Source organism: Olea europaea, chromosome 11 (genome assembly GCF_002742605.1).
Source record: "Olea europaea var. sylvestris chromosome 11, O_europaea_v1, whole genome shotgun sequence".
Classification (NCBI taxonomy): Eukaryota; Viridiplantae; Streptophyta; class Magnoliopsida; order Lamiales; family Oleaceae; genus Olea; species Olea europaea.
In genome coordinates, this window is record NC_036247.1 from 15143024 (window position 1) to 15210587 (window position 67564).

Sequence of the window (67564 nt, forward strand, 5' to 3'; positions counted from 1 at the left end):
TATCAAGGGGTAGTCTTTAGAATGGTTGAAAAATTAGTTCTATTTTTCACAATGGCCTTTATAATAGGAAATACTATTTTATCCTTATCTTTTAATTATTAGGTCTTTCAGGATTATATCTTACAATTCTTCCAATTCTTCCTAATTTCTCTAAATATTCTCTGTATTTTGATAATTTTTCGAAGATTCTAGGTTGATTTTTTTCAGTTATATATCCTAGAACTATTCCTTCTGAAACTTCTTCTTCTATATTTTTATGTTTAGTTATAATATCTTCTACCTTTTTTATTTCTCTGCTCGTCCTTATAGAATCAAGTCTTATATTATGTTTACAATAATAATCTATATCTCGATATATTTTTTCAAGTTTTTCTTTGCCAACAGAAAATATGTCTTCGAATTTTTCAGCTAATTTAAGTAAAAACGAAATATTTTTCTCATCTAAATATAATCTATTATCATCATTAGTAGTGAATGTGGATGCTTGTGAAGTATTCATCAAAATTAACCAAAGCATAAGCATGTAAAAGCGAGTAAATAACTTACAGTAATCGAATAGAAGTAAACATGCTTTCCGTCCAGTATGCTCTTCTAGATGCTTTGCATGTAGTTAATCAATCTTCTAAATTAAGTAAAAGTTTAAAATGTTTTTTGGAATCACTTGGGTCCACAACTGCTTCGGCAAAAAACTTTTCAATTAAGGTTGCATTTCTCACTCTAGAAAACTAGCCGTGTTTCCACAGACGCTATCTCACAATATCCAGAGTATCTGTTTTCATCTCTATTCAGACTCTTTTCAAAATCAAGTCCTTACTTGGAACGAAATTTTAAAAGATAACTCACACACAAGGTGCTACGATTTGTTAGAAAACTGCATTTTTTCCCTAAACCATTCATCAAAGACAGGTATTTTGGCATGGCTAACATCCATTCAAAATCAATGTTTTGAAAATCTTTTAAAATCTTTATCTGTACTGCCGAGGAATCATGAGAAACTTAACGAAATCCTTTTATGAAAGTTTTGTTAAACATAACAAACTTCACTTTAATATTCATAAATTGAAATAGTACATGCTTACAATCTATATTTACATACCTTTGGTACTGACCTTATGAAGTTTTAGAACTCCATAAGCGATTACCTTATTACAAGCTTTGCTATCTTCTGACTATCTAATATTTTCTAAATACAAGTGGTGTATACAAATTACAAAATATTTGAAATGTGTTTCTTCAGAGTGTTTTAGAGATAAGTTATTTCGAAATATCTTCCATTCTCTTCTTGCCCCCTTTTATAGAAGGTTTTGAGAGTCTTATATTGACAGTTGTATCCTCCTTTCTTTTCGTGGGTAGCTCAATAGTCTTATCTTCACCGATTCCTCCGTTATCTTCTTGCTAGGTGGACCTCTCCTTTTGAAATTATTTGCCTTATCTTTAAATTTGTCTTCCACTTTTGACAAATGGTAGGTGAGTGATCACAATTATGGAGACTTTCTTGCATTATTTTCTGTCTTTTAGTAGCCACCGTTTTTCTTTAATAAATCTCTTTATTAAAGTAGTGATAAAGGGTCACTTTTGTCACTGTCACTTTTCCATCTTTGAATCAAAGAATTCTGCAGGAAATTCTTCACTGTTGAGGGATGCTTGGCTCATATCTTCTACTACGCAGTATTTAAAATGGTGGTCACTGTAATTCCAGAGTAGTTTGCATAGTTCTTCCGCCATATCTTCTTATCCATGTACTTGGTTTGAGATAATTGAGGACAATAAATGGTCAAGATAGCATATATCTTCTTCCTTTGTGGTCATCCTTGCATTGGAGTAGATTATATGGTCTTCAGATGGATAAATCCATATTTTTTCTTTCTCAATAATTATCTGGGTTACGTGCCCAAATATTTCTTTGTACCCTTTTGCTCTTCTGTAGGGCATCATATTTATAATATTTTGATATCCATTTTTAACAACCTTTTAATTGGTTGGTAAAAAATGTTGGTTTGTAAGTCCCATTTTGATAACATGGAATGATGGATGCATATATTCAAGAACGGGATCACATTTCATAGTTGTTGAATGGAATCTAATGTATATGTTTGTTGTCTTGACAACTTCAGTATATCTTTTAACAGCCTTCTTGACGTTGGTTGGAAGCTGTGCTATTTCTTTGAAATCTTTGCTGGGATATATACAGAGTATATTTCCTATCTCAAAACAGTTTCGTACCCAGTTGATTGGTGCTCCTGGATAGAAGTTTATCTTATTGTATTTTGAATAGTGGAGAGTCTTCATCCACTTTCCAATCTCCAGATACCAATCTGATAGAACATTAAAAATAACAATAAAGAATATGACTTCTTCATGGTTATCTTTTCTGGAAAATTTTGCTTCATGGCATATTTTGACAATATCTTTTGGGTCTATTTTTTCAATAGAAAGTTTAGATTTAGTTTGGCTCTGTAAAGAGCTACTTTCGCTTTTGATAGTTTAAATATCTTCTTTACCAGTAATAGGTTGAAGTATTCCTTGTGAAGGGGATCTTATTACCTTCTTCTTTTTCCTTTTATCCTCAGGGAGAGCGCTAGTATTTACTGGTCCCTGTGAAGGGATACTTGACTTGGTACAAGTTACTTCTGTCTCAAGGGCTATATTTTTTCCTCAAAAGTTATCTTGGATATTTTGAATTTGTGTTTCCAAATAGGAAACTTTTATCTCAAATATTTGGACTTTCGTCCTTAGTTGTTCTAGCTCCATCACTGCTGAGATAATCAGGAAGAAAGTTAGTTTTACCTTTTATATATTCAATATCAAATTTGAAATATGAAAACCATATTTGTATCCTGATAATATATCTATTGGTAATAGATGAATCAATGTTATTTTTCAAAAAAGCTTTAACTTGAGTATTATCAGTTCTAATCAAGAACTTTTTTGGTAATAAATAATCTTCATATTTTTGAACTCCTCTTTTTACAGCAATGAGTTCTTTTCTGTTCGTCTCACATCTAGTTTCAACTTCTTTGAATGTTCCTGATGGATAACCTGCAAGTATCTCGGGACAAGAACAATTCTTTTCACATTTATATTTTTTATGATTCTTTTTAACCTTTAATACTGCTCCCCAGAAATGATCTGAAGCATCAATTTCAAGAATAAAGAAATCTTCTTCCTGTGGAATTATAAGTTTGGGCAATGCCTTTAATTCTTCTTTTACCTTTTTTATATTTTCACAATCTTGTTTTTCCCAATATCACATTATATTTTTCTTAACTTTGGAAGAAAATAATTTTTTAACTTGGCACAATTTTCAATGAATCCTTCAACATAATTCAATAAACCAAGGAAGTTTTGTAATTGTTTTTTATCTTTGATTTTTTCAGGAAATTCTTGAAATTTTTCTCCAGTGTGAGATTGCAATTGCAATTGCAATTCTCCTTCTTTTATAAATAATCTTAAAAATTCTATTTCTGTTTTAGTTATTTCAGCTTTCTTTTGAGAAAGTGTAATATCATATTTTTTCATAATATAACAAAATTTCTCAAAATGTTCAATAAGTTCATAAATATTATTTGAATGAATAAGTAAATCATCTACATATGCAATACAAAAATGAGTAATTGGTTTAATTACCTTATCTATTCTTCTTTGAAATATCTGTGTTGCATTTTTCAACCCAAATGACATTACATTCCATTCGTATTGTCCTAAAGGATTGAGCGTACTAAATGCAGTTAATGATTTACTTTCTTCTGTAAGCATGATTTGCCAAAAACCTAACTTATAATCAAATTTTGAGAATATCTTTTTATTTTGTACTTGCTTAATAAAGGTGTCCTTATTTGGCAAGTAATATCCATCGAATTTGGTAACTTCATTTAACTTTTTATAATATATCACCATCCTGGCTTTTTCTCTTTTTATCTCGCTATGTTTTTTAATCATAAAGGCTGGGCTGCTATGTGGACTTTTACTAGGCCTAATTAATTTGGCTTCTAACAATTCTTTTATTTGGTCTTTAAATTCCTTTTGGTCATCAACACTATATTTCATGAGTTTGACTCTAACAATAGTGTCTGGATTGGTTAATTCTATTTTTTGTATTTACTTTGTCCGTATTTCATTTTTCTAAGGGATTTTCAGAATATATTTCAGAAATTTCTTTTTTCAATTTTTCTAACCTATTTTCTATTGTTATTTTTAGGACTGTAACTGGTTTAAATTTTTCTGTACTCCAACATCCACCACGCTGGGTTGAGGAACTCTAATGGTTTATGTCTCTATATGCTATTGTAACAGCATTGTTTATCTTTGGTGTAAATATTTTGTGTCCACAGGGTGTTGTGAACATATATTTATCAATATATTGTGTAAATGGTGCATATTTTAATAGAAAATTTTGTCCTAATAAAATATCACATCTAATTGTATTTGACATATATATTGTATCAACGAATACTTCTCTAAAGGAAATTAGAAAAGGTACTTGCGTAGCATATTTGCTGTATACTACCTTATTTCCACCTGTTGTTGTAGCGGTGACTATTTTCTTTGAATTATATTTCCAGTATTCAGATGGTAGTACATTTGGTAAACATAAGTTTATTGTACTTCTTGTATCTAAGTAAGAATGAAATTTAATTCTACAATAACTTTTTATATTGAGTATAATTTCAATATATAAACTCATGAGATTAGTACTAATTACTTTTTCCATTATAACAATGATTTCATATTTTCTTCTACTCTTGATATAATGATTGGATTATCATCAACTGTTATTTTTAAATATCATTGGCATATTTTATAAGGATTATATTTCTCAAGAAAATTCATTCCTAGTAGTATAAGTGAACGTTCAACTCCATATAATTCATCTTTATATAGAATTATTTTTTTAGTATATTCTTTCTGATCCTCTCCCATAAATATAAGAGGGAACTTTACATATTTCCTTATTTCAAGATTATTTTCTAAATAATCCTTGAATATATAGGGTTCTGACATTTCAAATTCTATTAAATGACTAACAAATTTAGCATTTACATGACTTTTAACTGCTCCAGTGTCAATGAGGACAAGAAGATTCTTCTTGTAGCCTTCTTGATTTACATATCTTGTTTTGATATAATATTGTGAACTTGATGGTTCAGCAATACTTAATTTCTTGAGTTTGCTTATCTTAGAGTTTTATCTAGAGGGAAATCTTGCAATAAGATTATCTCCTTCTAGGCTGACACTATTTCTTCTTATCAGTTTTCCTTCAAAATTAATTTCTCTAGCTTGTTTGTGGAAATCAAGCATTATTTGTTCTGGTATAGTGACTTCATGTTCTTGGTATTTCCTAGGACGTATATATTGTGCTAATTCCTCAAAATCTTTATGTATGATAATATTATCAGTTATTTTTCTTAGATTGTTACGATGGCTAGTACTAAAAGTAAAAATTGATTTTATGCTTATACTAATATAGCCTTACTTTTTCGTAACATTTTTAAATTTCCAATTCTATAATATAGATTGAAACTTTGGTCAATATTTTCATCAATTAGCGATATTACATAATTTGGTTTTACTGTAAATATTATCTTTTAATAGACTAAGTTTCCTACAACTGTTCCTAATAGAGCATCTATAGGATCTTGTAAGATTCTGTTGTCCATACAGTATATTTCTATTGGTATGTTCGTACCTTCTCTAAAGAATCCTTTTACCATTATATGGACTCCTTCTATTTCAACACATTTCAATTTGTTTCTTATGTTTTTTGAAATTTTGGATAACTTTTGTTTTACCCATTTTTTTGTAATTATAGGAATTCTTGCTTTTCTTATAATATCTTCTATATTGATAGACATTTCTTTATAATTCATACTTACAATTGTTTTATTTACTCTTGATAGTATTCCTAAAAATCATTGTTGGAATACATCTTTTTCTTGTAGGTCTAATATTTTTTTTGGTTATTCCTTTGTATTTTTTAATATCAAAGGTAATTTCTTGATTTATACCTTCTATCGAGTTTTCAACTTTTTCAGTTGTTTCTACTTCTATTTCTAAATCTACTTGTTGTATCTCTTGATTCATGTATATTATCTTCTCATAATCTTCCTCTGATGAGGATGTATCTAATTCATAATGCTACTACATTCACTACTTAAATCATCAAAGTATTCAATTGGTTCTATTTCACTATCTTCTTGGAATCTTTTATAAATTCTGAGAGTTTTTATATTCTGTCCATCTTTCTTTTTAGGATATTGTGAGGCAATATGTCATTCTTCATTACAGATGAAATATCTATATTTTTTAATATTTCTTGATTTGGATTTTTTATTTCAATTTCTTTTCTTAAATTTTTTGTAGTTTTTGAATTTTCTTTTATATTTCTTATATAGTTTATATTTTTTCTTATGGTATCCAAATTGTTCAATTTGACCTATATTTTTGTAACAATACAAATAATTCTTTCTTATTTTATATGTTTTTTTACTCTCAAGAGCTTCTCTGTATCACATGTCTATCATTCTTTTTGTAAATTCAATCCTACTTCCAAAACTATCTATTTTTACTCTTTCCTCTTCTCCTAAAGGTAGTAATTTCTCATATTCTTTTAATAACTTAGTTCCACATGGGAATGGAAATTTTGTAAAATAAAACCTTAACATAAGTTTATTTTCTTGATAATCTCTTTGGTTTAATATATAGTATAATTCTTTAAATTTACATGTATATCTTTCTAATTCACACATATCACATATTCTTAAATTTTCCATTGCTATCATTCCTTCATTATATTCATCTTTTTTTCTTTTTTCTTCATTAGAAGCATATCTATCTCCCAAAAATTCTGTTCTTAAGACTTTTTCAAATCTTTTTAATATTTCTTGTATATTTTGATTATTTAAACTGTTCCTATTATCTAATACTTCAGTTCTACATTCTCCATACTTTATTCTTCCTTTAATAGTTTCTGGTAACTTTCTCCATCATTCAGAAACAATTCCTTTGAATGTATGTTCTATAAATTCAAAAGTTGTACGTCTCCCATTTATTAAATTGTATCGCTAAGTCTGTACTTTTCATCCATATTTCAATAGCTTTATTTTTATCTACATATTCTAGATCTAACCATATTCTCGTTGTGTGGATTGGTTCATTGTAAGATTTCATTGGATTTGTTTCTTTTATGGACTGTTTTTTTATATTTCCAGTGTATCTCTTTTGTGTTTTCCTATATTGATACCGTCCTTAAGAGGTATTGTAGTATAATAAGGATAATCGTATTCTTCATCACTACTGAATTCTATTTTTATATTTCGACTTGTTGATGGATTAGTATTCATCTTTGTATTTTTCATTTTTTTCAGTTAATTCTTCTAACTGTTTTTTATATTCATCATATTCTTCACCAGTAGATTCTAAAATTTTTTGTTCTAATTCTTCTACATCTGTAATCATATATTGATTTCTTCATATTTTTTCTCTTTATTATTTTCTTTTTGTTTTATCCTAAAATCTCGAGGTGGATTAATTATAATTCTATCTTTTCTTTTAAGGTTTTTATCTAAAAGAGCATTTCCTACTTGTAGATTATGTTTTAAATTTTATAATATTTTATATATATTCTCAAAACTTTCATTTGTGGTGTTTTTAGGTAAGTAGGGATAACTTGGTTTTTTATGTTTTTCAACTTTTTTCAAAAATTCTTCAATTATATTTTCTTCATCTATTATGTTCATCATAATTTTAGGTTCGTAACATGACTCTGATACCATTTCTTTGGAGCGTGCAGTGGAGGCGTTAAAATTTTGAATCCAATTAAATTTTTCATAAGTATTTATAATATCACAATAGAATTATAAAATTCACTACCTTTTGTTAAAACCTTTTCTTTAATAATTATATTTAATTTGTTAATTCTTCTTTCTAGTTTAAGAATTTGTTTATATATATTATTTTCTATTTTAATTGCTCTATTATCTATATAAACATTTTTATATTTTAATTTTGGATCTAAATATTCTGTAAATAAATTTTTTAGATCTTCTTTTAAATAATTTAATTCATTATCTGTTGCATTTCTTAGATCAATAAAATTTTATATAATTTTTGGGTTTAAATTTATTAAAGATTTATGATCTATATTTCTTTGGGGACTTAATCGAAGATTTTTATATATTGTAATGACTTTGATTACAAATTCTTTATGAAGGGTATTTTTGAAAAAATTATTGTTCAAATGTTATTCTTCAAATGATTATATTTTTTTGGTGTAATATCACAATTTGCTATTCTATTTAGACTGTTAGCACGTATTTCCTCGATTATCAAAGAAAATAAAAAATCAACTCACAGATCATTAACTTTCTTTGATTTTAATTTTCTGATTAGACGGAGACCTCCATTGATTCCTTTAATGGCGTCGTTTATAGCTTCGCGTCAAGTATCCAGTGGATCCAGGACAACGTCGTTTCTGGCGGAGTCACTGCGCTCTACTGCAGCAAGCTTCAGACGGTATTCATCGTCGTTCAGGGAGGAAAGGGACACTTTTGGTCCAATTCACGTTCCCTCCGACAAGTCTTTACTCTCTCTTTCTCTCTGTACTTTTTATAATCACTTATTTTCAGCTATAGCTTTCTTCTCGTTTTCGGTTCTTTGAATTTTACTTTTTTGCAAATTTTGGGAATATAGGTTAGTTTATTACGAACTTTAGCTGAATAACTTATAATCAGATTCCTAATATGCTGTGTAATGGATAATAATTGAACAAAAAGTGCTACATATGAACCAATAGGTAAAAGAGCACGAGGGTCGATGACAATCCACTGAACACGGTATATATATATATATATATTCTTTGTATGTGAGCGTGTGGAACATTGCAATTTAACGTTTTCAAGGAGTATTTCTAACTGTCTATCTGATTAGTATTGTTGTGCTATTTTCACAGTATTAATTATTCGAAATAAGCCCAGTCTCAACATATCAAATATATTATTTTTCTGATACTATTCTTAAAGGTTTCTGCTTATGAATATGACCTTTTGTTGTAATTGGGAACCTTCAGATTTTGGGGTGCTCAAACTCAAAGGTCCTTGCAGAACTTTGATATTGGAGGCGAGCGAGAAAGAATGCCCGAACCAATTATACGTGCATTTGGGATTCTTAAAAGGTGCGCTGCGAAGGTAGACTATTATTAATTAACTCAGTTTTTGGCAACAACGTAGACTGGACCAACATTCTCTTCATTTTGTTTTATATTCTTTGTCTGGTGTATCTATCCCATCTGCCATACTCATATTATTGCTTTCTGCTATCCGATCCACATCCCTAATGCAATGCATGTAGTAGTACACAGAACAAAGAGAAAAGGAAAAAAATTTAGGTTTTATATGAGATGGTTTCTTCCACCAGCGCAACCTTCTGTCAGGAATAAGTGTCATACTGTCCTTTAATTATTTCTCGACAAATTTCTGTTCTGCACACTTTGCACAATACAAGAGTCATATTTCTTTGATTTAATGGCCATCTTGTGGCAATTGTCATACTTTGCAGGTGAACATGGAATACAGCCTCAATCCATCCATAGGAAAAGCAATTATGCAAGCTGCCCAAGAAGTTGCTGAGGGAAAACTAAACGATCATTTCTGCTGGTGGTCTGGCAAACTGGAACTCAAAGTAACATGAATGCTAATGAGGTATTCACAAGTTCATGAAGTTTCTAGTCAATAAAGTTTATTTCTTTTTATATGTTTGCAATTGCACCCTGTTTCAGTTGCTTGGAATTAATAATACAGTTCTTTGTTGTGTGTCTTTTACTTAGTTTGCAATGCAATCTGCATTTTGTGACTTTTGGCATGTTGTCTTGCTAATTGAGGGAAAATGTGTACTTAAAAAACAAAAATTGTGGTTTCTGGTATATCTATACACTACACCAGGTCAAGTTTCTTTCTTGGTAACATTACGTTTTTGTTTAAGATAGAGGGAAGAATGACGAACTTGGTTCCGATAGATTGGAGAAAGGAGGTGGGGACTCAATCTTAAGACCTCTGACTGTCGAAACCAACCACTGGTGGTTTTCTGGATATCTTTTCATGTCCATGACAATTGTTTCTACTTTCTCATCCCTTTATTTGCAACCATGTAGGATCAACTGTTCAATGTCTCGTTTCATAAGCACTGTGGATTGGTTTTGCTTTTCTCCCTCAGTTTATCATATCTCCTTTTTATAAGCGTCCTTGGACAAATTATAGCTGGTATCTCTTTTCAATTAATGATCATTTACCAATTTTTCTCTGTTAGATATAATGTTGTGCGCACTTCATCTTTCAGGTTATTGCAGATAGGGCGGCTGAAATTCTGGGTCACAAGCCTGGTGAAAAGTTTGTGCATCCGAATGACCACGTGAACAGATCACAATCTTCTAATGATACATTCCCCGCTGTAAGCTTCTTGCCGGATACCATTGTCAAGTTCCAGCAAATGACCATTTGACCTGATTTCAAGCTTTTTATTTAAATCATTTCTAGTTATTGATTTTCCCCTGTTCCTGTGTATAGGTAATGCATATTGCAGCCGCCATAGAAATAAATTCAAGATTAGTGCCAAAATTAAAACAGTTACATACCACCCTACACTTGAGTAAGCTGTTTATCATCTTTATTTCTCTACGTGATAATTAATGTGTCTGCTTCTTATATTCTCTTCCCTTCTTTACTGCAAGCCTCTTTAAGTTATCAGGCAATTTATGCATCATTGCACAATGTTTTGGGCTGTGGTATAGCTTTGACTTTCCTCTTATTAGGTTCTATTTCTTTACCATTTTCTTAGCTGGTTTATTATGATTGTTCTCTGGTTTCTGATGTGATGTTAAAAAATTTCATTGGATTAGTTAATAGAGTTACATTTCTTATGAAAAAAATTACCAGGACCTTAAACCAACCCAACCCCCATTAAAACAAGGCAGTGAAGTAGTTGAACTAAACTCAAAAATATTTGTATTTCTAAACTTGTCACAGATTCATCTGCCATATTTTATGCCTTGAAATTACTTCCAATTTTTGAAATGGTGTTGATCTTCTAGTAAGGGAAAAATTTGACTGATAACTTCGATTTGGCTATAAAAACATAATGAACAGAGAATTGAACTTAGTTGTGAAAAGCTATCTTAAAGGTGCAAGGCGTTGCAAGACACCAGAATCGCAACACAAGAATCGAGCATCTGTGGCACTTGCTGGTATTAAGTGAGGCACTATTGGATTCTTATCTTAGTTCATAAAAGCTCGCTTTCAATATTATAATTTCATTCCGTTTTCAGAGCTATATGAGGAATCCTAATTCGATGATCAGGCTTATGAATTAGCATTTATGGTTTTCTTACCTGCGTTTTGAAAGGGAAAGGTTCAAAGTTCAAACTATTGGTTGAAATTGCATCTGATTATATACCATATAGGGAGTAGGCAACGACATAGTAGTAAAATGATGTCTTTATTATTAAAGCAATGACAAGTACTAAGTTATTTAGGTTCTGATGATATGCTTTTCTGTTGTCATCCGCTACATTTTTGGTTGTGCCTGATGTAGGACGCTTTCTTATGTGCTGTCATTAATCATCATAGTAATACTTCTGTTATTCTTTTGTTCCTTGCATAGATATGCAATAATAATAATGTTTGCTTTGGGATTATACTCCTTTAGCTTTCAGCGGGTCATGTAAATCATGTTTTTACAACGAAATGTCTTTATTGTCGGATTTTGTCTTGACATACTTGCATACTTTTCTCATCATTTGACACTTTTATAATAGTTTGCTATGTTAGTCTTGAACTCAAAGACATAGTTAAAATTGGTCGTACGCACACACAAGATGCAACACCTTTGACACTTGGACAAGAATTCAGTGGATATACCACCCAAGTAAGCTCTTTAGCCAATACCTTTGAAAGATTGATCGTTCTCGCTTGATGGAGTTGTTTTTGTTGAATTGTAAAGGTTGCTTAATAATTTTTGTCCTATAAATATATAAAGATATTCGTTATGATTGCAGGTAAAGTACAGAATTGATCGGGTCTTGTGCACCCTTCCACGTACGTATCAGGTTCACTCCTTACCTTTGTATCCTCCTACCTTTCTTTCTTTTCGTATCTCCCTGCAGTGCTAAGAGTTTGGAGATAATTCTGCAGCTTGCGCAGGGGGGCACTGCTGTAGGGACTGGATTGAACACAAAGAAAGGGTAAGGAATACAGTAGTTTGTTTATGCTTGTTCCATGTTTGACACGTATATTTGCATTGTTTGCTAGAGGAAGAAGTAAAGGTTCTGAAAATAAAAAATTGCCTTCGACACATCCTAAGTTAATGTTAATATGATTAATTATTATAACTAAATTTATTTATATGTAATACATTAGTTTTAAAGTATAATTTATTTATTTATTGAAGTTAATAGTTCGTTCTTTTATTTGAGCAGTAATGTAAAAGTTCATTTCAAAAGAAGTAAAAGTTTATGCATAAAAGTGAAAATGGTGACTAATCCCAAAATATTTATTTATAAGTAAATGGTAAGTTCTAAATCAAATAACTATTTTAATCAATAAAAGTTAAAAATAAATAAGTTACTTATTTTGATAGAAACATGAGAGTTATTTTACATTTCTGCTTAAAATTAAGAAAAAAGTAAGTTAATTAAATATATCATTAGGGAACAATTAAATTTACTTATGAGTAAATAAGTAAATTTTAAAATAAACTAGTTAATCAAGTACAAAAAAAATAAACAAGCTACCTTGACAAGAGGGTAATTTCTCAAAAGTAGTAGAAAAGTAAGTAATTCAAACGTAAAAGACTTCACCCTTTTAAGCTTACAAGAAAAATAGTGCTAAATTCTTACATAATATCATTTGTGCAGTTTTCTAATATCGGCTCTATACATCCCATGGGTTAAGCTAGAACAGCAATGCTTATACATCCCACAGACTATTTTTAGCTTTTCAAAACTCCACTTACTGATTCACCAACTGTTCTTAGATTTTAAATCACACCTAGAGTTGGCCCTTTTTTTGAACCTCATTTCTTAAAACTCATTTTTAATCATATATTTTATAGGATTCACAACTTTTATCAAATTTTCAATTACATATTTCATCCACCAAAATCTACAATATTTGATTTTAATTCAAACCAACTCGAGGCTTAACTTCTGTAGTCATGATCCTGTTTCAATTAGGAACAATCTCTAGGAAGGTAACAACCGTACTACCTAAGTTTTATGCATAACTGTCAAACTTAGTCCATCCAATTATATCGACAATACACGTACAATCGGGATTAACGGATTAAACACCAGCCAAAATCTACTGAACTTCTTGCTTTCAAACCCTAAACCAATAGTTACACAGCGCAACATTTCCCTCTAGTCTTGTCAACATTTCTTGCATAGATTGTCTAGAGCCGAATATCAATTGCAACAACGAAATTTAAGTTCAACAACTTCCAAGTGAAATCTATTTTTAAAGTCCCATTACGAAAGATGCAAGTCCCAAAAGATGCTGTCTAACTCGTAGAAATTTGGCTCTCAAATCAGAATAGATCTCCAGCAGGACCAAGATCAATCATACAATAGAAAAATAATCCATTTTCAGAAGATACCTGAGTAAAAGACAAGCTTTATCTAAAGAAGCAAATGCCAACAGGGAAATTTAGAGAGACGATAACTCAAATCAAAATATGACAAACTAGAATGACGTATTTCAATACTCCTTTCGTCTAGATATAGATAACATAGTTTTATATGAAGATAACAACAAAAAAGGGGGAAAACAAAGTGCCATACTAACAAAAACAGTGCCATGACATAAAGCCACCAATCCTTAAAAGTTGCCATGATAAATATTTCACTTCTTAGCTTTCTTACTTCCCCTGCATTGAACATTTAAGAAGGTCAGAGCACAGTTGCAACTTGAAGAAGGGATTGCAGGATATTCAGAAATCGCTTACTGTGCTGGCTGGGTTGCAGGGGCTGCTGCAGCTCAAGGTGGTGGCCCCTGAAATAGAAACAGCAGAAGGAATTTGACCAATTAACACAAGATTGAAGCTCAAATACAATGACAAATTTCAGTGTCTTATTTAAAAATGGTTCTTTATAATCCCCGAGGGTGTTAAAAACATATCCCAAGGTAAAGGAGAATGTGCACAATTGGTTAATGTCACATAAAAACATATTAAGTTCTTCTCCAAACCTAGAGGAGACAAAGCCTTTGACATGCATGCACACACATATGTATGCTAAATAATTGCACAGGCAATTCATAGTCCTTATTTTTGTTTGAGTTCAAAGAAACTGCTGCAGGACAAGCCAAAAAATATCAAAGTTAGAGCTCGAAGGGAAAACATAATCACCTGGGCAAAACGTTCCTCTCTCCTTGCTATCTTCCTCTCCCTACTAGCCTTGTTCTTCGCTCTCTTAGCCTCAAACTGATCAGACAAGGTCTTCTCTCTGGCCTTCTCAGCCTTAGACTTGTGGATGCTCTCCATCAAAACACGTTTGTTCTTGAAAACATTTCCCTTCACCTTCATGTACATGTCATGATACATGTGTTTGTCAATTTTCTTCGACTCCCGGTACTTACGCAACAAGCGCCTGAGGACTCTCATTCTTCGCATCCAAAGCACTTTGGTGGGTAATCTGGCCTCTCTAGTACCCTTACGTTTACCTGCAATTATTTGGAAGCATATTCAAAATTGGGCTTGTATTCTTCCCTTCCCAACAAATAGCTTAACTAAACTGAGGAGGACAGTGCATGAAAGCACATTATCTTAACAATAAACAATATTATAATTTCACAGTAGCAGTAGAAATTTTCAATCTTGGTTACCAATGCTGCATTTGGGTGCAATCTGCAGACAATGTTAATTTGGGGAAATGTATAACATAAAAATCGTGACTCTGGCCTAATTTTTCAATAAAATAAGATAAAGTTGTTTATTTAATTTCATGGATAAATAAAAGGACTGCCATAAGATCCATGTATTGCTTATAACTAAATTTAATTTCTCAAACTAACAGTAGTTTGTTCTTGATCAAAGTCTAACAACTGCAATTCTAAAAACCAAAATCCAGAATTTACAAAATTCTCACAATCAGAAAACAGTACCATATCCGGAATGACGTCCCTTTCTCTTGGCCTCCTTCATTCTCCGAGCACGGGATCGTGAGTGAATCTTGGTTGGCTTCCTGATGATGAAACCATCCTTGACCAATTTCCTGATGTTTTGTCCTGCATTTCAGGTGTTGAAAATCTTTAATACCACCATTATCAGCACTCGCAACACTAGATGATGCTTACTAAATGGTGCCAAGAAAAAGAGCTGCTGATTTCAATAGTTCAGAAAAAAGTATATCAATTTAGAAACAGTGCATAATACAAATCAATAAATGGTACACCAAGCAAACTCTAGTAACTTATTCAAAATTTTCTTGACATCATTTAATTACTACAACACAGTATCGCAGTAGAGGGGTCAACACTTCACTTTCAGATATTTTTACTAATTCTGTAACACATCTCATCCTCTGAGTAACTACAAACACAATTTGCTAAATTTTCTATTCAATGGTTGAAGGTTCAGAATATAAGGCAAACAATTTAACAAGACTGATTAATTTGTCATAAGAATTTTGACGAGACTTTTTATGTAACTAAAATTTTCAAAAATAATACATAACTCTGTGTAAAAAATTGAATAGAAATCATGTTTAATAATAAAATTAACGTCAAGATTTATTTTATAAAAGAAGAAATAATCGAAAACTGAAAAATCAATCACTACAGCACGATTATTAAGAAGTTGTTAAACGAATCAAATCGGATCGGATCTTCAAAAAATGAATCCAAAAAAGTCCTTATAATAAACATAAACGTACGTAAATCTGTTTATGTATTTGTGATTGAGGGAGGAGGTGAAAGCGTACTGGAATTAGCCTTGTAGAGTTCATTGACTTCATTAGGGTCGAGCCAGACCTTTCTTTTGCCGCACTTGAGGACGCTGGCGGCAAGCCGCTTCTGTAGCTTCAGCGACACCATTTTCTCCCGCTCTCTCCCTCTCTCTCTCTGGGTATTTTCGCAGCTGTGCGAATGGAAGGAAGAGTGCAGTGCTGTGGCGCTAACCTTTTATATGTCACACGATTTGTTCTAGGGTTTGTGATCCCATTTTTTCTGTTTTCTATTTGGGCTACTTTCTGTTGTATGGGGGCTTTGGTTTTTTTATGGGCCGGATCCGGAAACTGACGTATTTAAAGCACTGGATCATCTGAATACTAGTACAACCCATAATTATCAAACTCGACCCAGTCGTAGCACTGGCTCACTGGGCCACTACTTCGACTAACAGACCAATTTTTTCTTAAAATGTGTTTGATTGCAGGCATGAAATTTATATAAAAAGAAAATAAATTTTGGGCAATTAAATTGCCTACAAGTTATTTGCTTGAAAATTGTCGATTAAATGTGTTTGACTGATTTAATTTTCTAACTAAAAAATCCTATACTTGCCCAATTTTATTGGTAGGTAGATGAAAGAGAAAGATGGATAATTACTTGAAAAATAAAAACTTAAGGTCCATTTGATTGTAAAGATGGAATTGAATTGGGTGGAAAACGAATTGAATTACCTAGAATTGTTTTCTTAGGAATTGTAAATTATTGTGTTTGATTGGTATAATTTTTCACGTGGAAAATGTTGAAATAAAAGTATTTTTTGATATTCGTTTGATTTTATTTTACATGAATATTATTAATTAAAATGATAGAATTTACTGGTATTGAGGATGACATTGGTTTTCATCGCCAAAAAGCAAAAAAAAAAAAAAAATAATAATAATAATAAATAAATAATTCAAGAAAATCATTTATTTTTTAGTGTTCGTTTGACTTTGTTTTACATGAAAATTATCAATGAAAGAGAAATCATTTTTTACAATAATTCTTAGAATTTGTTTCTGTTGCCTAAAAAAATGAAAAAAAAATCGCTACAGTAGCCGGGATGGTGAGAATTGGAATTCCACCAAATCAAGGAATATCACAACTTCCAATAAAAGCTAGAAACCAATTCCATGGAAAATCTTGTGAATCAAACACTACATTTTGGATTTTCCACCCATTTCTATGGAATTGGGTGAATCAGACACTACCTTACTTCTCTAAAAAAATATTTTCCTTATTTTCAAGGAAAATATGATTATGTGACCAAAAATAAGAAAATGTTTTTCATGAAAAAAATATCAATTAAACAGTTAAAAATAGAAATTTGGATAAAAAATGATCTTTCATGGAAAATATTAGCAATCAAACGCACTAATGATTCAACCATTATAGGTTTGTGAGCCACTTCATCCTGTAGCATTGTGTTTACAGTAGTAATTCATTTTGATTTCACTTTATTCAATTATGCTTTTAACGTCAAATTGGTTTATGAAGTCAAGTAGTGGTAAAGGTAATATTATTCCAAACGCTTTTTAAAATGAAGAAGAAATTGATCGTGCATCTCTTGCATAAAATGATTTCAACTTTTATGAACTTCAAATAGTTCAAATTGAACAAAGACTTCATAAGCGAACTATTCCAAAGTTGGATAAGAGTTCCATCTATGAGATAGGAAAATTTGAGTTACATCAAAATTATGTCATTAAAACTCTTGAGCAAACTTGAGCTATCAAGAATTAAAATGTTCATATAAATATATTTTCTAAAGATACTATTCAATCTCATAGGAAGAAGTTCAAGTATTTGGTGTGGGATTAATTCAAATTGTTTCGACTTGGTTTAAACATTCCTATTCTCTTTATTGGAAAGAAATATTTTTATCTAAACTTTCTAAACTCTTTGCGGAGTGGGTTAGAAACGCTATCAAAAGAGACAGTGATAATACTATTCCTTATCATTATCTTGCTTATGGAGAACTAAACATTTTTTTTCAATCAAGATGGATTAGCTCTTAGTAATGATCTCTAACTTAAAGTCAAATTAAAATCAGAATGTCATAACGAACTAGGTTTGAGAAAATTGTTCCATCTTGAAAATTGAAAAGGAAAATTTTTCCTTCTCATATGAAGAGAAGATATTTCCCAAAAGAAAGAAATTTTAAAAATGTAATCCAAAAAAAAAAAAATTGTAAAAAGAGATTTTCAAAAACTTCCGATGTTACTTGTCGAAAATACAAACGAACAAAACATTATTCTAATAAATATCCTATGAAAGGAAAAAAATAATAATCTTCAATTTGATAGAGATATTAAGGTTGAATTTTCCAATCTCGTCAATTCTAGTTCAGAAGATGAATATGAGAATCTGACCATAGAATTGAACAAGTTTATCAACATCAAAAAGATTTTGTTATTGAGATTAGCTCAAATTCATCCTCTTCTTCAAGCTATTGTAAAGGAATTTTTGGATGTAAAACCATAAATGTCCTTACCAAAGAAGAAGAACTTATTCAAGAAATAATTGAGAAAATTGAAAATTTTCAACTCGAGAGATAGTTTACTTCTCTTTTGCCATCGAATTCCCTAGTTGAACCATTTAATATGCAAAGCATAATGAATTGGTTTAAAATTGAATCTTCAAAGTCATTTATTTTTTATTTAAAATCACAAATCAATGAGATGAAACATCAAATTTCAATCCTTGAACGTCAAATAAAAGAAGCACGAATTAAAGTCATACAACTTAAAACAAAATATTTAGAATGTAAATATATTCACAAATTTCCTTCATCTTCTTGAGAAGATGCTGAAATTTCTCAGGCTTATAATTCAAATTCTCAATACGAAGAAGAAAATATTAATATTATTAACCAAATTCAATTTCAAAAATGGTACTACAATATGACCATTGCGGTTAATAAAGAATTCAAATACACCTCCAAAGTCTTTATTGATTCAGGAGCCGATCAAAATTGTGTCTGGGAATGATTAATACCTGCAAAATATTTTGAAAAAAATTACTGAATGTCTTTACAGTGCCAGTAACAAAAAAACTTAATATTCAACATAAACTTTCAAAAGCTCATGTCTATAATTAAAATATTTGTTTCAAAAATATATTTTATCTTGTAAAAGATTTAGACCAAGAAGTAATTTTTGGAACTCCTTTTATTGTTCAAAGTTATCCCTTTCAAACAGATTCAAAAGGACTTACTACAAATATTTTTTGTCAATAAATATTTTTTAAATTTACAAATCTTCCATCTTATAAAGATGTTAATTTTTTAAAAGAAACGTCAATCTAAAAAAATATCAATAACATTAATTTGAAGAAGAATCATATTCCATTTCTCAAAGAAGAAATTAAATTTCAAAGAATTGAAGGACAATTACAAAAATCTTTAATAAAAGAAAAAATTCCAAAATTACTGAATGAAATTGACAGTGAAATATGTTCTACTATTCCCAACACCTTTTGGAATAAGAAGAAACATATTATCTCTCTTCCCTACAAATTTAGTTTTCATGAATCACCTACAAATCTTGCCCTATTCAAATGAACGAAGAGTTACTCGATCATTTTGTCAAAGAAATCAAAGATTTACCTGATAAAGGTCTTATTCGACCAAGTAAATCACCACTGATTTGCTTTGTATTCTATGCCAATAATTCTATTGAAATTGAACGATGTGTTCCGCGACTCTTTTTCAATTATAAACCACTCAATAAAGCTCTTCAAAATTCAATGGATAAGATATCCATTATCTAAAAAAAAATATCTTTTGAATGGATTATTTATCTTCTCAAATTTTGATATGAAGCCAGGATTTTGCCTTCAATGTTCTCATTTGTTAACATGAATGAAATATTATGCCATTTGGTCTTTAAAATGTTCCTTTAGAATTTAAAAATAAATAAATAAAGGATGATATTTTCAACTCTTTTAAAAAATTTATAATTTTATACATTGATGATGTTCTTATATATTCAGAAATTATAGAACATCATTTCAAACATTTAAATACTTTCATTTATATAGTCAAGAAAAATAGATTAGCAATTTCTGCTAAGAAAGTTATTCTTTGTCAAATACGCATTAGGTTTCTATGATATAACATTCATTTAGGAGCCATTACTCCAATTTCACAAACAAATTTCCCGATGAAATCTTAAGCAAATCAAGTTTGCAACGATTTTAAGTTGTGTCAAAAGAGAGAGATAATATTTGTTGGCTTTTGATCAAGTTATATTAAGGTTATTATTTTTTTTACTGGGTTGAATGTGAGTTAACTGTTGCAGATATTTTATTATTTAAATGGTTTTTCGAAAAATGTATAGAGAATAAGTTTTTAGCGAACGTTTTTTCCTAAATTATCGTGGATGATTTGTTTTTGTTTTTTTTATGTTGTGGATCGTCTCTTGGTGAGAAGATAGTCTTTAAAACTTTTAATTTTTATCACAATTAAATTGATGTATGTAATATAAGGCTACATATATTTATCTATATAATATCAATACTCTTCGAATGAGTTTAAACATTTTGAAATATAAAGTTACATTATAATTTTTAAACACCATCACTATATTGGAATTTCAATGTTCCTTCACAATAACGCGACACTAAACGTCAAGATGGATTTCTCCGAAGATTTTAGCCGTTATAAAAGGGCTTCTTTTACTACCTGATCATGCTCAGTATGCCTTTTTTGGCAAATATATATATATATATATATATATGGAGACAATTTATTAATTAGTATAGGATTTTTAGGAAGATGTTCAAATAACTCCCAGACAAAATATAAAATCTATATAGATAAAGTAGTAAATTTAATGAGTAGTAAAGGAATTAATATGGTCAAACCAAAAGAATACTCATCAGAACAATTAGCAGGATTAGAATGGGACATGGATAAATTCTTAGAAAATCAAGAAATAATTATAGCACCACAGGAAGCATTAACTTATAAAGATATTCATGGAAGAACTAGCTTAAGATTTTTAGACTATAATCAAGTACAAAGACAAAATGACTTTGAAGAAGAAACCAATCCTGATGAAGAACAAAATGAATCATTTCAAAATCAAGTTCATCTAGAATTAATAGATGAAGAACATGATAGAATAATCTATCCAAAAGAATTAGGAATGAATTTAGATAATAAAGAATTATTAGAATTAGAAGACCAAATGTATCTTAATAAAATAATTACAGAATCTTGAAAATTTTTAATGCAATCTAAAACTTCTATCCAAGAATGAAAAATTCCTGATGTTTTTCCTTTAATAACAGCATAAAATTTAAACCTCTGCTTGTTCTGACTAAAATGTTCTGATAATGCATTTATGCATGCAAGAAAATATTTTTGGTCTTTTGGATTCTTATTAGAAGAAATCCATAAATTGTCTAAAATACATTTCTCTTCTCTTGATAAAGAGATATGTGGTAAAATTTTAAAAGAAATATTACTATTAGGAAATACTATAAGTTCTTGGTTTCCAAACCTTATCCTGTCTTGTAACATTGGTCTGTTCTGATTAAATGGAGTCTGAGGTAAGTAACATTTGTTTGTTATATATATATATATATATATATATATATTTTTTTTTTTTAACTCTCCAATGATAAGTTCTCTTAATAAGCCCTCGTTTGTTTCCTATTTTTTCTTCATTAAAATGAAAAATATGACTGTTTTCCTTCACATCAAGCCACCAAATTTGAATTTATATCTCTTGTGTGGATCTATAACGGCTATATTTTTCATTCTCATTTTTACATTAATGTGTACCAAACGAGCTCTATATAACTTTATACATGAACCATAACTTTGAAGCAGCAGTACCAACTAAATTATAATTAGCTTTTGGAAAAAATGTATTTTATAATAGTGATTTTTTGAAAAATGTGTAGTTTAAAAAAGGAAAAAAATTGAATTTGCGTATACTATTATTTTATTAAAGAATGTATGGCTTAAAAATAGAGAAAAAATGCATTTTGAAATTGATGAAGAATAGGGACTTAGTATGAATTAAAGTGAAAATTATAGCCGTCCCCAATTTTTAAGTTCCTAATTCAAAGTTAGGATTAAATTTTTTTTGTTCAAAAATCATATGATAATACTTATTTAAATATTAATAATAAATAAGAAAAATAAGAAAAATCCACAACCCCTACCCACTAAAACCCTCACTCCCACCCAATTCCAACCCAAAAATCTCCTCTCTTTCTTTCCCTCTCTTCCCTTTCTCCATCCTCTCTCAGGCGAAAGCACCACGCATATCGAACTGGGACTGTCGTTCACTCGTCTCTCTGCCTAAAAAACTCACCGTCGAATCCTAAAAGCCTCGCCATTTACTTCTTCTTGGAGTTGTGTTCACAAAGGGCAGTATATTGGTATGCAACACCGCAATTGTGGTTTGGTGGATTTGTGGAAGTCTGGTGGTTGGTCTGCTGTGGATTTGTGGATGTTGTGGTGGCGACAATTTGGAGATTTTTTTAGTAGGGGTGATGGTTGTGATATGGTGGAAATGAAGATAGAGGAGATGTTAGTTGTGATTTTGGTTACAGATAATAGTAGTGGTGGTGGCGACCGTGATGGTTATGGTGAGATGGTGGTGGCGATAGTCGTGGTTGTGAATTGGTGATGGTGGTGGTCGTAGCAGTGACTAATTATTTTGGATCTAATTTTTTGGTTGTTTCGAGAGGGGGTTGTGTTTTTGGCTACGACGGTGAGGTGGTGATGATGTTGGTGAGGCTCATGAGTTGGTGATTATGTTGCTCATGGGTGAGCGGGTGATGGTGTTTGTGATCAATTATTGGTTTATTGCAACTAATAATTTGGTTAATTTGTGACCATTAAATAATATATAACTTAAAAAATGTGATAATGACTCACAATTGATTAAGTAGTGACCAAAAAATAATTCATGACCTATTAATTTGATATATTTGTGATCATAAAATAAATTATGACTTATAAAATTTATGATTTGTAACTAATACTAGTCTATTGCACGGGCGGGATTCTGTTGAATGTTATATTAGCGTTTTTAATGTTGAAAATTGTTTAGTTTTCAATATTGATATCAGTTTACTGTTTAAAGAAAAAGTGAATTCATTAGTTAAAAACATAATTATTGGATGTAAGCTATGATATTAATTTTGAAATGGATTGATTTAACATAGTAATATTTCACTATATTTGCAATGGAAAGGAGAAAAAGGAAAGTAAGATGCGTACAACAAACTTTATATTTCAAGAGTAGTAATTTATTGCTATTCGGTGGAATCTGAAGTCTTGTACATAGACAAAGATATAGACAAATCATGTTACTTTTTTCAGATATACAAAATAGAACATTGATTAATGTCTACTGTCACAAAATAGTCGCAAAAGTATCATACATGTTATTCATTTATGTTTTTCTTTTGAGGTGATCCCAATAATTCGATCATCTATTTTGGAGCCTGTGTGAGCCCTTTTTTTGGGTTTTGACTTTGCTTCAATAGGTACATCTGAGGGTTGGAAGAGAGGCATTTTTGCATGCGGTGGATTGATTTATTCAATAGCGATGGAAATGTCATCGGGTCGTCCGGACATCTTGTTCTTGCCTTTTACGTCTTTGTTGTTGGAAATTTTTTCCATTTCAATTTGCTTGTTTGCATTTTCTGTAACAATTGAGGAATCAACTTGATTTACCGTGGAGGAGTTGAACACAAATATGATTTCAAAGCGGTACTCAGGTGGGTCGTGGAGCTTTTTCGTTGCCTTGAGGTAAAAGAGTAGCTCTGTATCACTTTCCAATTTGACAACGTCATTGAGTTCTTTAATGCCTTCCTGTGGTCGACGAAATATATTTCAATAGAGTGACATGTTTGTTGTTAAGAAAGAAAGTATTTTCGAATGATGTTGAATATGATGTTGTACCTTCTGAAGATGGTTCATTAAGTCATTGGCGCTACTTTCCAGTAACACTTCTGTTGCATCTCCTATGATGGTAGCATCTAACGAACCGAATTTGTCTTCAAGTAGTACAAAAGCATTTACCCTAAAGAATGCATTTTTTTTAGCCATGTATTATGTACTTTGTTCCTGAAGTAATAATTAGTAAATTTTTGAACTTATATTTAATAGAAGAAATTACCTTGGGATAGCTTTTGAGTGTTCGTACTTGCAGAATCGACATTTATGAATTTCTCCAAAGTTCGCGTTGGAAGTTTTCTTGTAGTTGTTACAAGACATGTACCAAAATTTTTGGTCTTTTGAAGCTATTTTTTAGCATGCATTCACCCAGTAGAATTTTTTCTGTTAAAGGAGATGTCTCATTTAATTAGATAAAAGGATACGATTGAGAAATGTTACTATAATATTTATTGTGAAATTAAAGATAATGTGTTTCTATTAATTATATTCAGTTTATATTAGAAGTACCGTTAGATACACCCTAATAAATCCTCAATCGGTGTAAATTCATTATCAGTAGGAGGAGAAAGTTAGGGTGGACTGACAGCAATAAAAGGTTTATTTTCCATCAGTTTGTCAAGCGCTTCCTTGTTAGCTTCCACCCTACAAGAACTAACGATATATTTAGTTATAAAATAGAACATTTGTTTTTTTATATTAAAGGTACGTAAATAAGCAATATGTATATTAGGTATGTTGTATTACCATTCTTTGTACTCCGCGACAGCATGTAGTTGGACATTAATGAAAAAACTGCTATTTACTTTGTTCGAAAGTGTGATGCCTGTACAAAAGAAATTAAAAATATCTTACGTGAAAAAATAATAATATTATAGATGGAACCGTATTTGTAAGAGAAATTTATCGTTGAACGAATAAACTTTGAGATTTGTAGCCCATATCATGAGTCTATTTGGAAGATGTTCAATTATCAAAGTGCATTCTCTTTCGACAAAGGTATCCCATAATGTTAGTATAACAGTTTTGAATTCTTTATCTATTAAGACTACATCTTGTAGATAAGTTTCTGTACCAAAGTTAGTTTGAATAAGACGTTTCTGTCGAATACCTATAGCGACACCCATCACGCCTACAAGGTTACGTAAATTGTTTTATATGTTATTTTGCATACAATAACTTTGAACGTAAAAATTAATTATGAAATATTTTATATGTCATTTTGCTTGCAATAAATTTGTACGTAAAAAATAGTTTATGAAATGTTATATGAAATAATTTTTTTAAATGTAATGCGGTAGAAATCTTACTTATGTCTGTATTTGTTCCATATGCCTCTCTAGTTGATCAAACGCAGTAAGTTGAAATTTTGAGAACATGAGATTCAAATTGTCTTCATTTAATTCTTCAACATTTGTTCTTCCTGTTATATTTCACATCTTTTGTCAAGGAGAACTCCGAAATTCACTTTTGAAATCTTTAACTGTTGTATTTGACACAATGTATGTTTTTCCAAGTTCGAATTGATCGTTTAATGCAGTGATATCGGCATCATACATTGTTGCTGTGATTTTGTTTCCCCGTTCAAAAAGAAAAAGAAAAAGATGAGAACATTTAGAAAGTATATAGGTATAATGATTGGTAAAAATTTATTGAAACGATAGTTATATTTGTACATCTAAATCTATGAGAGTAAGATTTTGATTCCGAGTAGTCTTTGGGGATTGTTTTCCTACGACGATCACTTTTGCTGACCAATTGGTTTCTGAAGCTGAAATTTGTGGAATGAATTTATGGGTGCAGCCATTTTGTTATAGCAATTGTTGATATGTAGGAAGAAGAAGAAGAAGAAGACGGTATGAGTAGAAGTTAGAATTTCTTAGAGTATGGAAGCTCTAAATGTTAACGATAATTTTTGTATTTTTGCAGTCGTAGATTTGAAATTGAAGTTTGTGTTACCCTATTTATAAAAAATAAATTGAGACATAGTGATTTAATAAATATTTTAATGTTGGGTATACGATGTTGGAAGGACGTTGTTAAAGTATTTATGTGTTCATGTGTCAGTTGTAAAAAATGAAGCATAGATGAGATAAATAAACTAAAAAAAGGAAAGACTGAATATGAAATTTTTTTTTATGGTTAAAACAAATAAAATAATTTACATTGTAAAATCTCATCAATAGTCATACCTTATTATCTAAATAGCCATACGTTACTGTATAATCACTGGCATAAGATATGGAGATTACTTTCAAATTTTATTTAGAGTACAAAGATATCGCTGTAATGGAATATAAGATTATTTTATTAGTTTTTATTATTTTATTTTATTAAAATTTGAAAACGTGACAGTTTGGAATAGGCAAACATATGAGGACTACGGCAGACGTTTAATATATAGCATGGAGAAGTGAAGTTGTACTTATAATATAGAAATAATTTTCAATTATTTTAATGAATGAAGATAAGATTTAGTTCAAATAATATCGGAAGAAATATTTACATTTTATATTTATTTGTCGAAAAATACGTAAATGTATAATAAATAGTGGAAAAAGACATTTTTTTTAGAAGACTTTTTACTACCACACATATCATTTATATCTTATCCTTATCCATATCATTTCTTTTATATCACAAAATCTTCATTCTCTACCTAATATCAAAGCCAATCATATTTCAGCAAGCACATCCATAGCAAAAGGTAAGTATTTAGATTTTTATTTTCATATTTATACAAGTGAAATTTTAAAGTTGGGGGGGGGGGGGGGGGGGACCGGGGGGGGGGGGTGTTAAAGGAGGGGCTTTCATTTAAGAGGGTCAGGTGCACGGAGGTCACAACCTCCATGCACGGAGGTTCGAAAGGGGGGAGGTTTTTGAATTTGTATTTTTTCTGCTGTTCATGTATTTTTGAATTTGTATAAATATTATTTCGCTACTTGTTTAGAATTGTTAAATTTGTTTACAAATAGTTTATTTTCAAATTATTTATGCAGATGTCTTTGGAATATATACTGTCTCCAAATCAATGATTTTCTGCTACTATTACTCAATATCAAAGTCGAGAATATCTTAAAGACTTTATAGATTTTATAGATACAAATCAACAATATTCTATAATGTGTAGTAATTTTTATAGATTTTTTTCTGGAATTATTTATAGAGAAGAGGAAGAGCTATTTAGTAGTGGATTAATACATGAATTCGTAATGCGGCTTGTTGACTGTGGTAAAAATAACGAAGTATGGGTAAAATTACATGATCGTATTGCTAGATTTGGTATGCAAGAATTTTGTCTTATCACTGGATTACCTTATCATGAACCGGTTATGGAGATTGATCATAGCAACAATCGTCTTAGAAATCATTATTTCAATGGTAGTCAAAAAATTAGCATGAAAATGCTATTTGAAGTTTTCCATGAATGTGAATACTTAGTAGATAAATTTAAGTTGGGATTAGTTATGTTGGTGGAATGTGTTATAAAATCAGTTGGAAGAATTATTGATTACAAAACTCTTGGTATGGTCGAGCATCTTGATGAATTTCTTGGATATCCTTGGGGTTCAAAAAGATTTTTTATTTTGTTAAATTCACTACAAGAATCACAATTACAAAGAGCGAAAAGAGTGCAACGGAACAAACAAATAGATTGTAAGTATGCATTACGAGGGTATCCACTTGCATTTCAGGTATTTTATTAATATTTTTTTGTTGACTTCATTTATTTGTAAGAGAAAAGTAATTGTAATTTGTAATTGCGATACAGTATTGGATTTATGAGGCATTTCCAGAAATTGGAAAAAAATTTGGATGGCGTCGATACAAAATAGCACAGAGTCCATGAATGTATAAGTGGAGTTCTAATAAACTGCTGACTTAAAAAATGATTAAGCATTTTTTGGCTACTCCAGAGGTACGATTTCTTTTAATGAATATATAACTACATTTGTGTTTAGTTATTTAAAAACAAAATGAAAAAAATATTTTGATAATTTATTAAAATTACAGATTCAGGTTATTTCAACGTTACATCCTACGGAGGAAGAATTAGAGACATTTTGGTATATAAATATTTCATTGCTAGCTGATAATGAACATCGTGTATTAGATGACATCGTCGGTGGAGAATTAGACAATGTGGCACAACAAATCCCAGGTGATACTTTTGAGCAAGAAAGGGACAATATATATGTGCCAAGGACGACCATTCCTAGTACGTCAAGAACTTCACGAGTAGCAGGGCCTAATTTTGGATCTAGCAGTTCTAATTATGTAAACTGAAGACCGGATGATAAAACTACTTGGTGTCCAGAAGCAAGACATCATAAAAGAGGTGTTTGATATATGTGGCAACTTGAGAACAGAAGTTTATGACAATCAAAGACAGTTATTCGAACAGCACCAAAAATGGTAGGAGGATTATATGCATTCCTACATGGATAATTCATTATCAAGTTTTTTTAACACACATTTGGAGAAAGAGGAACAATTATTCCAACAACAACAAAAATGGCAAGAAGACCATTATCAGACCATGCACTCTTATGTAGATACCAGTTTAGATTCCATGCGATATTATGTCGATGAACAAAATAAGAATACGCTGCAGAAATTATCTGAATGAAAATCAGACATGGAAGCCATTATTAGTTGTACGCAAGAAGACATTCCTATCGGTACATGTCCAATTCTCGATGATCGACCGAAGGATGCATCAACGTCTCAACAAGTTGAAAGTTCTGAATCATCACAACGAGAGAAGAAAATTAAGGGAAAACAAATACAATATTTGTCGTCTAGAAGACGTTCTTTGGAAGACTATTCTATACAAAAATACTCGACTCTTAGAAACTGGATAGCGGAGAACGAATCAATGTTAGAAAGATGATTTTTTTATTATTGGTTTAAATACTACAATTTTATTTTGATTTATTCAACTCTAATTTTAATTATGTTATGCAGTGCATATTTGGAAGATGCCATTGGGAACGTCTATGGAAGAGATTGGTTGAAAACTTTATTGGATAAAACAAAAGATATAAATATTGTGGTCAGTACTGCTTATTCATAAAAAATAATTTTATTTCATACTTAACATATTTGATTTTTATCAATATATTCCACCAGGCAATTGAATTGGTGCTGAAGTTGTTGAGACGATTAATTATTAATGGTTGCACCCGTGTGTCTAAAGAATATGAAATCATGGACTTCCAATTTGAAAATGAGTGTGCCAATATGATGATTTGGCAAAGGGATTTTTAGGCGGGAAATAAAGAAGGTAAACCAGATGGAACTCTTCTGAACAAATATGTGAACGACAAAATGTCTGTAGAGAGCCGTCCATGGGTAGAGTGTAAGTACTTATTAATTCCATGTTCATTTCCCGAAAATACTTCGTACCTTTTTTGGTCAATATTCCAAAGTGGAAATTCCAGATATACGATTGCAGCCACAACGAGCATACACCGGATCAAGTAAAGGCACATGCAAACGTGACAGTTAACGTGATTAATTCTTTACTGTTCGACAAAGATTTTGCAGAGAGACGGGATATAAGCAAACATAGAAATAAAGAAATGAAGCTAGAAATTATACCATATCTACCCTGTGCAAACAACGGGTAAGCATCGAAAATAATTCCTGTTTAATATAATAGATATTTATTCGTAAGTACTAATTACAAAAAAAAAAAAAAATTATTACAGGCCGAACTATGGAGTTTTCGTGCTTTAATATATAGAATGCTTTGTTCTAGGATTTTCGATAGAATCGGTTTCACCAGACAGGATGGTTATATATAGACGAAAAATTGCCGTTGATATTTTTAGTAATGAATATTTACTTTATCCACGTCTGTCTTCGTAATTGTAATAGAGTAATTGAATGTCGTCATTTAATCACTGTAAAAAATGTATTTTATTCAAGTGTTATGTAATTTTTTTAGCCACTATTGGATATGTTCAGAATCCCTAACATTCATGTTGAAATTATGAAAGGAAATGAAAATAAACTGTTAAAATTACATAAAAATCAAAATGACATGACACTAAATTATTTTTTGACCTATATGTTGCTTTGAGAATTTTAATTTTTTTTAATCTTAATGAAATAAAGGAAACAAAAATCGGTCTATAGGCTATTTTTGTACATTTTATAAATTAAATTAATCTTATTATTAGTTGTGTTTTTTTAGTTACACGTAACTTTTAATATATTAGATAGAAATAGAGAATTAATTTCTTTGTAAGAAGAGAAATGATTTAAATACATATTTTCTCTACTGCAATAAATGTTTGATAGTTGATAGCTTGAAAAAGTAGAGAAGAAAGATTGTGTGTCAGATTCAAACTAATGGACAAGGAAATGCAAGTCGGAGATGACAGTACACTAAATTCAAAGTGATGGATAGTGGAGATGACAACACACTGAAATGGCGTATGATTAATTGGCTGTTGGCAAGCTCAACTCGAAAACAGTTGAACGTGTACTTTTTCTCCATTTTTCATATTATCAACTTTGAATTAGATTATATAAAATTAGTAATAAGATTTTTGTAAAAAACTTTTTAGGAAAGCGATTCTTTATTTTTAAAATATTAAAACTTTTTTATAACTAAAAAAGTAATTTCGTTTTTCAAACAAGATTATGAAAAACAAAAAATACTAATAACGAAATTAAATTTATTTATAAAACGTAAAAATACTTATAAGTATAAAATTCACATAAAGTTATTTTGAAGAAAAAATGAATTTTTTTTTTGTAAAGGCTATGTACAGGTTAAATATTCGAATGTATTTCATTTATTTAATTAAATATAAATATTTACGTATTCTTCTTTTTTTGAAATCAAAATTTTAAAATAGTATAAATTCTGATAATTGTTTTTAGCTTATACTTGTAAAAAATTACTTATAAGTAAAAAAAATTGAACGTTATATTTCTGAAGTATAAATATTTAAATATATTTTATTTTTTAAATTAAATAGTGATAAGAAAATTACACTATCTCCAATGTAAAGAGTGACTTATAAGAAAGAAATTATTTCAGTTTATTTAAAAGTTAAAAAAAAAAACTTATAATTGTAAAAGATACTTACAGTAAAAAATTGAATATAAATATTTGTAAGTAAATATTCAGATATATTTCATTTTGCAAATAGAATATTTTGAATAAAGTATTAATAACAAAAAAATGAATAAAAAAGAAGATACATCACTTCAATGACTTTAGATAATATAAAAAAAAAATTGAATAAAAAAGAAGAATTAAACACAGAATTTTCACAAATATTTATTTTCATATGAATTTAGATAGTATAGAATTTGTTGTTTGTTTTCAACATACTTTGCACAAACACAGTTTCGTATACAAAATAAAATTCAGGTAATTTTTTTTATTTACACTTTGTGTCTTTTGAAATTAATATATTCTTTTTTCAGGTAATTTTTTCTTTTCTATTCTCTCTCTCTTCCAGCCTTCACGTCCACTCATTAAATTAAAAAAATGGTGCTTTGACTTTTATACCCTTTTCATTTGATTTAAATGCAATCCACGTGTTTATTTAACAGAAGGAACAAATGAAATGAATAGAAAGGACCAACTTCGCAAAAAAAGGTTGAAAGAGGGTTGTAAATGCTAAATTTAAAACGATAGGGACGATTTCACAATGAATGCAAACGATATGAATGTTTTGTGCCAATTACCCTAAATTTTCGCTATTTAATTTTATCTCTAGACTTCTTTCAGTATGAATATTGAAATATATATTGTTATTGAAACTATATTTTAATAAACAGATTAATATATCTAGAGTTTCAAAAATAATTTGGAAGTAAATAAAGTAAAAACGAAAATGTATAATCGTAAAAAGAACTTATATTATGTAAAAAAAGAAAAAATCTCAATAAATTTTTTTTTCTTGTATTTTTTTTAAAGAACGAGAATAGTTATTTTCAATAATATAATTCATCTACTTTTGTAACTCGTGAACCTGTTTTAATAAGAATTTATCTATTTTTAGTACTTCTTGTCAAATCGACCCTCTTTATTGACCAAGATCGCCCCATCTTTGTTTGATTTCTGAACATATATTTTGGCATTATAACACGTTTTCGTGAAATTCAATGAGATCTACAGCCTTTGAGTCATGTAATTCAGACATTGTTGCCGTGTCAGTGGAGGGTGTAGTCATTAATGCAGCATAGAATTATGATCTTACCCCCTTCTTTGTCCCATGTAGTAAAAAAATAAGAGATTTCTTTGTTCTCGGCCAAAAGTTGGCTTTGAAAAAGGGAAATGGACCCCCACGAAAAAAAAGGTTGAATAATGTAAATGTATGTGAAAAATAGTGCACTGGATTATTCTATGTAACAATAAGAGTACATGTATGGCACATGGGATCCGTCCTCTTTTAAAATGTGGCAAATAAATTGTCCTCTTTCAAAATGAGGCAAATAATATTTTCACAGGGGGCTAAATGAATAAGAACGAAAAGTACATTTTTCTAGCCTATATAATTATGTGTTTTCAATATTTACTTACAAGAATTTTTAGCCTTCCAAATTTGCATATCTTACTCCAGAATTGTTTCTGCTTCATTGAAACAGGTCTTTATCTATTTACCCTCTTATATTTTACGTCTTATATTTTAATTCTATAGTTTTAAGTTATAACTTATTCGAACATCGATTGATTTGTACGAAAAAATTTACAGATGCACACAATCTCTTATTCCTTTCATTAAAATGTTATAAAAACTTTTTCAATCATTCATATGAAAAAAATATGCACATATTATCGCTGTAAAAATTGTACTACTGCAGTGCTTCAAAATGGATGTTCCACGTCGTTTTTACATAACTATCAGTAATTCCCTCAATCACGGCATCAATCTGGTTAGTCATACAATATTATTATTTTTTGGATGGAATGAATTTTTCTCATATTTTACTTATAGTTTTCGTCCATATATATTTGTTTATGGATGATTCCTAGAGCGTTTGTGAAAGATTGGAGACATGAATTCGGTGATACAGTACGTGTAATTGAGTACGATGGTATAATTGCGAAAATAAAATTAGAAACAGTTAATGAGAAATTTTATTTAACTAATGGATGCGAGCAATTTTTCGATCATCACAATTTACACGATGGTTATTGCCTAATATTTGAATATACCGAAAATTGGACATTTAACGTGATCATAATGGATGATTCTGAGCTAGAAGTGAAATATGAGTCGGACGTCTCCGAAGAAGGTGAAGAAAGCAACAATTCGAATATGGATAATCCTGTATTCGAAGTAAAGTTAACACCCAGTAAATATGGCCATCGAAAAATTGTAATTTTCCTTTTGAATAAATATTTTCATTCTATAGTTGTACTAAATCTATAATTATGACCTCAAGACTAATAATTCACTCATGGCATTGCAGTATATACCGGGAAGATTTGCCAGCCAACATTTGCCAAAATTCGTGCATAGTGTTAAAATTGACAACTTTTTACACCAAAATTGGGATATGACCACAAATTTAAGGCCAAATGGTGTGGTACGATGTTTCACTATAGGATGGACACATTTTCTCTCCATGAGGGAATTAGAAATGGGTGATACATGCGTATTTGAACTACTGAACAACGAACCTCCGAAATTTTTAGTGTACAAAAAAAATCACAGTTATGGAAGTTTGACAAGACTATGAGATTTTTTCATTTTAACTTGTTTTTCGTTTTGGCTATTTTTGTATGCAATCATAATGTTTTACCACAAATTTTATGTCCATCTAATTTATTACTATCTAATCTTATTGGATTTACTTTATTTTCGTACTTATATATTTTAGTAACATTTAAATAACTTTTAATTTTACAATAATGAAGAGAGTCCTAGTTATATTAATAATTAGGAAACTAATTTAAAAGGTATTAAAATTATAAAGGCTAATTTAAAAGGAATTAAAATAATAAAACACTATAAACCTAGTAAATACGTCCAAAACTATTATGAAATATGGAAAGAAATATTAAAAAAAACTTAATTGAATAAAGGGACAAATGGCAAGGGATCCCAACAAACTGTCAACCAAATAGACTCCTATTCACTTTGGTGAGTGGCCGAAATTTTGGAAAAAATTCTACTCCAGATGCATTGCGATCACATGGTATATGTTAATGCGGTCACATGGTTGTGTGTATTCCTGCCGCTGAGTTCCCTATAACCGTCTGTGCGACTGCATGAGTGGTTATGCGTTGCAGTTGCTTGTATGTAAGTTACAGCCATTCCATTTCTTGTTCAAGCCAAGGTGCTTTACTCTGTTCCATGTTAATCCACATTGTTCCAGCTTGCTATAGCTTCCATTTCCAACTTGGCCGTTAAACTTTCCTAAAGATATTTCATTTAAAGTCGATATAGTAGCCTCAATTAAAAATTAAAGTCCAAGTCGAAATTATCCACAATTTATTTAATTAATAAGTGTAGTCTTAGAAGTTTAATTACAACTACAATTAAGTTTACAACTTTCGTAGCAACTAAAATAAAATTCAAGACTTTATAATAGTTGTAATTAAGTCCAAAACTTTCCTAGTAATTATAATAAAAAATCAATTTTTTTTTTGTAATTATGTCACATTACTTTGAAGGGTTATGACAAGGACCTAAGATATATTGATATATGCTTTAATAATTAGATTATGTCAAGTCGATTATCGATTACCCAATCTAATTTTAGCTTTTTTTTCACTAAAAACAAAAGACTGCACTATCTATGTAAAATCACAGATTAGCCAATAAATTAGGAATATTTTTCCTCTTACCTGTTGTGCATGTATTTTTTCTTCGTCCGAGATTCGATAAATAAATATGGGCACAATGGCATATTGCGCATCTAATTATTCTCAATAAGTTAAGTTTCATTTTCAGTGTGATGACACTTGTGATAGAGGATGAAAACAAACATGTCTCTTTCTTGCAGGGAAAAGATAAATGCCAAAAAAAGAAAGAATCTTACAAAATAATAAATGCCAAATGAAATTAATATTAGTAACTATTTCACCAACCTACTTTATTTCTTCACCTCAAATTCATAACTCATTTTTCATCTACATCTTCAATTCATTCTTCTCAAATCTCAAACTAATTACAGTGTGGAATTAAGCAAAAATTTTAAGGTAAGTTGATTTTTATGAATAATGTTATTTATATGAATAATTGTGGAAGAAAGGTGAAGTTTGTGTCGAAAATGAAGTTGATGGTGTGGGAAGTAAGTGGGGGAGTGCCCGCACGCTGTGGTGTGGGAGTCCCCGCCCGCAATACCGGTGCGGGGACTCCTCGCACGAATCTGTGCGGGGACCCCCACACAGTTGTCGTGCGGGGACTCCCCTCACATGCTCTTTTTTCTTTCTTTTTTTAAAGTTAAATTATAATGTTTTTTTATATAAATTGGAGACAAAATCTTAGAATTAGAAATATATATTAAATCTGATAATTGATATGCATTGACAGTAATTTTTTTCTAGCTTACATGATATATATGATATATACTTATAAGAAATCACCAAGATATGTTGGTATATGTTATGACACTTTTCATTTCTATTTGTGCAGATGTCTCTAGATTATATACTGTCACCAAACCAATGATTTTCTGGTACTATCACTCAATACCCCAATTACCAATATGTAAAAGATTGTATAGCGTTGCTTCAAGCAGATGAACAATCACTTTTAATCTCTAGCGATAGCAATTTTTATGGATTTCTTTATGGATTTATGTATAGAGATGAAGAGCAACAATTCAGCAGTAAATCAATACATGAATTTATAATGAGGTTTGTTGACTGTGGTAAAAAGAATGAGGTGTGGGTGAGGTTGGACGATCATTTTGCTCGTTTTGGCTTGCAAGAATTTTGTCTAATCACAGGATTACCTTGTCATGAACAATCTGTTAATCTTGATCCTAACAATTCTCGACTTAGAGATCAATATTTTGAAGACAAAAAAAGAATTAACATGAGAATGCTTTACGATGCATTCCAATTGTGTGAACATCCAGAGGATAAATCAAAATTGGGATTGGTGATGTTGGTAGAATGTGTTTTGACACCAACGGATAGCTATATTGATTACAAAACTTTAGGCATGGTTGAGTAGCTAAATGATTTTTTGCTGTATCCTTGGGGCCGTAAGGCATACTTTGTTTTGTTGAAGTCGTTACAACAATCACATATTGAAAGAATACAAAGAATACAACAGTCTGGACAAAATGAATGTAAATATATACTACATGGGTATCCCCTTGCCTTTCAGTTAATTTTTTTAATTTATTTACTTTATATTTTTATTTTATACATATTTAGTATTGATTTTGAATTCTCTGTTGTAGTTTGGATATATGAAGCATTTCCTCAAATTGGAGACAAATTTGGATGACGTATGTATAAAACATTACAGGCTCCAAGAATGCATAGATGGAAGCCAAAAAAAATATTGAGTGAGAGAAGAGTAAAGCAATTTTTCACTACACAAGAGGTACGATAAATTTAAATATACATTTGACTATCAATTATCTAATTATTTAATAGTGGGAGAGGAAAGTATTATAATTTTTTATTATATTTGTAGATTGAAGTACTTGCAGTGTTAGCACCCACTGAAAAAGAATTGAAAAAAAAAATTGGTATATGACTTTATCATTACCAACTGATAACCAACATGCTATTTTAGATGGCATCGTTGGTAGAGAATTTGAGAATGCACATCAACAAATTCCAGAACGTATGGACGAGGAACAAACAGGTGTTGCTGGTAGTTTAATAGCGAAGATTTCAATTGGACTTCAAGAGTCTGATTGTTCTTCTTTTGATTTCAACTATGTAAGAAGAGAAGAAATGGAAGAAATGTTCAGTATGTATAGGCAGCATGTAGTGTTAGATATGTCTGGCTTATGTCATAATCTGAAGACAGACATAGTTAATGAATCAAGAATACAGGAATCAGACTCTCTTCAAAACTAGAGACAAATATTTGCACAACATCAGAAATGATACGAAGATGAACACGAGGGTTTGGGCTTCCAATCTAGCATGCATTCCCATCATACTACTCAAGAAACAAAAGAACAAGATGCTCGTTATCAAGCATTTCTTGATCAGCAGAAAAAAATGTTTCAAAAACAACAGAAATGACATGAACAGCAGTATCAAGGAATGCTTCAACAACAACAAAAATGGCATGAAGATCAGTATCTGGGAATGCAGTCTTATATAAACAACAATTTTAATTCCATGCAGTCTTTTATGGACAGCAATTTTGCTTCAATGGCCATGTACATTGACGACAAAAACTAAAATGTGATGAATCGATTAGATGATTTGGAATCAAAACTGGAAGTTATTGCTTGTTCACAACTGCAGGATGTTCCTGGTTCTAGTAGTGGCCAGAAAGCACCATTTCAACAAATTTCATCGGTGGGAACATCCAGAAAAGAAAAGAAAAATAAGAAAATAAAGTATTCAGGTTATCTGTTAGAAAACTATCTTATGGAAATATATACAACAATAAGAGAGTGGGTGGTGCGGAATCCATTTAGGTAAGAAATTTGATTATATTAATTGTATTACATCGATTTAGTATTAATTTAACTTACAATATATACATATAGTGCATACTGGAAGATTGTAGGAACTGACAACTTATATGGAAGAGATATACTAAAAACTATAATGGATGCAACCAAAGATATCCATATTGCGGTTAGTGAAGTTTATAACTCTGGCTTAATTAATTTTATTATGCTTAACATATCTAATTTATTTCTATTAATTGTATTAGCATATAGAAATGGAATTAAAGCTATTGAGAGAGTTGATCAATGAAGGTTGCAGTCTTGTTTCCAAAGAATATGTAATTCTGGACTTCAAATTTGAACATGAATGTGCTGCCCAATTGATGTGGCAACATAATGTAATGGCAGAATGTTTTAGCCATTCTCAAAAGGATTTATTAACTGTGACTTTACAACTATACATGAATGGTGATTTGTCGGTGGGTGGGCGTTCATGGATAGCTTGCAACTATTTATTAATTTCGTGTTCATATGCGGGAAAAAATTGGCATCTCTGTTTTGTTAATTTTCTGGAATGGAAAGTTCAAATATATGATTGTAGTGAGGAGTCTCATACACCAGAAGAAATCAGGGAACAAATAAAGTCATTAGTTGAAATAGTCCAAATTTCATTGAATTTCAGCAATTTTTTTTCTAGGAGACCGGATTTAAGGAAGCATAGAAATAAAATGCTCAATTTGAAAATTATACCTTACATACCTTGCGCAAATAACAGGTATGTATTTAATGCATTTAAATTGAAAACATTTATTCTTTCTCGATTTATGATTTTACCCTTTTACTATTTATTTTGTCTAACAGAAAACAATTATTTCATACAGGGCAAATTCTCCAATATTTTTACTCAAATACATAGAATGTTTTTTTAGACTATCCATTAGAAACAGTTCAAGCAGACAGGATGAGTATATATAGAAGAAAGATTTTAGTAGACATTTGTTATAATCAATATTTTCTACATCTCCGTAGTTCCTGATTAGTTTTTTTTATTGTAAATGTGAAGAATTTGTAATATGTAAACAATTTGAAATTAGCTTAATGTTATTTTTGGTGCAACTACATAAATTCAAAATTTAAAAGTGAAAAATTGTGCGCGAATATTTTAGTTGTTTATTTGTTTTGAATAAAGTAAATGAAAGACAATATTTTAGTTTTTGATTGTAAATGCGAAAAATTTGTAATATATAAATAATTTGAAATTAGCTTAAGGTTATTTTTGGTGTAATACGTAAATTCAAAATTTAAAAGTGAAAAATTGTGCATGGATATTTTAGCTGTTTATTTGATTTGAATAAAGTAAATGAAAGACAAAGAATAAATAAGAATATACTTTAGGATATATACTTCATTAATGTTGACAATTCACTGCAAAAATATTAAATATATATTCTACTGTCCATAATAAATGGATAGCAATAAATGATGTAAGTAGAATATTATACATACATCATTTGTCAACATTATGGTTGCCAAAATAAAGCAAAATAAAGAAAAACAAAGTTGACAAGAACAAGCCATCTATTTTTTCCCAAACAAAAATATTTCAGTCATTCTTCACTTTATCTTTTGCTTTGGAGCAAACGAATTTATGTCAGAAGTAACATTTGAATTTGAAGCATCATTGGAAGATTTGAAAAGGGCTCTCTTTGCTGGAGGCAGCGGATTTTCCTTAGGCGAGTTTGTATAGATGTTTTTCTTAACATTTTCTTGCCTTTTTTTTACTTAGGGTGTTTCTGTCGTCTAAATTTGTTAAATTTGTCACGGAGATGATGTCAAATCTATAATTTGACGAATTAGGCTCAGTTTGGAATGATCTTAAGTAGAATGCTTGTGGCGTATCCTTCATTTTTTGAAGAATAACTTCAAATTTTGTCTATGAATCCTATATGTCAATGATGTATACTCTATTACTATTATGATGTAAAAAGAAAGGAAAAAATATAGTCTATTGAACTGTCGATGAGATAATTAACTGTTGGATAGACATAAAAATTATACATTATTGGTCAGGAATATCATCAGTAATAAATATTTCATAGACGTATTAGAGTCTTATTGTTATGATATTTTTATAAACCATAAATATTGGAGATTCCCTATTTAATAGTTCAAATACACATGTATCGCCAATTTGTAGCTGTTTGTCTGTGAAAAAATCTGTCCAACCTACACTAAGCCGGTGCATTACACCATTTTCTCTTGAATTTGTGGTGATATCTTAGTAGTGAAGTAAAGAGTCGAGGATTTGAAAATTTTGCACATGTCTTGGCAAATGGTGTTTTGCAAACCTTCCTGGTATAGACTGAAAAATACGGATTAATGATTTACTAATATTAAGAATGATGTGGAATAGGTAAATACAAAATGACGTATTAAAAATAACACCTACAATTTCTCGATGGTTGTTATGATCCAGCGTAAGTTTTATTTCAAACGCAGGATTATCCATATTTTGAAATCGTCGTCGTCTACTTCATAATTTGAGTCATATGTAATCTCTGCTCTAGAATGATCAAATATCCTCATATTCAACATTGAATTTTCATTAGATTCAAATACTACAACATAACCATCCTATAAGTTATGATGATCGAAAAATTCTTCCCAACCATTAGCCAGATATATTTCTCCGTCAATTCTTTATAACTGTACTGTGATGATTATACCATCATATGCAGTTAATCGTAGTGTGTTACCTAATTCTGGTTCCCAATAATTAATAAAAGATGTAGGAAGCATCTACAAATACGAAAAAATATATAAGTTGTACATTAATATTAATAAAAGATTTTAAAAAATCTGGAAAAAGAAATTATTATATAACTTACGAAACGAATGTTATGATTTAGTGAAATATTGATGATTTTAGAGAAGCTATTTGGCACATCCATTTTTGTGTCTACTAAATTTAGAAAGAATTACATACATCATATAATTTAAAACACAATTAAATATTGAAAATTAGACATTATATAAAATTAAAAATCTATCTAAAAAGTAAGAAAAAAAGAATAGACAAGACCTGAATTTTTTGAGCAAAGTTGGGCTGGTGTAACTGGCAGATAAAAATATTTAAATTTTTTTGGTAAGAACAAATGGTATGTGAAGGTATTTAAGCTAAAGAAATGTACGTTACTTTTTCCAATGATTTAACGAGAGGTTCACATGTAGAATAGACAAAGTATTCCCACAGTTGTAGAAATAGACATAATATGTGCAGTGGTTTTGGCTTCTTACTGGATTCTCGTGACTCTGCAAGATTTGTAATGTTTTGCAAGATTTTGTGGGAACAAAAAATGAAAGAAAGAAATAATACTTTTTTGTTTCTTATATTAATCTTTGACCAAAACAATATATATTTTATTTAAAATTTCATATAGCTCAAAATATTGTTGATAGTATTAGAGAAAGCAATGTAAATGCGGGTATACCCTTCGTGCAAGTGATGTCGTATCCTGCAGATTTGTGTGGCACCACATGGGAGGGGGACATTCCAATGTGCGGGGTAACCGCACTTTGTGAGGGTGTGCCGGCTACCCCGCACAATTATGTGCTGGTGCATGCAGGGTGGCCCGCACAAATGTGGGGAGTTACCCGCTAAAATTGTGTGCTGGTGCATGCAGGGTGGCCCGCACAAATGTGGGGAGTTACCCGCTAAAATTGTGCGGGGTATTATGTGCATTTTTGTGGGGGCTACACTCGCACAAATTTTGCGGCGATGTGCAATGTAGCCCCGCACATTCTCCGTGTGCAAACAGGAAATAAACATTTTCGCACAGCAAGTCAGCACCAAATTCCTGTGAAAGTTGAAAATGGGAGTTTCTTACATTTTGTCAATACTCGAGTCTGGAAGAAAGAAAAAATCGCTTATAATTCTGCGGGTGCGACACACCACACATTTTCTGCGAGCTCACCCTGCACATTTGTACGTGTGTCCATATATATATATATATATATATATAATTATTTTTATTTCTTTTGTTATTAATGATATAGTTTAATGATAGTTTCATAGTTATACTAATTTTCAATTTTATGATTAGTTTTCATTAAACATTATTGTTTTGCTAGTTGTTTATCAACGTGAATTTCAATTTACCATCTTAAAAAGTTTTAACTTTGACAACTATATATAAGAAATCATGTCACTTACAAAATAAGTTTCTGTAGGTATAGATTACTTGAATGAAAATAAATTTAAATAGAAGAAAAAAATAAATACAAGATTTATCAACAAAGCTTGCAACAATAATTGATGTTATCTAGCACCCATAAAGCAAACAAAACACTCTGATGTATATATCATTTTTAATCTAGACAGTTTAAACACTATATGATTTAAAAGAAGAGAATAGTTGTTGCCAAAAACTTCAAAAATATCTCAATCATCATCCGCTCATTTTTTTTCTTTTAGTGTAGAAGAACTTGTGTTATTTATGTCTCCATCACAAGTTATCTTTAAATCTGAAGACTTGAAAGCTTGGTTTGCCTCGGGTAACCAATTTTTGAAGAGTGTGCTCTACTAATTTTCCTATGCACCAACATTTCCTTGACTTTCTTCACATAAATTTGAATGTCCATATACTGTATAAATTACATTGATTTTGATACTCTGAAAAAAAAATATTTTGAAGTAGAATATCATTTATATTTTGAATAACAACTTCAAAATGCTAATTAGTTAGAATTCTTACAAAAATGATCAACTCCATTCCATTCATCAACTTCTAGAATAATCTAACATCTGCATTGTAGTTGAAAAAAAGCATTTCATTTAGCATAGTCGACAGAGAAATCACAGACAAAGAAAGAAATTTCAATAAATCGAACATATACCTATAAAGAGGTGCAGTTGTATGAATGTATGAACGAAAGAACCTCCTTGTACACAACATTTTTAGTACATGAGTTGTGCGTATAATTTTCATTGGACGGTTTGAGTAGAACTTTAATAGATATGCTTGTTTTTGCTCTTAACAGTGCTACATATAATTGACCATGGCAGAAAACTGGTTCTGATAGGTACAAACCCACGAAATCAAGTGTCTGACCCTATGCTTTATTTATTGTTATTGTAAAGCATGGTCTAATTGAGAATTGAGTCCTTTTAAATGGAATCATAGTTCGATCAATTTTAAGAGGTATGAAAGGAATCCTAGGTAAGAAAACTTGTTTTCCACGATATTCACCAGTTGTGATTTCAGCAAGAATGACATTTCTCTCAAATTTTCGATAAGTAAGGCATGTTCCATTGTATAACTCCTCGGAAGGATTGATATTTCGTAATAACATTAGAGAACAATTCATCTTCAATTTCAACTCATGAGGTGGAATACCATTAGGTGTCAAAGTACTCAAGAAATCTTCCTGTAGGCGTTGTTCTAATTTCTCAATTGCTTCATCAAAACTATAGTACGTGAAACTTTGATCAGGAATTTGTTCAAGCAAAAGTCCACTAATGTAGCCAACACATTCATTTGTAGGCGTAAGAATAACACGATTGACCATCGTATATAAATGATTGCCATATGTGTCTTTATTGGGAAACACACATTGTATCAATTTTTTTAAAGACGTAATTTCATCTTCGAATGGTAGAACTATTCTATTTGGTAGCTTAATACAGTTACAAGTATGTTCTTGTTCCGTTCCACCTCCAATTCGAAGTAAGTATTCACAAAAAATGGGATCGGACTTCACTCTCATATTTTCAACTAGTGCTAAATGTACAAAAGAAGGCTACAAATACGAGTAAATCATGCTCGCCTTTATTATGTCTTCTTTGTTTCCCTTAGGTACAACTGGTAGAATCTGTCTAAAATTTCCTCCTAAAACTATTACTTTGCCACCAAAAGGCAAGTTACAATTAGTGATGTCTCTAAGCATTTTGTTTACAGATTCTACAGCACAACGATTTACCATAGGTGTCCCATCCCAAATTATTAGCCTACACATTTTCAGTAAGGTTCCTAATGCCGATTGCTTGCTAATAGGGCACTTGACTTCACCTACCGTTTCTAGAGGGATTTTAAATTTTAAATGAGCAGTTCGACCTTCAGGCAATAAAGATGCAGCCACTCCGGACGATGCAGTTGCTAAAGTTATGAAATGACGATATCTGACACCAGCCAAGAGTGCTCTATATAAAAAAGTTTTTCCTGTCCCACCCGGACCGTCGATAAAAACAATTTCACTTGATTCATCTTGTACTTTTTTCATAATTGTATTATATGCAAATTGTTGTTCTTTATTTAACGTCGCTGCACAACTAAAGTTTCTTTCAATAGCCAATTTCGTTGTTTCCTCTGTAATCATTCTCATCAATCTTTCATCGTTGTCTATATTTACGTTAAATGACACAATTCCATAATCATTTATATTTTTATCAAGTGATTCTGAAATAGAACTTATATCCTCTAAAGCTCGTACTTCGACAACTTCAGCGGACATATTTTCATTTACATAATCATCTATCATATAAGGCTTAAATTTATCCCACAGTAATTTAGGATTATTTGGATTGCACATTGTAGGAAGCGTAGCAAAAAAGATGTTTTAAAGAATAAGGCATTTCGTAAATAATAGCTTCAGATAAACATTCTTCACAACGAGTATCTCCATTTAATAAACTATGGAGTAGCGCAGCTTCACGAAATGTACCAACATTTACCCTATTGAAAGTCCTTAAATCATCAAACGATGTTGGACCTCTAATATGATTAAGAAGAAGATGAAGAAAATATCGTTCTCCTTTAGATGGATTTATCGAGACAATTCGTCCTACAACAATTTGCTTCTTTCTAGGTGTCCATGTTTTGTTAGATGCATTCCAAATAAAATGCGTTGGAAAATCTCGATACAAAAGCGTTCGAGCAAATTCATTTATTATATTTACTCGAAAAAACTCAGTTAACATAGTTTTTCTCGTATTTTCATTCTCAAAAACAGAAGATAGATTGTCTGTATTTTTGTAAGTTACACATTGATGATCTTCAATATGAAGGTGTAAAGCACAAACAGCTGGATATATTTCTGTTAAATTGAAAGCAAAAAATCCTCCACATAGTTTCAGGTGAAGATATTCATCTAGCAGATTGATGAGTAAAAATTTTATCAATGTCTTTGTCTATGTTATTTTGCCGACCAAAAAATTAATACGATCATGTCCTTTGTATACATATTTGTATAAATATTTAACAGCTTTAATAGAAGAACAAACTTCAACATTGATATAACAGTCGAATTTTGCACTTAAATAAGGATTATATGGCACAACCCATTGATTGTCTAACATTTTACCTTTCACTTTAACATAAATACCATTATTACACCGCCTATACATTCAGTACGAATTATCTCCAAACATAGTACTATTACAATAATCTTTTGGATATTTATTTTTACAACAACTATTTTTCTCCATGCATATGTTTTTAGGATTTAGATTTCCACAAGGACTATGCATATTGTGCTTTACAATAACTGAATGAAGATAATGATGTATATTTTTATCAGGAATTTCACAAGATACTATTTTATCAACTTGTTTAGTGAAAGAAATTTTATGGTCACAGTTAAAAATCAACAACAGAAGTGCATGAGGGAGACCTCTTTTTTGAAATTCAATCACGTATATATGAGCTATAACAGGATCAAAAATATTTCTCTTGTATAAATCATTTTTAAGTTCTTCTAATTTTGCTCTAAGTACACGTACAATAAGATCCGATCGATTTTGAACCTCGTCATTATGTTTTAATTCTTGCTTAATTTCTGGCCTATTTGGATTACATGTTATAGTTATAAATAAATCCGATTTTCCATAACGTTGGACAAGAGTCATAGCATCTAAATACCTCCTTAGCACATCTCTAGGTCCACATGTAAATGATTGTGGTAAAACAAATTTCTTTTCAATTTTGTACCCTCTTGTTTCTCCATTATGTATACTGTCTACGATACCTTAATAAAGTTCAGCACGAATTTGTTTCTGATTACTATGAAAATAATCTAATCTGGATGTCTCTATTTTAACATACATATCCACAACATATTGTTGAAAAAGTCTACCAGAGTGAAGCAACACAGGCTTATCAAAAGGCCTAATTTGTAACTTATATGAATAGTGCTCACGACATGATACCTAAGACCGTCTCTTCTTCGTATCCTTTAGCACTACATAAGCGAGAATAAATAAAATTTTATATTTACTTTCAATATCACATTTGTAGAACTATAATAGACACAAGAAAGTATATAAGCAAACCTGTAGCCTCTTTTTCAATAATTTGAGCCGCAGAATTTATTATATTAGGATTAGCAACATTGTCCACAAACTGTGCAATTTGAGAAGATATTTGTTTGTATCTTGGAATGCCTTCATGCTAACCACATTCACCAAATGGAAAGCGCAAAGGCTATTGTAGAGGATCATAACAACCATAATAATAATGAACCCTATGCAAATTACCAGAATGACCATATATAGTAATATCACGAACGCAAATATTTGCATTTTCATCATCATCAACCCATATAGCAGCTACTTGAGATGCTGAAGGAGTATTAAAGACTCTCTGATCGAGTCCTGGATGACATCTTATTTGAATTTTATGCTCATGCAAATTAGTTATATTGCTTAAAGACCTAAAAAATTTACTATACGAATTTACCTTCAATATTTCGATTAGAAGAAATAAAATAGATTCTATCAGGTATTCTGAAGTTTTCATACGATTTTCTAGTTCATTAGCTTTATCATAAAAATATAACTGCATATAATAAGGCGAATTATTATCCGGCATAAGTTGATTTACATAATGATATACTTGTCCCTGAATTCTAAATGTGTAGATACCTTTGTATGCTTTAAACAGTTCTTTATCATACTTCATATCAAATGAAGTGAACGCAAAGTGGTTATTATATGAACGTGCATATTTTTTAAATTCCATAGATACAGGCTCTTTAGATATAAATAAAGTATACAATTCATCCGGTGAATCGGGTATAAAAAGTTCCACCTTTCCATCAGAACAACAAAAACCTTTAGTCTCTCTATACAATTTGAGTGCACCACAATGCTTACAATAAGCACAAGTTGGCAATACATATGCAGTTGCTGGTACACTTAACAAATTAGAGCTTCCATGTAATTCAGAATAAAAAATATTTACCATTTCTTCATTCGAAGTAGATGCCTCAGAATGTATTATATATTCATGTACATAATCAACTTCAGAAGTATTATTTGTAGATAACATAAGATCATTTATTCTTTTACGAAGATCAATACTTACAGTTTCATTTTGATATCTCCTATCCGCCTGCCTTCGATTTTGTTGTTGCCGAATGAAAGGATTATATGATTAACTTGTGCTTTGGGACAAAGTTTGAAGATCAAAATGACTAGACTCTTCATTCATATATTTTTTGTAAAAATCCATGAAAACAATGAACTGACCTCTGATTTCAATAATAGAAGAAGTTATGAATTTAATTAAAAACCAACCAATAATGATAATATTACATTAAACACAGTATAAAATAAATTGACTGAACTCAGATACATATTAGGAAACATTTCGCAAATCAACAATCATCTTCGGGTATGCACGTAAAAAAAGAACTATAAACTAGACGATAACAATTAAACATTCCTATACAAACTGTTGTAATCTTCATTAAACATAAACAATAACTTAAACTTCTCATGTAGATAACGGTAAAGAAAGAAAGACATAGCCAAGTTGTATACATAGAACAAAAAAAATTATGTTACGTTACTTAAATCTAAAAAAAATAGTAAGAAATAAATACATATGAAAGAAAAAAAGAAAAAAATAAAACCTTCATAGCTATATCCAACAAATAAAGAAAAATTTACTTAGATTTTCATGTATATACAAAAAGAATAATATACCTCACATTACGTAGAAAAATATGAGCGAAGCTAAATTTTCATCTGTAGATAGAATAAAAAAATCATATGTTAAATAAATAAAAAAATAAAAAACACAAACGAAAACTAAAATTTCCAAGTACATACCCAAATACAATTGTTACAAATTCCATGATTTTCTTCTCCAAGATCGATATGACAACTACACAAATTTTTTTCGTACAGAAAGAAAGAAGAATATCGAAAGTTTTAAATATGGAAAGTTCTTTCGTAGACGGAAGCTTGAATTTTTTGGAGACAAATCAATCCAATTTGAAGGGAGGAAAGAGACTGGATAACTTGAGAAAGTGATAGATAGTACATTACTTTATATATTTTTTATATCTTCTTTTGTTTATTATATTAAATGAAAAAAGACAAACCATTTGAACCGAACATTTTAAACCAGTTCAATGTAAAAACGTACGTGACAAAAATATCATTTTGAGTTTTTTTTTAAAATATAATAAATACAAATAATTAAAATTGAAATCATTTTAATCGAACAATTTATAAAAAAAAAAAAGAAAAAATTTATACTCGTAAGTAACTTGGAGTAAATTTTCTACTCGTAAGTAACTATTTACATTTTACAAATATATACTTAAAAATCGAAGTTCATATTTTTCACTTATATATATAATGTTCATTTCAAATTTGTTGAGTATAAATATTTAGATATATTTAGTTTATTAAATTAAATATTAATAAAAATATTACACTATAAGTAAAAAAATCAGCTAAAGTTATTTAAAAGTAATTAAAAAATTGTAATGGTAAATATTATTTTTACGTAAAAAAATATAAACTTTAACATTTGTAAGTAAATATTTAAATATATTTAATTGTTTAAAATTAAATATTAATAAAAGAATTTTCAACAAATAAAAAAAAAAAAACGCTTCAATCCTCTGTGCACGGAGGTTTACTACATATCTACATGTTGCATCTTTTTTTTTTTTTAAACTTATATTTTTGTGTTCATTTTTAGGCTCATTACAGGATATCAAACGAAGTCGAAATATTACATTATTAATATCATATTGAAGCACTCGCGACATAGTATTGCACGTCATTAACTGTGCTTGAAACGGCTAATCGTACCAAATGTTACAGGACGTCAAAATAGACATTTTCAAACTACATTTCAAAATTTTCGATAACAAGTTAACTCTAAAAATTTATCGACCATTATACGATAGTTGAATCAATAAATGTTTCATTCTCTCGAAACTTATTTCGAAAAATATATCATAGACACATCGAATTATGTAAATTAATATCGAAAATAGTTAAACGGATATTAAACGTATGTGTAAAAAAATGCGTATAAATAGTTTTTTCTTCAAAAAATCAATTATTTTATTACTATTTATTATTTTTTCGCAACAATTTTCTCAATACAACATTTTGCTCAAGAAAGATTATGTGGTATGAAGTAATTTTTTTCTCCATACACTAAGTGAATATGTTTTTTTTTTTTTTACATTTTATTTACAATAATTTTGTTTATTAATATAATTTTCAAAATTTAAATATATAAGATATGATTGATAGTTAATAACGCTAAAATTAGGAGAAAGAGTATGGTGTGTCGGATTCAAAGCAACGAAGAAATATTACAGTGGACAATAGCGTGTGACAAAATTCATGCAGTATTTTTGAATAACATTTTTCCTGTTGTCAAACCAGTTAAGTGTGAAAAGGAGTGTGACAAAAATGAACAGTAAATCCTCATTCTCTCTTTTATGGTAGTGTAGAAATAAATTGTGAGCTATGAAATTTTTTATTTGTAACTGATAAATTTTTTATTTCGTGATCGAAAAATAATTTGTGATAAATTAATTTGGTAATTTGTAATTAGATTGTATAGAATTGTGATCTTAATATATGTAATTAATTAAATTATTGAAGTTGTATAAATTATTTTTTAAAAAAATTGTTTACTTTGTCGACTTGGCACATAGGAACTTGGATAATTATATTTGAATTGCGGCAACACATATTGGAAGAGAACATCATCTCCAAATTCTATGAAAATGAAGGCGAAGACAGACTTGGAGCTAAAAGTTGCGAATTACACGCTTTCTTATTCTCGAATTGTCTCTTTGTTTGAACTTTAAGAATCCAAGTTAATGTAGTTTCCACCAATGTGATTATAAGTGTTTTCTCTCAAAGAATTGTCCCCAGTCGAATCCTAAAACTCTTCTATAAGTTGGTGTTGTGTGAGGTGTGAGATCTTGGACCAAAATCTAATTCAACTGCCCTTTCTTGCAATTCTTGTACAAGTCCCCTCCTGCTAATAAAATTATATGTTGTTTTTGTTCGAAGTTCGCTCGAGCAAGTAGAGCAAGCCTTATCTAATGCTTTGGCCTCACTCAAGCTAGGCAATGGCATGTTCGAGCGGTCCTAGACTTATTTTTTCCTGTTTACTTGTACTCTCTTGATCTTCAAAATTCGATTATTCACTTTCAATGTTGTTTCACTTCAAAACATGTATTTTTCTGTTTTTATCATCAACACACTTCATGCTCGGAATTTTGTCCTATGACGACGAAATCTCATTCATTTTTAATTTGAACTAGGATTTTTCTACATTGCCAAATGAATTTTACCAGATGCAATTACATAATCCTAGGTAGAAGGAGATAATTTGATAAAAAAGTTGATTGTATTTTAAAAGTTCAATAAGAAAATGACATGTGATATTATGTTCAGAATTCTGTCAACGATTATATTTGAACTAGGAAGTCGATTGATATTTTTGATGTATCTAGTCCACACGTACGACTTAGATATATTGTACTGCTGCTCCCAGGGCACATCTCCAAGTGGTAAAAGGGGAGGGTGGAGAAATCCAGCTTTGCTTGAAGCTGTCGCGTCAAGGGTTCGAATACTGAAATATGGATTTGACTCTTGGGTAAGTACAGGTGTACAAGCAGCCTTCCACCCTGTACCCTTGGAGGCATAACCTGCGATTTACCTCCCTCACGATACTCCAGGACAGGGGCGGTGGGAAACCCCTAAAGTTGGGGTTCAACCTTTTTCTAGATACATTGTACTGCCTCATACTGCCCAAGTCGTTGTTGCTTAATACCAGCAGCGCCAATTGAATTTGTTATTGCCGTATTGCCGATTTAGAAAAACGTGCATTGGCCTTTTCACCGCCTCTTTCTCCACCTCTGACTGACTTTCATGCCTTTCTAGAAAACGAGTACAAGTTTTCCTTTTCCTTCTTTTTTTTTTCTTTTTTTTTTTTTTAGAAAATGTCAAATTTGGACTAATAAATTACTAATAAAGCGTGATTTGACTTTGAGCCGAAGTAATTTTTCATCCAAAAATAATAATTTTTGACAGTTATTTCACTATTTTAGCCATCATTTTTGATTTCTTCATTTACAGATGGAACTAACTTCTATTTTCTCTCTAGCGATCAAAAAATCAATTCTCATAAGAGTGATTCCATGTGTACAGAACAATAATTGCCAAAAGCTTCACAGTACTCTCACATAGAGGTGAGCCACATGTGAATTTTATTGCAAAAAGTAAACCACCCACACCCACTATTGTGTGTTGTCCGTAGAAATTCTGTAAACAATTTTTCTATACATCTAGACCGGTTCTTTTCATAATCAGTACTGAATATACCCTGGATACATAGAGTCAAAGCCTAGCTCTGGAATAAAAATTTAGCACCTACAGTCGCTTTTTGTTTCGGTAAAAATTAAATTTATTGTAAGTATTAATAAAATATGGAGTTAAAAAATTGTGATCCTACGAAATGGGATTGAAAATGAATTTAAAAAATAATTAAATTTTAAAAAATAGGATCAAGCATGAGCTCGTCATTTGTTACTTCACTTTTTGGCAAACAATTCTTTTAAAATAAAAGAAAAATCATAAGGGAAAAAAATGAAATATACACAACGTTATTGAACTTGTACAAAAACATCTACTATTTTTTTTTTTTTTTTTTTTTACATGGTGTCCGGGCTTGCGTCCGACTAGATCCTTGTCCCTGAACCTCCGGCCCCTCAGCAGCTCAGGGAGGTAAATCGCAGGATGTGCCCTTGTTGGCTCCCAGGTTCCCACAACTCATTTGGACTCCTTCCGCAAAGAGAGCTTTTCTCGCTGGGCGTTTGTTCAACATCTACTATTTATTTATTCCTGAAGATGCTTGCTTTTGGATGGGAAACGTAATTCAATCTATAATAAATTTGGAGTTTCAAAGACAATTGACTACTAATCAACGTCAGTTACACCATAATTTTGAAGAACAGAAGTTGAAAATTATTGCTGAGGTCAGACTCAGATTTGAGAGACGTCATCGAAGTTCATTCTCAGCCACCGCCACGGTCGTCGCCTCATCGGCCACCTTGATTACTGTCTCTTTACCACCATTAATATTTCCAGTCATCGCCTCCAAGCCCGAATTCAACCCGTTCCCGGTTACGGAAACTTCCTTACTCGGATGCTCCACAACAGGGTTAGCCTTCAACATTGAATAAACCCCATTATTATATGGATCCACTCGATTAAAATCACCACTATTCCCATTGTGCAGTTTATCATTATAAGGGTTGGAATTGAATCTGTTGTAATGATAATCGTCGTCCTCGTTGGGGAAATTAACTTTGGCTTTTTTCCCTCTGATTTTACGAGCTTCCTTATCATAGGCCCGAGCTGCGTCTTCAGCTGTATTGAAAGTGCCCAGCCAAACCCGAACGCCTTTTCTCGGGTCACGAATCTCTGCTGCCCATTTGCCCCAGGGTCGCTGCCTTATTCCCCTGTACAAATTCTTCCTCTGCCTTTTTCCCTTGGCGCCTTTCACATCATGCTCACCATCTGTATGTAAAAATTCCTCATGCACACCATCTGTTTGTACCATTCAAATTCAAACCCAAGACAACATATAAAAAACGTACTAAAACTAAAAGGAACGGAGAAAAGCATTGGTTTCAACATCTTACCTTTGTGGGGTTGAGATGTTTTGAAACTGGTAGTGACATTTTGGCCGGAGGAGGAGGAGGAGGAGGAGGAGTCGGGCCAGAAGTCGGTGGAGGTGACACCGCGGTTACCATTGCGCGGAATGATGTAGCCAAGTACTGTACCGCCACACATTCTTGAATTATATGAAAATTCTCTGATTGGTAAACTAGGAATTGAAACGAACAGAGCAACGCAGAAATGAGTGATATAGAAAGATTTTGAAAATGGATTTAGATATTATGGCCTTGGTCCGCGAGGGGATCGCAGTGTGTGTGTGTGTGTATATATATAGGAAATGGGTGACGGGCCAGCGGAGGGTGGGCACGTAGGGCTATTATAATTTCATTTCAAATTGATCTCGTCTTTGATATCAATTGTCATACAGGGACAAAAAACGTGGATCAAACAGTGACTGACTAAGCTTAAAAGGCGCTGATCTTCGTCATGCATGCTCAACTTCTTATGTGTACTTTTTTTTTTTTTTGGGTCAAAATTTTATTTTGCCTTTCATTTTCGCACTAGATCCCCGTAGCAAACCACTCACTTTGTATAAATTTGTCAATGGCAGTCGAACTGCTCGATTGACTCTGCTTGGACCTAGACAGTTTGAACTGTGAGGTCAAAAATAAATTTTTTTTCGAACAACGTATCTGATGCTACCAAAAATCGTACCTGCAGATTTTTCGAGCTTGATGATTTTTATTGAGCACGATCGTAGCCTTCCGATACCTGAAACAAAGGCAACGAGGTATGTTCTCGTCGCCCCTCCGATGCTTAAGTCAGAAAGGGAATTATATGCGTGAAACTATAAACTGGAGAATAATGAAAAACGTACCTGAATAATGGCTCAAGGTTCTGTATTTATGAGTAGGCAACATTCTCCTAGTGGGACTCAACTAGTTGGATATCCTTATCTGTTGGAGTCTTGTACAGTTAAGGAGTTGGTCAAATACTATAATTATATGTGGGATAGAATCCTTGCAGGAGTCAAGTATATGGTTGAGTTAGAGTCCTAATTGCATAGGAATTCTAAAGGGTCAATAATCGTAGGTTGTGAGGGGGAGCATATGCTCGAGGACTGCTTATGCTTGAAGACAAGTATCGCAATATGTAAAGCAGCCAGACAGGGAGTGCTCGAGCATGATAGCCCGAGCACTCCATATGTGGAATTGCAAGTTCAGCTAAAATTGGTCGTCGGGATAATTAGTGATTGGGTTGCAGGGAATGTCAGTATCATTGGCCCCCGTGCACATATGCTCGAAGCTTTCGCTCGAGGATATGATGCAAAGAGGCTCGAGGGCGATTGATGTGTAAAAGAGCTTTTGAAGATGAGTGAGCGTAGCTGATGTGGTGATGACATCAGCCCTAAACGAGTAAGGCGGTGGAAGGGTTGAGCCCTTGGATGGTAGACACGTGGCGTGATCGGACGGTTGTGCCAGCGACTTTTGGGCTCCCACTCAGGTCTCCTATAAATACTCCTTTCACTATTCATTTTTTACTTTTTCACTCTCAGTAAATTTTTCTCGCAATCGTCGGTATCAGGTAAGAGCTCGAGAACTTAAGTTGTTTATTTAGAAAGGTCTTAGGTTGGAATAGGATGTCGAGTAGTGAAGGAGACACATCGTCTTCGGGGTCTAGGTCTACACCCGAGGACTTAGGACAGTCTATAGTGCCGATGGCAGTACCTATTAGTGCTCAGCCTCGAGCTCAGGATAATCCGATGTTACTTAGGTTCTCAGATCAACCCTGTAGGTTTAAGGAACACTTAGCGATATCGACGGTTAGGGAATATGGCTTTATGCCGGGTTGTGATATAAGGCATCTTGAGGATGGGGATAGGATGGCTATAGCTCGGGAAAAAGAGTTCGTGATTTTTAGAGATTCTTTAAAGGGGGTTTAGGTGGCTCGTGCACCCATTCTTTGTCACCCTGTTGACCGAGCATAATATGAGCCCCGGGCAGTTAGTGCCGAACGGGTGGAGGATGTTGACCTATTTTCTTTTGTAGCTTGTAGGTACCTAGGAGTTACCCAATACCTAGACTTATGCAGGATGGGGTTCGACTTGAAACAACTTTCCCAATTCTCGTGTTTTGCCTACCTTTCACCCCGAGGAGGGTTTAGGATCCCGAGGATGCCTAGTTCGTTAAAAGGGTGGAAGGAAAATGGTTTTATGTCGTGACTCAAGATCTCGACCTACCTTTTAGTCCTCAGTGGGTCTTACCAGTTACTGCGAGGTTTTGTGAGGGTTAAGCCTATTTTGAGTCCTTAGAGAGGGATAGGCTGATGTTAGAAAATCTCGAGCCTTTGGTGTACGATATAGATGACATCCTCGATCTCACGAATGTGAAAGGCGTCGAGGGTAGGATATACACTTTCAATGTTTTCGTTATTCTACCTATATTTGTAATGCTCGTGCTCGTGCTAATGTCGGGTGATTTTGCAGAAATGACGTTTGATCCTGCTGCCCTACGTCATGCGGTTAACAAGAAGTCCACGGTCCCCCAGGCTCGGGCTCCCGGCCAGAAGAGGGGACAAAAGAGAGCTCGAGATTTCAGGCTCGAGAAACAGAGGAGTGGCCCCGGCGAAACTTCATAGCCAAGGGGGAAATCCCCGGCCAGGTTGAGCGCCCAACCCCTCAGGGTACACCTCGGAGCGTCCCTCAATCTCGAGGTCCTATCGAAGTGGTTGATCTCGAGGATGGGGCTCTGCCAACATGCTTTGTCCCATTAGAGGACCAAACCCGAGGCCAATTTTTGCCGAGCATTGTTGACCAGTACCGAGGAAGTATTAGCTTTGATGATGGCATGAGGGCCTTCGAGGCCATGACGCTGAAGGTACGTCGATCATGTAATCCAAATTTTCTTTGTTCAGGTATTTTTACATCTTTTTTAATCGAGGCATTATTAAACTTCCGTTCGTCCATTTTTTCCAGATGTTAAGCATTGCTTGAGGTCTATCTTTGAAGGGAAAAGATGAGTCCTCCAAATTGACTGACCTCGAGGACTCCCTAGCGGCTCGTGATAAAAGAATTGCCGACCTTGAGGTCGAGCGCGCTCAGCTGCTGAGGGAGCATGAGCAGATGAATAGCAAGCTCATGAAAGCTCGAGAAGAAGTTGGTTCCATGAAGGATGAGGCCGAGGAGGTGAAGCTGGAGCTTGAAAATATTCATAGGGATTATGAAGGGAGGTTGGTCCAAGCTCGAGTTGACTTAGTCGAGGAGTTCAAGAAGTCTGACATCTTTAATGTGCTCAAAGGCGAATACGCAATGGGCTCATACTTTCATGCCCTGAAAGAGGCTCGAGCATTCATTCGCGCGAAGCTAGATGCAACGCCCGAGGACTTGAAGACTATCCCACGGGTGGCTGAGGACCTCACCCTCTCGGAGTCCGAGGAGAACGTTGATGATGAGGAGGTCGACATCAAGGGTGACGACGTCGAGGAAGATCAACCCTGCCAGAATACCGAGGACTAGACTTCTTGATTATTCATTTTGATCATGACGACACCTGTTTTTGTATTTTGAACAAGTATTTTGCTCGATCTTAGTTAATGTTCTATTTATCGATGTTTTTTCAACGTATGGGGTGTATGGTTGACGACTTGGACATCTTGACGATCAGGACAAATTTAAATAGCTCGAAGTTTAAGATGAGTAATGGATGACTTGACGCTTAAGATGAAATAATAACTTGACGTCTGAATATTAATCTCGACGTTTAAGATGAAACAATAACTTGACGTCTAAATATTAATCTCGACGTCTAAGATGAATTAACAACTCGACGCCTAAGATGAATTAATAACTCGACACCTAAGATGAATTAACAACTCGATGCCTAGATTAATTAAATATTTCGATGCCTAAGATGAGTTAGCAACTCGACGCCTAGATTAATTAAATATCTCGACGCCTAAATGAAGTTTTAGCCTTGACGTACTTATTCACCAACAACAAAGATTTATTTTTGTCATGCTCGACCAATATGACTCTCTCGAGGATTGAGTTTTACGATCATTTTCGAAATTGCGTTTAGCTCGAGCATGTATACAAGTTATCTCAAGGACTTAATTCTGTAAAATCATTTTTTGACATTATACATTGGGCTCGAGCATATTATGCCTGTTTATCCCGAGGACTAAATGACAATGTAATTGTATCGACCTATAGTGTGATTCCCGAGGATAGTAATGACCTTTTTATAAGACTATCACGTCGTTGATCAGGCACTGTGTGCTCGGCAATGTTACTTGTAAGTGTGTTCGTGACTTAGCTTTTTTGATTGCTTGCTTGGGGCAAGGCTCGACTTGCTTGTGTGAGGCAAGGTTTTTTGATTGCTTGCACGGAGCAAGGCTTGAGTTGCTTACGTGGGGCAGGACTTTTTAATTGCTTGCGGGGGACAAGGCTTGAGTGGCGCAAGGCTTTTTAATCGCTTGCGCGGGGCAAGGCTTGAGTTGCTTGCGCTGGGCAAGGCTTTTTGTAGTTAGATCATATTTTGAGGAATAGCTTAATTCTTATTATACTTTAAAAAATGGACTTGGCACGCATGCCTGAGAATTGAAAACGTGAACCTTGACGCGCAGGCCTGACTACTGATAACTGGAAGACCAAGTTACTTGTAATATATATTTAAATTCTTGGCATTCCATGGTCTTGGAAGTGGTCTTCCTGATGTATCCCTTAAATTGTATGCGCCTCCTTGGAGCTGTCATATGACTTCGAATGGCTCTTCCCAAACTGGTCCTAGCTTGCCCGGGGCATGACCTGCTGCTTCGGCCCTTCTTAACACAAGGTCTCCGGATATGAATCTCCGCGTCCTCACTTTTTTATTGAAGTACTTTGCTGTTTTATCTTGGTAGGAGGCCATTCTTAAAGCTGCCTGATCTCGAACTTCTTCCAAGAGGTTGAGGTGTTCAGTGGTGCGCCTTGCATCTTCGGGCTCAAGCCTCCTTTAGCCGGGCAACCTGACTTCAACAGGGATGGTGGTCTTAATACCAAAAGCCAACATGAAGGGGGTTTCCCTTGTAGCAGTTCTATGAGACGTTCTATACGTCTAAAGTATGGAAGGTAACTTGTCAGACCTGGAACCTCTTGCATCCCCGATCCTTGTACGGAGGTCTTGCAATATATTCCAATTGGTCACTTTGGCGAGACCATTACTTTGAGGATGGGAAACCGACGTCAAACGGTGATCAACCCCTAGGTTGGAACAGAAGTTTTTAAATTGTACATTGTCAAACTGCCTGCCATTATCAGTTATGAGAACTTTCGGTATCCCGAACCTGCATATGATGGATCTCCAAATGAAACTTCTTAACTTTGGCTCTGAAATTGTCACTAAAGGCTCGGCCCCACCCACTTAGTGAAATACTCTACAGCCACAGCCCACAGCCACAAACTTCAATTGTCCTCTAGTTATTGGAAAGGGACCAAGGATGTCAATTCCTCACTGCTCAAATGGGGCTATGCAACTAATGCTAGTGAGGTCCTGGGAGGGTGGATGACATTGTCAAATCTTGTCACACTTCTTGACATATTCCCGGGCGTCTTTCTTCATGGTTGGCTAATAATATTCATACCTTATGAGCTTGAAGGCTAATGCCCGAGCTCCTTGATGGTTCTTACATACTCCTTCATGAACTTTTTCTAGGGCCTGGGATGATTCGGAAGGCCTAAGGCATCTGAGGTATGGAAGTGTGAGGCTCCTGCGAAATAAAACTCCTTCAATCATGCAATATCTCGGAGCTTTGGACCGGATGCTTCTCGCTGCTCGAGGATCTTCTGGAAGACTGCCATGTTTTATGAAGTCCACTATTGAATCCATCCACAATGGCTCATTATCAATATCCATGACGCCTATGGTCTGATTGATGTTTGGCTTGGTTACAATTCTAACGTGGACTGTCCTGTCAAGCCCATCTATTCCCATGAACACCAATCTTGACAAGGCATCGGCCTTACAATTCTCAGCCCGAGAAATTTTCACAATTTCACAACTCTTGAACTTTTTTTAGAGATCATGCACTTTCAAGCAGTATAAGCCCATCTTCTCGTCCTTCCTATCGAACGTCCCTTCGATTTGTCCAACCACCAACTGGGAATCACTGTAAATTTTGATATTTTCAAGCTCGAGATTTATGACGAGTTCCATGGCTATGATGATGGCCTCATACTCTGCCTCATTATTGGTCGCCTCAAATTCAAACCTGAGTGCGCACTGAATGTCTATGAGCATGTTCGAGCTTATGATTATGACCCCTGCGCCCGAGCTCGAGGAGTTTGATGCTCCATCTACAAAATTTCCCACACACCTGTGGTCGAGTCTGAGCTACCATCTGGCCTCCAAGGCCTTGGGGCGAGTTCTGCAATGAAGTCAGCTAAGGCCCCAGCTTTAATAGATGGACGGGGCTTGAACTCTATGTCAAAAATTCTCCGGGTTCAATTGCCCACCTCAGTAATCTTCCTGAGATGTCTGGTTTTTGAAGAATATGTTTTAGAGGCTGATTGGTGAGCACTACAATAGGATGTGACTGAAAATATTGCCGAAGTTTTCGTCCTACCACTATCAGTGCAAGGGCAAGTTGTTCTGTCAAAGTGTATCTTGTTTCTGCATCAAGTAAGACTTTACTTACGTAATAAATGGGTTGCTGGGCCCTGTTAACCTCTTTCACCAAGACACCACTCACTGCATTATGAGATACGGCTAAGTATAAATACAGAGTATCCCCGGGCTCGGGTTTGGTGAGGATCGGAGGAGATTCCAATGTCTACTTGAGCTCCTGAAAAGCCTTCTCGCACTCCTCATTCCATTCAAAGCAATGATTACCCCTGAGGGCTTTGAAGAAGGGGAAGCACCTGTCTGCTGCTCGGGACATGAACCTATTCAAGGCAGCTACCCTGCCTGTCAACTTTTGAATCTCTTTCTTGGTCCTTGGTGATTCCATTGTTGCCAAAGCCTGAATCTTGTCGGGGTTGGCCTCAATCCCACGATGAGTGATCATGAAATCCAGAAACTTTCTTGAAGCTACGCCAAATACACACTTTTTCAAGTTGAGCTTTATCTTATATTTTCGTAGGGTGACGAACACTTCCTCTAAGTCGGATATGTGTTCCTCCACCTTCTTACTCTTTACAACCATGTCGTCCACATAGGACTCGATGTTCTTCCCTATCAAATCGGCGAAGACTTTGTTGATGAGCCTCTGATATGTCGCCCCAATATTTTTCAATCCAAATGACATCATGCTATAGCAATATATGGCTGAATTAGCCGTGAATGAAGTCTTCTCTTGGTCTTCTTTGGCCATGAGGATTTGATGACACCCTGAGAATGCATCTAAGAAGCTGTACAGCTTATGTCCGAATGTGCTATCCACAAGATCATCAATCCTTGGTAGCGGGTAGCTGTCCTTGGGGCATGCCTTATTAAAATCTGTGAAGTCAATGCAAACCCTCCATTTACCACTGGCCTTTTTCACTAGAACAACATTAGCAAGCCAATCGAGGTATTGGACTTTCCTTATGAACCCCGCTCCCAACAATTTGCCGACTTCTTCCTGAATGACCACACGTCTTTTCGGTGCAAACAGTCTCTTCCTTTGCTTAAAAGGTTTGGCCTTTGGGCTGATATTGAGTTTATGGACAGCTACTTCTCGGTCTATCCCACCTTATATGCAAAAATATCAATGTTGCGGGACAAACAATCGATGACTTCCTCCCGGAGGATGGCCTTGAGATCCCGACCAATAGTAACGGCTTTTCCGTGCTCGAGCTCGACCACTTCCAATTCCTCAACGGAGGCCAATCTACCCCTTGGCTCGAGCTCAAGCTCGAGGTCTGAAAGTTGCATGACATCAGCACTCATTCCTCTAGTGCTAGTAACATAGCACTGTCTGGAAGCTGTTTGGTCTCTTTGAACTACTCCGATGCCATGACCTGTGGGGAACTTCATGGCCAGGTGGAAAATTGACACAATAGCTTGGATCTTGTTCAGTAGGGGTCTTCCCAAAATGATGTTGTAGGCCATTGGGGTATTAACCACTTGGAATGGTGTGATCTCCATTACTTGTGTATTACCAGTTCCTAATGTAAGTGGAAGCTCGACGATGCCTTCAGGAATAATGATGCCACCACCAAATCCTTGCAGGGGAGTTTTTACTGCTTTAAGCTGTTTGGGAGAGATCCCAATTTTGGCGAAAGCCTCCTGCGAGAGTATATTTGTTGCACTCCCATTATCAACCAGAATCCTCTTTACTTCGAAGTTAGCCACAACCGCAGAGATGACTAAGGCATCGTCATGAGGATATGATATTCCTTCCAAATCTCTTGCTCCAAAAGTGATGTCTTTCACTTCATCACGGGATTCTCTTGGGGTATGAGCATGTTGGCGGGCATACTGCATTCGCCCACTACTTGTGTCTCCGCTGGATGCTATGCCCCCAACGATAATATTCATAGTTCTGGTAGTGGGTTGAGCACTGCTTCCGACCCCAGGCTCTTTTCGATTGTCACGATCATTCCTTGGTTGTTTACCATGACCAATGTAATTCTTTAAAAATCCTCTTTTGATAAGTGCTTCAATTTCTCGTTGCAAAGCATGACAATCCTTTGTAGTGTAACGCCCCGACCCCTAGTGGACTAGAACGCTACTTACTTTACTTAGCTTAATCGGTGGTTTAGTAACAAGTGTATACGTTTTAGCGGAAGCTTACTTCTTCGGATAATAATTTAAATAACAATACTTCAAATACTTTAAACAAAAGCACTGAATCATTTTTCAAAATAACAAAATGTAATTTATTTAAAAAAACATAACTTGTTCTCACATTCTGTGTTATTCAAAACTTTAAAGAAATAACATTGGAAAACATTTCATAAAAATAAATCCAAATCACTTATTCATCGAATTTCCATGGGCTCGTTGCATCACTCTCCATCTTCTCCTCCATCCATGCTCGAGGTAGAATTCCTTCAATCTGTAGAGATAGGATTAAACCCGTGAGTTGAAAAACTCAATAGGTGTCATAGGTGCATTCGTGATCAAGCTATACATTTCAAAACATTAACTTTATAACTTTTCATACATGTCGTACCCGGATGCACCATTTGACATGAAGGGGTATGCTGTACCCAAGGGCACCATTTGACATACGAACATTTCTTCAAAGAGGGGCATGCCATACCGGAGTACCATTTGACATACAATCATTAACATAGAGGGATATGCCGTACTGGAGTACCATTTGACATACAAACATTAACATGAATCGAAACTTATAACTTAACACGATTAAACACATTGCACCTTTACCTACCTTGATTGATGCTTTTGAAACTTTGAAAACTTGGATTGAAAACTTCGATGAAACTTGGATGTTGAAAGAAATGCACTCCTTAGATGTTTGAAAATCGTTGAGAATTGATGCTTGAAAACACTTCTTAAACTTCTAGGAAAAATAATTTTCCTCTTTCTCTTTTTCTCTCTTGGAAACTCTTTATTTAGTATGTAAAAACTCTTGCTTTTTGTGTAAGAAAAAATGAGTGAAATGAGGTCTCTATGTATAGGTAAATATCCCATAATTTAAAGCAAATGAAGAGTCAAATCTCATTTAAGGGAGAAAACATGAGTGCCATTTAAGTTTGAGGTTAAATGCTTCAATTTAGTGGGGTTTTTATTGCCAAAAATGTGGGTGGCCCTTTGAGAAAATAATTGACGAAAATAAATATTTAAATTCTAGAGAAAAATGAGAATTTTCATTTCAGGCAGTTTCGATCGACCGGTTGTAGTCCGGTTGACACTGCACAGCTTTCAGTGTTTTTATCATAACTTCTTCTCCCGATATCCGATTGAGGTAATTCAAAGTGCGTTGGAAAGCTAACTCAAAGAGCTACAACTTTTATTTAGATATCATTTTCCAAATCGAATGTTTCCTATGTCGAAAATGGGTCTTAAATGAGACTAAAAATTTGAAGTATATTTTAGTCATCCAATATTTATGTCTTAGTGCCACTAAGGTGTCTAGAATTATTTGGGGTTCTACATCCCCCACACCTTAATTAAAATTTTGTCCTCAAAATTTACCTTCTGATTGGGCGAATAGTGTTAGATACTTATCTTTAGCTTCTTCTTCTTTTTCCCAAGTGGCTTCTTCTACACCGTGATGATTCCACTGTATCTTAATCAGTTGAATCTCTTTATTCCTTAGTTTATGCACTTTTCGATCCAATATCTTGATCGGTAGTTCCTCGTACGACAAATCTTTCTGTACCTCCAAGGTTTGATAACTCACTACATGATTGGGATCATGTACATACTTCTTTATCATCGATATATGGAATACATTGTGCACTGTCGATAATTCAGGTGGCAAAGCTAGTCAGTAAGCGTGGCAAAGCTAGTCGGTAAGCCACATTTTCGACTCTATCAAGTATCTCGAAAGGTCCGATATACCGGGGTCGTAGCTTGCCTTTCTTTCCAAAACTAAGTACACCTTTCATCGGTGCTACTTTCAAAAACACTTTATCCCCAACTTGGAATTCTAAATCCTTCCTCCTTGTATCTGCATAGCTCTTTTGTCAATCCTGTGCTGCCTTTATTCTTGTACGGATCTTATCGATTACCTCGACCGTCCTTTCAACTAATTCTGGTCCCAAAACTCTCTTCTCTCCGACTTCATCCCAATGAACAGGGGATCTACATCTTCTACCATAGAGAGCTTCGTATGGTGCCATTCCAATAGTTGCTTGAAAACTGTTATTATAAGCGAACTCTACTAGAGGTAAGTATGACTCCCAATTACCTCCTAGATCCAAAACACATGTTCTCAGCATGTCTTCCAAAGTTTGGATGGTCCTTTCAGACTGACCATCGGACTGAGGGTGATATGCTGTACTAAAGTTCAACTTCGTTCCCAGAGCTCCTTGTAGACTTTTCCAAAATTTGGACGTGAACCTTGGGTCTCTGTCAGACACAATGGATCTAGGTACACCGTGTAATCTCACAACCTCTTTAATGTACAACTATACCAATTGGTCTAAACTGAATGTCATTTTCACTGGAAGAAAATGAGCTGACTTCATTAGTCGATCCACTACTACCCATATAGCATTATTTCCTCTTCCTGACTTTGGGAATCCAACCACAAAGTCCATCGTGATATTTTCTCATTTCCATTCAGGTATATCTAGTGGATTTAACAATCCAACTGGTTTTTGGTGTTCTGCCTTAACATGTTGACATACGATGCACTTCTGTACGTACAGCCCTATACTTCTTTTCATATTTCTCCACCAAAATGTATCTCGAAGATCTCGATACATTTTCGTACCACCAAGATGTGTGGTGTACAGGGTGGAATGAGCTTCTCTCAATACCTCATTTCTTAAGGCTTTATACTTAGGCACTCAAATTCTTCTTCTAAATATCAGTGCCTGATCCTTAGCTACTCCAAAGTCCTTTTTCTTATCGGTACCAATTTCATTCTTAATCTTCTGCAAAAATGAGTCTTTATTTTGTGCTTCTTTAAAGTTGCTAGACGAGTAGTGACTTGTCCTGGTGTGGTAACCACTTCGATTTTCAACTTTTCTAAGTCCTTGACTAACTCCACTTGAGAGGTGGGTAGTGACGTCAATTGTCCCACTGATTTTCTACTTAGAGCTTCGGCCACAACATTAGCCTTAACCAGATGGTAGTGAATAGTGCAGTCGTAATCGTTCACCAATTCCAACCATCGTCTTTGTCGCATATTCAATTCCTTCTGTGTGAAGAAATACTTGAGACTTTTGTGATCTGTGTAGATATCACACTTCCGTCTATACAAGTAGTGTCGCCATATCTTCAAAGCGTGTACTACCGCTGCAAGTTCTAAATCATGCGTCGGGTAGTTCTACTCATGTTTCTTCAATTGTCTTGAAGCATAGGCTATCACTTTTCCATTCTGCATTAGTACACATCCCAATCCTCACTTGGATGCGTAAATGTATATAACAAACCCTTCCGTACCTTCAGGTATTGTTAATACAGGTGCTGATATCAACTTCTGCTTAAGTTATTGGAAACTTTGTTCACATTTTTCCGTCCATTGGAATTTTACTCCCTTCCTTGTAAGCTGCGTCATTGGTCTAGCTATTTTGGAGAATCCTTCTATGAATCTCCTATAATATCCAGCCAATCCTAGAAAACTCCGTACTTTGCCAGCATTTGTTGGTGTTTTCCAGTTGGTTATTGCTTCTACTTTTGCTGGATCTACTTCAATCCCTTGGGCAGTAACTACATATCCAAGAAATCCAACTCTTCAAGCCAAAACTCGCACTTCTTGAATTTGGCATACAGCTTCTCCTTGTGTAATACCTCTAAGGATATTTTCAAGTGCTCTTCATGTTGCTCCTTACTCTTGGAATATATCAGAATGTCATCGATGAAGACTATGACAAACTTATCCAAGTATTGATGAAACACTCGATTCATCAGGTCCATGAACACTGCAGGTGCATTGGTTAGCCCAAACGGCATCACCGTAAACTCGTAGTGTCCATATCGAGTTCTAAAAGCTGTCTTAGGTATATCCTTTGTCTCTACTTTCAGTTGATGGTATCCCGATCGTAAGTCGATCTTGGAAAATACCTTAGCTCCTTTCAGTTGATCTAACAGATCCTCGATCCTCGAGAGTGGGTACTTATTCTTGATGGTTAATCTATTTATCTCCCTATAATCGATGCACATTTTCATGCTTCCATCTTTCTTCTTTACAAACAACACCGGCTCACCCCATGGAGATATATTTGGTCGTATGAAGCCCATATCTAGGAGTTCTTGCAACTGCTTCTTTAATTCTTGTAGTTCCTTTGGGGCCGTTCGGTATGGGGCCTTAGATGCTGGTGCCGCCCTGGAAATTAGGTCTATGGTGAATTCCACTTGTCTATCGGGTGGAATACCAGATAGATCTTCTGGAAACACATCTACGAATTCACGTACTACTGGTACATCTTCAACCTTTATCGTCTCTTGTTTCCCTTCTGAGATACTTACTAGATGTCCTTGACATGTTTCTTTTCTCAACATTTTCTTAGCTTGTAAAGCCGATACTAGTCGAATAAGGGGTTTCTTCTTCATTCCAAGGAATGAAAATGGTTCCTCTCCTGGTTTCTGAAATGATACTTCCATTTCCTTACATCGGATGGTGGCGTAATTATAACCTAACCAATCCATGCCTAGTATTACATCAAAATCCTTCATTTCTATCATGTATAGGTTCGTTTCCATTGGTTTTCCCTCAACTTCGATACTTACTGACTTGGCTATTCTATCAGTATTCAAAGGGTTGCCCGAAGGAATACTAACTTCTAATGTACCTTTCGACTTATCACAGGTAATACTAGATTTAGCCATAAAAGTTGTTGAAGCAAAGGAGTGTATAGCTCCTGAATCAAACAATACATAAGCAGGTGTATTGGCTATCAGTAGAGTACCTGCTATGATATTAGAGCTTTCCTCTGCATCTTGTGGAGTCAATGCAAAACTCGTGCTTTCCCTTTCTGGTTTTGGTCGCTGTTATCATCCTTTTTCTGGGTATATGTGGGACAATCCCTAATGATATGTCCTGGCTTGCCACATCGAAAACAGACATTTTTCCCTTGTAAGCACTCGCCACGATGTGTCCTTCCACACTTAGAACAGGGCGCAATAATCGGTACAATGCTTTTGCTGGCATTGGCTCCGCCATTAGCTTTCTTGTTCTGCCACTTACCTTTTTCCTTGTCCTGGTCATTCCATTTCCTCTTTCCCATGTTACCATTGTCCGGTTGATTGAACAGCTGACCATGTTCTTCGGCGCTAGTCTTCTTGTGCCAAATAGCATGAGCTCTTTCCAGCATTTCACGGTATGTGGTGAAGTGATGGGACATAAGTATCATGCTTATATCCGGGTTCAGCCCTTGTTCAAACTTTCGTACCCTCTTATCTTCCGTATCAACCAGATGTAGAGCATACCTTGAAAGTTGATCAAACTTTCTCTCATACTCAGTCAGGGACATAGTCTTTTGCTTGAGTTGGAGGAATTCACTTTCTTTGTGATCCCTCAAGGACCGGGGAAAGTACTTGTCCATTACTCTCCCTTTGAATTGCTCCCAAGTCAATTCTGCTTGTTGCTTAGGGGTCCTTGTCCTTGACATTGAGTCCCACCAATGACTTGCATCACCGGAGAACATGAACTCAGCACACTGGACTTTCTGAGCGTCCGTGCACCCTACAAATCGGAATATACGCTCCAACTTGCGAAGCCACTCCTCAACTGCAAGTGGATCAGCTGCTCCGTTGAAGGTAGGGGGCTTATGCCTTCGAAATTGCTCGACTACTGAAGCATGATTTGGAACATTAGGAGCTAGTGGTAGGGGTTGAGCTTGGTTCGGGTTTTGCCTGCCTAGGTCTTGAACCGCTCGGAGGAGGTCTCTTATCAAGTTTTGGTTTGCGCGGGCCATTTCCTTTAGACAAAATATATGGTTCTTATTAGCTTCATTCTTCGAATACTAAAGCAAAGAAGATAGTATTTTATTTCTTAGCATAAGGGAAGCTATTACAAGGATTTAAATCTAATCTCTATAAGTTCTACGGATCTTCTTTGGTGGAGCTTCATCTTCGGAGGAGTCTTCCGCCTCAGGTCCGAACTCTATGTCCATCTCAACTTGTGGCTCAGGCTTAGGATCATTCTCTAAATCATCCTCGGGTTCTTCTTCCTCAGCCAAAGGTTCCTCCTCAGGCTCCTCATGGATTATATCATCCCACAAATCAATCAGGGCATGGCAATACCTCTCAAACTCGAACAGGTTTGGGTTGCCTTCTAACATTTCATCTCTAACCGTGACTCTCATATCTCCCCATTGAGGTGGGAGGGAGTGTATGAGGTTATTTATGGCCTCAATATGCGTGATCTCCATACCAGCATTAACCGCCGTCATGCATCTCTCATAGATGTCATACACATGTTCGCTAAGTAGTCGGGTCGGATCAGTTACATAGTTTTCATAGGAATGGATAGCAATTCTACGGTTCAATGCTTCTCTATATCCCCTAGCCGTTCTACGAGCCATATCTGTTGCATTTGCACATACAT

The 67564-nt window shown here is 33.2% G+C and overlaps 5 protein-coding genes and 1 pseudogene across 5 annotated transcripts; 2 read left to right on the forward strand and 4 right to left on the reverse strand.

The window, feature by feature from the left end:
- Positions 1-8296: 8296 nt before the first annotated feature.
- Positions 8297-12431, forward strand: LOC111403558 (annotated as a pseudogene).
- Positions 12432-13658: 1227 nt separating this feature from the next.
- On the reverse strand, positions 13659-16181 carry LOC111403559 (60S ribosomal protein L19-3). Its single transcript, XM_023032113.1, has 5 exons — positions 15965-16181; positions 15147-15269; positions 14392-14705; positions 13990-14036; positions 13659-13911 (listed from the first exon to the last, which is right to left on the reverse strand). Exons 1-4 carry the CDS (start codon positions 16074-16076, stop codon positions 14022-14024), a joined length of 564 nt encoding a protein of 187 aa, XP_022887881.1. The 5' UTR covers positions 16077-16181; the 3' UTR covers positions 13659-13911; positions 13990-14021.
- A 10622-nt stretch (positions 16182-26803) lies between these two features.
- On the forward strand, positions 26804-28804 carry LOC111404916. Its single transcript, XM_023033641.1, has 2 exons — positions 26804-27814; positions 27910-28804. The coding sequence occupies exons 1-2, from the start codon at positions 27785-27787 to the stop codon at positions 28180-28182; spliced, it is 303 nt and encodes a 100-aa protein (XP_022889409.1). The 5' UTR covers positions 26804-27784; the 3' UTR covers positions 28183-28804.
- A 13257-nt stretch (positions 28805-42061) lies between these two features.
- LOC111404511 lies at positions 42062-43236 on the reverse strand. Its single transcript, XM_023033306.1, has 2 exons — positions 42700-43236; positions 42062-42142 (listed from the first exon to the last, which is right to left on the reverse strand). The coding sequence occupies exons 1-2, from the start codon at positions 43234-43236 to the stop codon at positions 42062-42064; spliced, it is 618 nt and encodes a 205-aa protein (XP_022889074.1).
- Positions 43237-43269: 33 nt separating this feature from the next.
- On the reverse strand, positions 43270-44872 carry LOC111404512. Its single transcript, XM_023033307.1, has 3 exons — positions 44750-44872; positions 44128-44656; positions 43270-44000 (listed from the first exon to the last, which is right to left on the reverse strand). The coding sequence occupies exons 1-3, from the start codon at positions 44870-44872 to the stop codon at positions 43270-43272; spliced, it is 1383 nt and encodes a 460-aa protein (XP_022889075.1).
- A 6775-nt stretch (positions 44873-51647) lies between these two features.
- LOC111403560 (ethylene-responsive transcription factor RAP2-3-like) lies at positions 51648-52742 on the reverse strand. The gene is made up of 2 exons (XM_023032114.1): positions 52441-52742; positions 51648-52345 (listed from the first exon to the last, which is right to left on the reverse strand). The coding sequence occupies exons 1-2, from the start codon at positions 52589-52591 to the stop codon at positions 51795-51797; spliced, it is 702 nt and encodes a 233-aa protein (XP_022887882.1). The 5' UTR covers positions 52592-52742; the 3' UTR covers positions 51648-51794.
- Positions 52743-67564: the final 14822 nt, after the last annotated feature.

Bases quoted from the DNA above. Each gene is read 5' to 3' on its own strand.
- LOC111404916 (XM_023033641.1), top strand. From the start codon at position 27,785: ATGATTAAGCATTTTTTGGCTACTCCAGAG. The intron at 27,815-27,909 runs GTACGATTTCTT...TTAAAATTACAG, and splicing joins ATTTTTTGGCTACTCCAGAG to ATTCAGGTTATTTCAACGTT.
- LOC111404511 (XM_023033306.1), bottom strand. From the start codon at position 43,236: ATGAGAGTGAAGTCCGATCCCATTTTTTGTGAATACTTACTTCGAATT. The intron at 42,143-42,699 runs GTTTTCTTACCT...TTTTTTTTTCAG, and splicing joins GTGAATATCGTGGAAAACAA to AGTATCAAAATCAATGTAAT.
- LOC111403560 (XM_023032114.1), bottom strand. From the start codon at position 52,591: ATGTGTGGCGGTACAGTACTTGGCTACATCATTCCGCGCAATGGTAAC. The intron at 52,346-52,440 runs GTAAGATGTTGA...TGGTACAAACAG, and splicing joins AACATCTCAACCCCACAAAG to ATGGTGTGCATGAGGAATTT.
- LOC111404512 (XM_023033307.1), bottom strand. From the start codon at position 44,872: ATGTATAGGCGGTGTAATAATGGTATTTATGTTAAAGTGAAAGGTAAA. The intron at 44,657-44,749 runs GTTTGTTCTTCT...AAAATAACATAG, and splicing joins ACTGTTATATCAATGTTGAA to ACAAAGACATTGATAAAATT. The intron at 44,001-44,127 runs GTTTATCTGAAG...CTTATATGATAG, and splicing joins AGATACTCGTTGTGAAGAAT to ATGATTATGTAAATGAAAAT.
- LOC111403559 (XM_023032113.1), bottom strand. From the start codon at position 16,076: ATGGTGTCGCTGAAGCTACAGAAGCGGCTTGCCGCCAGCGTCCTCAAG. The intron at 15,270-15,964 runs GTACGCTTTCAC...CCTGAAATGCAG, and splicing joins ACTCTACAAGGCTAATTCCA to GACAAAACATCAGGAAATTG. The intron at 14,706-15,146 runs GTACTGTTTTCT...AAATAATTGCAG, and splicing joins GGGACGTCATTCCGGATATG to GTAAACGTAAGGGTACTAGA.